Source organism: Lissotriton vulgaris, unplaced genomic scaffold (assembly GCF_964263255.1).
Source record: "Lissotriton vulgaris unplaced genomic scaffold, aLisVul1.2 SCAFFOLD_831, whole genome shotgun sequence".
NCBI lineage: Eukaryota > Metazoa > Chordata > Amphibia > Caudata > Salamandridae > Lissotriton > Lissotriton vulgaris.
This window is the reverse complement of record NW_028244772.1, coordinates 52900-124988: the sequence shown is the minus strand read 5'-3', so window position 1 is coordinate 124988 and position 72089 is coordinate 52900. Positions and strand designations below refer to the sequence as shown.

Genomic DNA, 72089 nt, shown 5'->3' with positions numbered 1-72089 from the left:
CCCGGTTAAAGTTGAACATAGCCTCAGCTCCACAAAATGGATGCTGCCACCGAGACACAAGTCTGCCCTCCTGCTGCTGGGAGTCCTTCCAGCGAGGAGAGCTTGGACAGAGGGTTTCCTGTCAGGGGCGGTGCTAGCACCATCCCAGACAGGGTTTTGTGTATCCCAGGTAGGCATGGCTTTAGAGGAAGGTGACTGCAAGTGGCACCCCGGTGCTCACTGTGCATAGGCCGGCTCAAACCAGTTCTGGGGGCACACCAGCCCCTGAGCTGGGGAGAGACCGGACAAAGGAGAGGGGTGTAACCACCCCCCTCCTGGTCCCACCCATGGGCAGGACCTAGTCGCGTACCAGCCCCTTTCTTTAGAATAAAGGTGGGAGCGGGGACCCTTCCAGATTAGATCATCTTTGAATCCTGAAACTACTTTCCACGAAAGGAACTCTCGACTTCTTCTCAAGATTTCTCCCTTGTGACTAAGGAGTAGTCACCCTGCATCAGCAGGCACCAACTAAGTACCTTGCGGTTTGCTGCACGTCCTTCCTCCGGAATCAGACCGACCAGCACGACGAGACCCAGACTCCCTGCCCTCTCTGACCTCTACCTACCTCTACAGCACAGCTGAGAACCGTGGGTGCGACGAGACCAGAGGACCCGGCGACCATCAGAACCAGCACGACACTGACCCAGCACGACCACCGAGGGACCCTCGAGTGGGTGCACTGGGGTAAGAGAAGCCCCAATCCCAAGCAGCACGAGCACCGAAGTTCAGCCCCCCAGCATCCTCCAGATCTGTGTGGGGCCCTTTTGCTTCTGCGCTGCTTGCCACGTTGTCCGGTCACTTGCCCGTTGGCTAGTGACCCTCCAGACGACGTCCTACGTTGATTTCACCGCTGGTCTAGCTCCTCTAGACTGGCCCTGGTCTCCTCTTGAAGGGGAACTTCCTCGGACCCTCCTGGTCCAATCCAGATGCCATTTTGTGTCACCACGTGGGCTTGCCTTAGCCAAGGCTTGTTGCCTCCCTCACCGGGTCCAGCATCGCCAGCAGCAGACATCCGACGTGGGACAGCTCACAGACCTCCAGCCTGGTCGACATCCTCGCCCTGGTCCGTGCAGCAGCAGAATCCAGTGTCACCTCTTCACCTGGCTGAGTGACCTCGTCCGGTGCCAACCTGGTGCCCACCTAAGCACTGGCTAGTGATTCAGAACTTGGTCCCCTCTGCTTACAGGTATCCTTCTTCACTGATCCAGTCCTTGGATCAGCCCGGAACATCTTCACTGGTCGCCTGCCAGCAACTTCCACTTCAGGCTCCTGGTCCGTCAACGAGGATTCCCGACGACACTTGAACTCTATGCAGCCGCAGCCCCTGGGCTAGGTAAACCGAGTACCATGGTGCTCCAGCGTAGATCCACTCTCTAAGTGTCTAGATCCACTTTCGTTTTTGACCTACCTAGTCGGGTTCGCCCGAGAACACTAACTTTGCATTTACTAGCATCCATAGACTTTGTCCCGCATTACGCGTGAGAGTTCCCACTCTGCACACGACGTCCCCAGGGCCCCTGCTTCTAATCTAAGGGTTCAGCAGTGTAGGCCCAGCAGTTCTAAAGCCTCTGAGAGTAGTACTTACCTGCTAGTAATTTCGCATTCCACTTATGTAGTATATGGTTTTCCGTGCCCCTCGGGCATTTGTGTAAATTGTGCGACTTTCAGTATTTCTTTAAGAGCTTTGTATTGTACTTAGCACCCTGACTCATAAAGAGTCCAGGGTTGTTGTGTTCTAAATAAATATCCTTTTATTTTCATAACAGCTTGTGTCCTTTCACTTGGTGTTCAAGGGGTATATGTGATGGTAAAACAGCTGGCTTAACACGCCCTCTAGAGTTTAGCCTTAGACTGCTCTTGTCCATGCTACTAGGATAGCTGGTCTATAAGGTTGACTTACAACCAATCATCAATAAGGGTTGTTTGGACTGATACAAAGTGCTCACTAGAATAGTGAACATTATATATCAGGCCAACTTCTCACAACAGAGCCTATGGGGAGCGGAATAATATGTGTAACCGAGCACATTGGGGCATGCACTGCGCCAAGCATCCTTGATATTATGAATACGGCCAAGATCTAATATGGCGGCGCGGGTTCTCCGCATTCGTTGGAATGAGTTATGCTTAATAGTGTCAATCTGATAGTTCATTATACAGTTAAAATCACCCATGATAACTAATTCCCCTTTCCACTGTAGTAATTCCATATTTAATTGATCGAAAATAAATGACTCCTCAGAGTTTGAACCATAAATCACACAGAGAACCAGTTTGCATTTTCCGACTAATATTTGCGCTAAAGCCCATCTGCCATTCTTATCACAAGCAGTTCTACATATCTCAATCTTAAAGCGTTTGTCTTTTAGGAAAGTGACCCCTCTTATTAAAGCATTAAAAGTGGAACAAATAATCACATCATGTAAAACCTGAGTCGGGTCGGGGACAATCGATATTTGCCCGGCGGTATTGCCTCTGTGACCCTCGAATTATTTAGTAAATGAAGAGGCAGGCGCTGGAGACTGGAAAGCAGGAAACAAGGTTTTATTCTCTCCGGAGGAGAACACAGCAAAACAGACAGCAGGTATCGTTCTGAGGTGCTCTAACTTATGTTTGAGGCCTGGCCCCTTATATACAGGGTTTGCGGTTTTTATTACAGTTTACATACTCATGACAAAGCTTTGATGTACGGAAAGACATTCCCGGAACCCCCCCCCCCTCCGGGCCCGTTCCCACACACATTTACAGTAGAGGTCCCCACCCTGGTCACAACAGGTGATGAGTATCGCGCAGCTGGATATTCCGTCAATTCATGGAATGCGGGGTTCGATCGGATCTCATGGGGTGGGGGCTTTGATCAACCCGGGGATCCTTTGATGGGGGAAGCTTTCTATTGTACGGGGAGGGGCAAGGAATAGTATCGGCAGAGCTGGGTGTCGGCCTGGGAACGAGGAAGACAAACGGGCACACGGGGAAAAAGGGGTTTGCATCAAAGGGCCGGGGATCATAAAAGGGAAGAAGGGAGGTGTTGCGCTGGGAACAGGATGAGGGCCTGAGGCAGAGCAGCGCTGAAGAGGGGTTTATGATTCAAGACAGGTGCAAGCAGGGGGGTTGATCAGCGTGCAGCATTGGTGAGGGCGAAGGGCTATGTCAGGGGCCAGCGGCATGCAAAAGGGTTTGTTCGGCTCAGGGCATCTTAAAATGGCGGGTGCGCACGACAAAAGTGTGGCATCAGGGGAAGAGGCAAGATGGCGCAGATAATGTTCACCAAACCGTACTAATTTTCCACAATCATAGCCCAATTGGCCAAGTAACTTCCTGTCTTTGTAGGCTATGTGTGTCTCAGACAAAAAAACAAAATTCGGGTCATGGAGGGCTAATTCTTCTCGGACAAGTCTTCTCTTATTTCTTCTGTTTAAACCTGCAACATTCCATGCAAGACATTTTATGCGCGCCATTTTAAAAAAAGAGATCAAATAAATCTTGTCATTCCGCAAGGCTGAAGTGTATAATAAAATGTTTTTGAAGTGAAACCATAATTTCGCTATCTGAGTTGCTTTTCCCATAGTATACTGCTCACCCCCACCAACCCCTCCCAACCCCCCCAAATCCCCAACCCCTCCCCCCTCACGGGAAGGAGCCCCCCCCCGAACACTAGCTGCCGCTAGAATGGCAGCCAACCTGTGGAGTTCTGGACTTTTTGGTTCCGTTCAGAGGTGTCAGGGTACAACACCCGAAGACCCCGGAGTTCCACCTGCCTTGGTGCACAAATGAACAGAAACACGGGCTTCTCGATGGTGGCGTCAAAGACCAAAGGTTTATTACTGCAGGGACACAGAAGTCACAGAATCTACACACGGGCAGAAACTAGGAGCCTGTTCGATTTGTACAAAGTGGGTTGCTCCTTATATACTGTTTTTTAGGCTGGGGGCGAATTCTTTACATGTAATACATTCCCAAAACCTTTGTGTCTAAAACAATAAATATTTGGCGTTACACAGGAACCGTCGATAATATCTGAGGCCAAACATTGCGAAAAGAGGGGTTCCCACCAGTTCGTCACAATTCCCTGTCAATATTGCATTCAGGACCCGGACCGCCTCATCGTAAAGTTCGTTACCTCCCCCTAATAAAGATTCAGAAAGAAAGAAACAGAGCCAGGTGTGGAAGATAGAAAAGCGGGATAAGGGATGTTTGTGGGTTGTAAATGGGCAAGGCTACCGGCTTCGGCCGCCTAATCATGATCAGGTACAATGGACACGAAGACCAGTTTGGCAGGACTGGCCTCGGGCAGAGGAGGCAGCCTTTGTCGAGTCATGCAGCTACAGCGTGATCTGGTTTAAGGTGCACGTGTCATGTAAGAGGTGAATCTCCGGCTAAGGCTACGTGTCCTTAATCAAAGTGGAGTGAATGAAGTGATCAGAGGCTATTGCATATGTGAGGGCAAGGAAACACAAAATGGCGGTCATGATCTAAGATGGATGCCATGGGTATATCAGAAATATGTCAATAGAAGGAGTGCTCTTGCTCGTAGCGTAGCGAAAACACTAGGATATACTAAATGGATCATTTGCGGTTCACTGATACCAATATCATGTATTTCCGACAAACTTGAAAACACGGGTTCAAGTCGTCACGGAACCGTCACGGAACCTCAGACCCTCCTTTTGCCCTTACATAGGCAATTACTCAGTCTATGTCAGAATCTAGTTCTATGCTCATCAGGTCAGTGACATGTTGTTGTATCATCATCCTTTCTCGTGTCTTTTCTCCAAACGCAGGTGGTTTTCTGAGACAAGTCGCAGCACAAAGACTACACAGAGCAGGACCACACTGGATAATCAGACAACATGAGAATAGGAATACTAGGATGACACCAATGACCATTAGAACCTTCCATCCCCACGCTGAGATCAGAGTCCAAAACCACTCCATGAAGGACCAGTTTCCCTTGTCTACATGTATGGAGTCTGAAATCTTGTGCAACTTAGAGATCGCTTCATAGACTGTTGGAGCATTATTAGGAATAAAGACACAGCAGCTCGATTGGATCATTCTGCATACCCCACCTCGATCTGCAAGTATAACGTCTAGAACCATACGGTTCTGCAACGTCATGAGCCTATCCGCCTGAAGCTCAGCTGTCAGATTGCTAAGGGCACCAGCAGTTTCAGTAATAGTAGATTCAACTACCCGTGTTAGCTGACGTATGTTTCTACTATTGGCCATAGGTCCCCAGAACGGAAGGAAGCCTTTGAAGAAGTCTCCGGCTTCCTGACCAGCGGTATCTTCCTTACTGAAGACACCTCTTGCTACTCTGGTTCAGTGGTAATCAGGTGAAGCAGTGTATGTCGGAGGCAATAATCGAGCAATATAACATGATCCTGAGAAGTCGGCAGGCAACCATGTATAAGCTCTATCTCGACAAATGAAGTAGGTACCCCTAGCAGTAAGAAAGGCAGGGGAAGAGTTAGCCGGAAACACATAAGTCTCTACGCACTCACTCCTCCCTAGCTGAGCTCTCGGATTTCTCCCATTACCTTGCAAACAGACCTGACCTCGGTGAGGTACGACCCAGATTGGAGTTGAGCTTTTACGCTTGCTTTCTCCTAAACTAAGGCGATACTCTGAAGTATTCCAGCTTAAATATACTCGCAATTCATCTCTAGGGTAAGATGGAGTATTATTGACGTCCTTGACCATGTCAATAATTCCTTGGACTAAAGCTTTGTTAGCAGAGTTATATTTAGTGGAACGCGGTGGACGTGGAGGATAGGTTTCAAGGGCATAAGCAAAGATGGTTTGGAAGGCCTGAAATGATCCATTATAGCTGTAAGGCAAAACCAGATAGGGAATACCTTTATCCATAGTGTGAGGTATTAAGCCACACACCCAGCAGTCTGTAGTGTTAACTACCAGTTGGTGTTGGTGCAAGAGCTGTACAAAAGTGTTGTTGATGAACTCTGAGCGTCTGGCTTGCTCATGTTCCGGAAACGAGTGAAATGAGTGTATAGAAGAAACAGTAGAAATAGCAGGATCAAGGGGAGGTACTGTAGAAACTGGCACAAAAATCAAATTTATGCTAAAGACGATTCCACCCACCAATGTTGCTAAAACAATCAAGAATGTAACGGCACATTGCATCAAGAAACATTTGCTGTGAAGAATTCTATTAAGTCTGTTTCTGCGAACGTAAATCACATTTTCTCGTTGCAGCGCAGGAAGCTCCATCTTCTACAATCCGCTCGCGACCACTGATGATGTGTACGTAGATGAAAATGCCTCTATCAGCCCTGGGAGTTCCCAGAACCAACAGAAAGATCGACCTTGTGTCAGACCCCTGCAAATTCAAACTAGGCACACAGCCACGACCCTACAGCTACCCAGACGGCAAGGCAATTTTTAAAAAAACAATAAACAATAGCAAACTTCCTGGCTGAAGGCAAAAGTTCAATATATCAAAATCACAATATGCAGTTGCCTGCTTTATTTGTCCTTTTTATGGCTTCTAAGGTTGTATTTCTTCTTTGCTGGTACTGTTTGATCGGAAAATAGTGTATCACTAGCAGCTGTTGCAGAGTTTAAGTTCGCAGATAGCAAAGTTTCTTCTGATGCTGGAGACAAATGTTCAGTGTTCAAAGGAGTCTTTTCAGGAGGAGAGTCAAGTTTCAAAGTGTCAGTAATCAAATCGGCATCGCTGAAAGGGACAAATTTCGGAGTGATTTCAGATTCGGAGGCACCAATTCCCTTCTTCACCCAGTCGTCGTAAGGCAGCGGCAAAGGAACACGCTTTACGTGAGAAGCGTGGATCCAGTGCTTGCGGCCAGCAACACGTACAGCTGTCCTCGTCGCCAGCAGGACCTGGAAGGGACCGATGTAGCGAGGCTGAAGATTCTTTGTTCTCGCAAAATTTCTGACCACCACGTGGTCGCCGGGTTTCAGCTGATGCCCTGGACTCTCCGGAGGTTTTGGCAAAGCATCGAAGACCTGTTGATGAATAAGACTCAATTTAGCAGTCAAGTCGTAAAGGTAGTCTATCAACATAGGATATTCAATGGAGCAAAACTGCTTAGGCCTCGGCACACCCCAGATATTTGCCGGGCGGCCAAACACAATCTCATATGGAGAAAGCCCTATTCTAGAATGCACTGTTGCTCTCGTTGATAACAAGGCCAAAGGAAGTGCGTCTGGCCAAGCTAAACCTGTGGATGCTTGTATTTTGGCTATCTTAAGCTTGAGAGTGCCATTGTAACCCTCGACTAAACCAGCAGACTGGGGATGGTTTGCACTATGGAATTTTTGTTTCAATCCTAGACCAGCACACACACTCTGCATAACTTTCCCTATAAATTCACTTCCGTTATCTGACCATACAATCCGTGGCATTCCGTACCTAGGGAAAAATTCCTTTAGAAGAATTTTGGCAGTAGATAGAGCAGTGTTGTCCTTTAGTGGGTATGCTTCTATCCACCTGGAAAAAGCACAAACTACCACCAGGACGTATTTTAAATTGTTGCAGCGTTCCATGTGAATGAAGTCTAACTGAATCACTTCAAAGGGGCAGGATGGAGGAGCGAAATGTCCAGCTGGAGTTGGAGTTCCCTTGCCAGGATTATGCATCAAGCACACCATACAATTTTTCACCACTCTCTCTGCACACTTACTGATTCCCTCATTTTTCCAGACCGGAGCCAACATCTTACATATCCCTTTAGAACTTATGTGCGCCACTCCATGCGCCATCGTCACTACTGCAAGCACATACGCATCAGGCAACATCCAACGCTGCTGTTCTGTCAAATCAATCCAACATCCATTCGAGTCCAACTTGCCCGTACTTTCTCTCCATACACGTTTCTCTTCCTCAGTCGCTTCTTTCTGAATCTCTTTCACACTTTCCATAGTGTCCTCACACATTCCAGACTCAGCAATCCATCTTGCAGACGTAGCAACATACATTCTACTCATCGTGTCTCTAGCTGTCTGTTTAGCAGTTTCATCAGCAAAGGCATTCCCACGACCAACATCATCCGTGATTGCTTTATGAGCACTGCACTTCACAATCGCAACTTCAGTCGGCAAGGTTAGAGATTCCAACAAGTCGTTAACTAGCTGACCATGTTGGATCTTAGTCCCATGGGACGTAATGAAACCCCTTTCTCTCCACAATCGGCCAAAACTATGGGCCACGCCAAATGCGTACTGACTATCTGTAAACACATTCACTCTCTTTCCCTTAGCTAAAACACACGCTCTCGTTAGAGCTATTAATTCTGCAGCTTGGGCAGAATTCTGACTCACTCTTGCAGTCTCCACAATCGTCTTCAAAGTCGTTACCGCGTAGGCAGCAGTCACATCACCATTCTCCAATTTAAAACATGACCCGTCCACATATAGCGTACCATCCGGGTCTGATATCGGAGTATCTTTTAAATCGATACGTCCTTTTGTCTCTTCCTCCGTTTTGAAATAGCAGTCATGTGGCTCAGAATCACTCGACTCTTGATCAGTCGGCAACAATGTTGCTGGATTCAATACATTGCATCTTTTGATCTGAATATGACTCGCTAATAATGTCAGCTCGTAACCAGATAATCTCGCACTAGTAAGGTGTTGTGTCTTCGTTCGGTTCATGAGTGTATCCACTGCATGAGGAACCATGACCACTAGCATATTATTCATCACCAAACCAGCAGATTGTCGAATGGAAGCTGCAGCTGCCGCTGTAGCCCTCAAACAACTAGGTAACGCTCTAGCTACCGGATCTAATGTTGATGAAAAATACGCACAAGGGCGTTGTTTATCACCAAATTTCTGTGTCAGAACACTCAACGCACAACCTTCTCTTTCGTGAACGTAGAGCGTGAATGGCTTGCTGTAATCAGGTGTACCCAATACAGGAGCTGAACACAATGCTTTTCGTAATTCAGTAAAACTCACTTGACATTCATCAGACCATGGCACCGGACTCGGAACATTTTTCCCAGTCAAAGCTACCAATGGTTTCGCTAAAAGAGAAAAATTTGGAATCCACTGCCTACAGTAAGAGGTAATACCTAGGAAGGCACGTACTTCTCTCTGTGTGCGTGGAACACTCATCTGCGTAATTGCTTTTATTCTTTCTGGGGTCAACTTCCTTCCCTCCTTTGATAAGAGGTGACCTAGGTAGGTTACTTCTTGGCAGCAGTATTGCATTTTGGAAGGAGACACCTTATGATTCAAATTAGACAAATGATGCAATAGGGAAATTGTAGCTGCTTTGCAAGTTTCCTTGTCATCGGCAGCCACTAAAAGATCGTCTACGTACTGTACTAGGGCAGAACCTGGAGGAAGGACAAAAGAATCTAGCTGGCTTTTTAAAGCTTGGCTATAAATTGATGGACTTTCACAATAGCCTTGTGGTGCGCGTTTAAATCTGAAACTGCGACCTCCTAAACAGAAGCCGAAAATATCTCTACTTTCTTCGGCTATCGGAATGCTGAAAAAGGCATTCTTCAAGTCGATGACTGAGAACCAAGTAGCTGTAGCAGGAATCAATGTTAACAAGGCAGTAATGTCTGGCACTACAGGAAACTGCGGAATTACAATCTTATTAACTTCTCTAAGGTCTATGACAAACCTATAAACTGGAGGTTTTGTAGGGTCGGTTCGCTTCAGAATCGGTAAGACAGGACTGTTACAGACATTTCCTCTAGTTTCTTCAACCACACCCTTCTTAATCAAGTCTTGCACAATCAATAAAAGTGCACGCTCACCTTCACTCGAGATTTTATACTGGGGAATTCTTGGAAATTTCACATTTGCTTTCAAAGTTACTACATACGGTGGAATTTCTAGGAGACCTACATCATTGGGACCAGTAGCCCAAAGAGAATCAGGGAGTGAACGTAGCTCCGGCGGGAGTGCGTCCATTGACAAGTACATCGGTGAGGTGATATTTTTACCCAACGTAAGCTGTACTCCTTCCGGAGAACAGTACAATGTCGCATATAGTCGTTTTAACAAATCTAAACCAAGCAGATTTTCATTACAACCTGTCGTCAAAATCAGTGGTGCTTTTAATTGGCACGGTCCAACAGAAATAGACAAAGGACCAGATATTGGGTTGTACACAGGGGCGCCTGAAAAACCTACGGAAACATTTGTTGAGCCAGACAAAGGTGCGCCAGGGAGTTTCGCATGAATGATAGAACTTTTCGCGGCACCAGTATCCAACAGAAACGGTTCGACTACACCTGATGTTGCTACTGCGACATAAGGCCCACTCTGATCCACTGGAACTGATACTACTCCCTCTCTCTGTCCATGGCTGTCCTAGTACCCATTTTGTTGAAAACCCTCATCTACTTCACAATAATCTTCAACAAGATATTGCTGAGATCTATTTTGCTGAACAGATTGTCCATTTCGCTGATCAAAGTGATTGGAGGGACGATCATTCGTTTGTGGAGGCATAGCACCTCGTCCACGTCCTCTAGAATTCTGCACAAAACCACCACGACCTCTCTGAGCTGCTGCTGCATTATTTTGCGCTAAGATCGGACATTCATTTTTATAGTGACCCTCTTTCTTACAGTACGCGCATTGATTCCACTGATATTGAGGCCTTGATGTACTATAATCTGTCCTTTGGTATGAGTTTTGCTGCGTATTAGTCTGATTCGTGCGAGGCGGATACGCCTGCTGCAAAAGAACTTTAGTTTTTAAATCTTTTGTTTTCTTTTCTGATTTTTCCTTTTCCTCTTTATCCCTATTTTCGTAGTACTGCGCAGTCGCAAGTATTTGCGCTGTCGTAGATACAGCCCACGCACTTTCTGAGTCTTTTAATTTATTGCATAATTCAGGTAACAAATTATGCACAAATTTATCTACAAACAGTCTTTGTCCTCCTTCTGTACTCATGTCCTGACCACTATGATCCACAAAAGTCTCTTCGAACCTCGTGAAGAAGTCCGAGACACTTTAGTCTTTCTTCTGCTTACATGCTGACAACTTGTCCCAATTAACACGCAATGCTGGCATCAGAGTCTTCATTAGATCAATTATTCTACCTGGCAGATTAGCAATTAAAGGTTCGGGTTTCGCACCACCTATTTGTTGACCATCTGCTGCAGTGATAGCTGCCCAATCACCACCTAAAGCAGCTTGATGATCCTCTCTACGAATTTTAGCCCACACTGGTTGTGGAACTACATTACCAAACAACATATCAATGTCGGCTAAGTTCATTATACAAGCCTCAACTGTCTGTGTTAATTCCTTGTAATATCCGGCTGGATTCTTACGCGGATCTGGCAAGGCCTGTTTCACTGCTAACACTTCTGCTCGCTTCCATGGAATGTGTATCCACACTCGTTGGAACTGTGCTGGAGCAGCTACAATACCAGCATTATGATCAGCTTGCACAGCTTCGCGCCAAATTGGAGGAACCTCCCTCATAGGATATTGGCGACTTGGCTTCATTTTACCTTTCTCTAAATCTCTCGGTGAACGAAGAGATGGATCATTCCTAAAACTTAAAATGAGTTCCATTGCTTCCTTTATATTTTCACCCACTATCATTCCAGCAGAAAACTCCTTTTGAACCCTAATTAAATCTTCTAAATCTGATTCGACATCGTCGTCTTCTATCTCCTCACGTAACAACGAGCACATCTCATCAAAGACGTACCGTTGCGTTGGCTCCCCCCACTGCATAAATGTGTCTAGCACATCTCTCGTACTATATCTTCTACCTTTCGAAATCCATCTGAGAGCCGTGGAGTCTAAAACTCCCCGTTCCTCAGTACTCGGAAGCTGACTCCGTCTCTGTACAGAGTCAGGAGTAGGAGTCTTAATCAAAGTTTTATATATAGGAGACAGCATATTAGTAACAGAATCAGTGATTCTTCGACGAACAGAAAGTGGAGTTAGTACACTCGCAGACATAGAGAATGCAGTGGAGGTAGGAATAGATGAGGAAGCAGTAGGAGTATCGAGGAAAATAGTTTCTGGAGCAGTAGGTACAGAGGTAGGTATAGGGGCTGGCAGTGTAGGAAGAGGAGGAGCTGTAGGAACATTCACATTCACCACGGGAAGAACAGGAACTTGATTCTGAGGGATAAGAGCAGGAGCACTAGGTTGTCCAGCAACCGGCAATTGTACATTCGGGACAGGCGGAGCCGTAGCACCTTGTGCATACGGTGGAGGTGACCGTAACAGATAAGATAGCAGAGGATCGTTTTCGGAGTCCTCCAGTATCTTAGCCATTTTCGATGGCAAGGCAGGATAGCACTTGTCAATCGCTAAGTTATGCTCTCTAATGGCTACATCTATGGCCTTCTCACACTCGTTAGCCTGCAACTGTTTAGTCGCTTGCTCTAGAGTTAACTCTTCTTGCCCTTTTTGCTCTTTCTTCAACCTTTTCATTTCTCTCTGTTTGGATTCTTTCCGCCAATAACGGAAGGAATCAAACATTGCCGGCCGGGCTTTCTTCTTAAACAATTTCGCTTCTAAGTTGTCGAGAATCTCTGGTTCAAAACTACCATGCAGTGGCCAACTAAGGACACCATCCTTCTTACAATAGCGGACCCATATCTCATTATAAGTTATAGGACCCACGCCATACTTACAATATAAATCATATAGGGGAGTCCCAATCGGAGGAACCAGACAAGAGTCCTCCAATCGTGAGTCACTGTTGCAACCGAAACAAGTCAACATTTTCCGACTTACCATTTTCAGTCCGGAACACAAAACAAACTAAACACGGAACAAATATGTGCACTAGAACCAAGAACTTAGGCCTACCAAAACGAACTGATGTATCAATACCCAAACTAAACCAAATAGATTATCGTAACTAGAACAACCAATGATAATCTGACGAAACCAAACGAAGAACCGATCAAGGATTTTTAACAATCCTCACAAAGTAACCAGCTAGCTATCACTAAATACTTAACTGAGTCACTGAAGACGTCACCAAGGAGAAACCCGTCACGTTTCGCCGTACTAAGGACTGCACCACTTCGGGTCCAAGACAGGGCGACGGTCAAGGCAACGGCCCACTGCAGCCGTCCTGAACGGGAAACCCTCGTGGAAGAGAACTTCGGGCCACTTTTGCGATATGCCGGGATCGATGAAGTGGGGCGCCTCCCTCAGGAATCTTCACACGAAGCTTCTCGAACTCTTCAGGCTTTTGGACCGGTACCGAATGACGTCGCCCCACGTTGGGCGCCAATTGGAGTTCTGGACTTTTTGGTTCCGTCCAGAGGTGTCAGGGTACAACACCCGAAGACCCCGGAGTTCCACCTGCCTTGGTGCACAAATGAACAGAAACACGGGCTTCTCGATGGTGGCGTCAAAGACCAAAGGTTTATTACTGCAGGGACACAGAAGTCACAGAATCTACACACGGGCAGAAACTAGGAGCCTGTTCGATTTGTACAAAGTGGGTTGCTCCTTATATACTGTTTTTTAGGCTGGGGGCGAATTCTTTACATGTAATACATTCCCAAAACCTTTGTGTCTAAAACAATAAATATTTGGCGTTACACAGGAACCGTCGATAATATCTGAGGCCAAACATTGCGAAAAGAGGGGTTCCCACCAGTTCGTCACAATTCCCTGTCAATATTGCATTCAGGACCCGGACCGCCTCATCGTAAAGTTCGTTACCTCCCCCTAATAAAGATTCAGAAAGAAAGAAACAGAGCCAGGTGTGGAAGATAGAAAAGCGGGATAAGGGATGTTTGTGGGTTGTAAATGGGCAAGGCTACCGGCTTCGGCCGCCTAATCATGATCAGGTACAATGGACACGAAGACCAGTTTGGCAGGACTGGCCTCGGGCAGAGGAGGCAGCCTTTGTCGAGTCATGCAGCTACAGCGTGATCTGGTTTAAGGTGCACGTGTCATGTAAGAGGTGAATCTCCGGCTAAGGCTACGTGTCCTTAATCAAAGTGGAGTGAATGAAGTGATCAGAGGCTATTGCATATGTGAGGGCAAGGAAACACAAAATGGCGGTCATGATCTAAGATGGATGCCATGGGTATATCAGAAATATGTCAATAGAAGGAGTGCTCTTGCTCATAGCGTAGCGAAAACACTAGGATATACTAAATGGATCATTTGCGGTTCACTGATACCAATATCATGTATTTCCGACAAACTTGAAAACACGGGTTCAAGTCGTCACGGAACCGTCACGGAACCTCACCTGAGGAGCAGCCAGTGGTTCCTCCCCTAGCCCCACCCGAACAAAAAGACTCTACATGTGTCTAAAAAAAAAAAGAAAACTAGTGCGTGATTCAATGATAGAGAAAAAAAAACTATTCATAAATGGATACTTGAGTCTAGAATATTATATTACGAGATCACTTATAGTTCTCTAAGTTTAGGAAAGTGACGCGAGGAAGCTCTCTGCTTCCTTTACATCTGTAAAGAAGTGAGTATGGCCATTTTTGATTATCTTGAGGCGGGCGGGCTCCTGTAGGAAAGCTTGTCCACCATGTGACTTAAACGGATCTATAAGTTTACGTAATTGCCATCTCCTGTCCATGGTAGCCTTGCTAAGGTCCAATTTGACTAAAAAAGATAAATTCCCTACTGAGACTGGTAGATTCGGTCTAGCTTTGAATGATACTGCCTGCCTTAACAGATAGTTACCAAAGTGGATAAGGAAAGGGCGAGGAAATTGGTTATCCTTGTTCCTCTGAACCAATGGTAGCCGGTGGACTCTCTGAAGTTGGGAGTCCCAATCCCAATTAACGAGATCCGTGAAGGCTTTCTGGAGTAAGTCCACCATGAATGCCCTCGGATCCTCCCCTTCAACCCCCTCTGGGATACCGAAGAGCCTTAGATTAGATCGCCGTTGGCGATTCTCCAAGTCCTCAACTTTCAATTGAAGGGCCAAAAGCTGGGATTCATGTTCGCTAACCTTAGCATCAATTCTAGCTGAGCCCTCTTCCACCTGAACCACTCGCTGTTGCAAACCCTCTATTTCCTGGACTATCCCCCCCATCTTAGATGTAATCTCGAGCATAGCACTCTGGAGTTTGATGTTATCATCTTGCAGCTGTAAGAAATGTTCTTGCGCTTCTTTCCTGTGTCCAGTCAAAGTCTGTAAGATGATGTCCAGTGGGGAGTCGTGTGATTCTATCTCTGACTCTGAGAATTCATTAAGAGTGGTTATGCACTGAGGGATTGTGGAGATAGTTGTCGGCAGAATCGTAGGTGATTTTATCCAGACAGGAGAGCTATTAGCAGTAGTCATATTAGCCATAGAGGTGCTATTAGGCAAGGTCTCAATCGTTGTAGAAGCCAGTGTGAGGTCTTTCTCTCCGGGGACCGGGTCATGGGCCCAGTCAGGTCAGTTACGCTCGTTAATCCAGTTTCTCCAACTGAGAGCAGTCTAGAAATACTTGCTGTATTAACTAAATCCTCCGGAGATAATGCAAGAAGGTCAGTACCATCAGGATCGGAAGGGCTTGTACCAGAGAGCGTGAGTGTCATATTTTTCACCAGCCCCTTAGCTTGAATCCATTTCCTAAGAGGGCTTTTCTCAGCCAGGAGGTTTTTCCTTGTGAGTGGGTTTAAACTTACTACCAAGCCCATGGTTTTCGCCTTCTTGCCCCTTATTTTAGACTTAGACTTAGCCTTGTCCCTCCTGTTCGAAAGGTATTTCGCTGTGTCTGAGGGAGAGCCGGTCATTGTTAAGTCCTCTAATTCATCATTAGATATTTCACCTTCTACTGTACCCTCCGCAATACCCTCTAAAGCTGCCAACTCCTCCATTGTGCATAGTTCCCCATTCAGAGAGTTATTTGCCTCCGCGCTAGCGGCTAGTGAATCAACGCCGGACCCCCTCTCTAAGGGGAGATCTTCCATGGAAAAGTCAACTGAGTGGGCTCCCGTAGTGTAGTGTAGTTCCTATTATCCCAATAGGCTCTGCGCATTGGAATAATACCTTCAATAGTAGACAAGAAGGGATTTAGTTTCTGGCAACCATAGAACATGACAACTTTGCTCTCCGCTAATCAAGAGTAAATCTCGAGAGTCGTGTGAACAAAAGGCAATTTATTTTACTCAGTCAGTACGTGCATTCTTAGTCTCATCAGATTGTAGAGAAATGGAAGAGACGGGCGTGTTCAATAAAAAGGTGTTATTTATTGATCAGTCTCTTTTCTCATACATGAGAAATGGATCAATATTATTGCAATACTTAAAGTTAAGTAGAGTGCATACATTAAAAGCAGAAGTATAAAATAATACTGTAAAAACATTGATATGGTTTCTGAGCCATAAGATGTTTAAAATGAATAAAATATATTACATACACATATACATTTGACTAAACGTACTCAACTGGTGTTTCTAAATACGCCTACCCCGTGTACCTGACCTAAGCCTAATACGTGGGCGGGAATAGAAAGTTACAGTTTAAGTTAAGTTTGTTTTTGCCAAGTGAATAACTAAAGAATTCTCTGTGAGGGGTTATTCAGTTCTGTACCTGGAAGTTAGGATGAATGAGGAATGGTATCTCTTTCTCTGGTCTCGATATTCCAGGCTGCCTTCGAGGGCTACCCGGAAGCGCCGGTGCTGGGTTTCTCGGCAGGAGTAAGCAGCTTCTCGTTCTCAGCGCGTCAGGAAGGCGGGGCTGCTGCCAGCGGGGTCTGCTCTGCTCTGGGCTTCGGCAAGTATGGCTGCTCCGTCTCGTCACCACGCGTGTGTTTGCATAGGGCAAGATCGGTAATATTTATACCTTTAAGGTGCCGAGATTGACGTAAGGATGGACATAGATACGTCAATAAGGATGTCATACGACTTGCTCGTTAGCACATTCTTTTGCTGAAGTTCTCTGTGAAATCAAAACAATGGCCGCACGGTTTTTCCAGGTTGTCATAGGTTTGATTTGTTATGAGAACTCCGTATGCCTTATCAGGGGCTGGAGGAATATCGCTTGTCTAATTAGATCGCAAGCGTTATGACCTAATCAGATAACACGTTCCTGTGCCGTAGTGTGACTGCGTCAGATAACGGTATCTGCATCAGGGGGGTTTTCCGCCTCATGGGCTGACTGCTAGTTAACTTGTTGGTTAGTTTAACTAGAATAGGGTCAGGAATAGGGGGATCGATTCAGAACCTATAGGAATACATCACACCCACTCCACGCTAACTATGGTCATATTTACTAATCTATGCATAGTATAACATAGTACAACTTACTATAGAGTATAGTGTATACCTTACCACCCCAAAATACATAAATGCATTTTGAAATTTTCAAATATACGGAAAAATTGCAGTCATATGTATTGTATGCACTTAAGCTGTGAATAAATGCTAAAGTAATCACGCATTTGTATACATTATTGCTATTTGGTATATGAGAAATTACACATGAAATGGCTCTTAATACAGAAAAAAAGTTCGAGACCATTCCATCACAGAATAAAATATTTATGAACATACCAGCGGGCAGCTAATGTCTATAAAGTATCTAAAAATAGAAATCTTAGTTCTCTAGGAATAGTTTCTTACTTTAAGCAGAAGATAAGTGTCCCAAAAAATTGAAAAAATAATTTGGGGCTGCTGAAAGAGTTGCTGTCCGTGAACTGGAGTGAAAATAGTTCATGTGACTTTATTTTTTTTAAGTTGAAGGCCGAATTCAGGGAACGCCGTGTGCGAGTTTGCTCAAAAGTCTCTATTTCTGCTCTGGTGAGAACATCATATCGTTTAGGCTTTCGAAAAAACTGTCAACAGTTTCCTGGGAAAGTTCCACTAACTCGGAAATAGGTGTAATCATGCATTCGTGCGCATGATTGTCTCCATTGACATTCTGATTCGCATTGCTGACAGAAGGTCGTACCTGATCGATGCTGCTTTCATCTTGAACTTCACTACCCATCAATCGTAGTGGTGAAGCTTCCACGAATGCCGTCATCAGGATTGGTAGCCTTTGAGGGCAGCACAAAGCATGAACCTTTATTGGGCTCAACAATGTTTCTGCATCCATTGGCGCATCCGATTGTAGCGTCAGACAGGTGTCTAACACGCATTCTTCTCCGCATAGCAGACACCTTAATACAGGTAAAGCGCATCTTTGCCACATTGGTCGAAATGATAGAAACCAAGTCATGTTCAGGTCTCTAAGCCGGGAGAGTCCCAGGATTTTTGATATCCGGTCCCGGTATCCAATGGCTAGGATTGTTTCTTCCCTTGTCGCAGGAGTTTTGTCTGTGACATGGGTTGCCATAACGAAAAATAAGGACTAAGAATAGGATTCCTGCAATTAGTCCCAGGATCAGGGGAAGTCCGCCAAAAATCGAATGGACGAAATCTGGAAAAATACCCAGTATGGCTTTGAATGGTGTTAATGCCATCGAAAATACTGTCTTAAATACCTTTGAGACCCCAGTGGTATCAGAAATATTTAAGATTTCATTAAGGATTTCCGCGAAATGTATGGGGGAATTAGTTGATAACAATGAATGTATCTCTGCAGTCGTCCTTGCGACTTGTAGATCATACGTTTCTTTTGATGACGTGAGCCTTGTAGGCGTCTGAAGAAGCACTGTTTTCATTCTGCTTAAAGTATCTATTCGAATAGAAGTAATTTTCAAATTGGGCCATGCCCTTGCCTCCCTGTCTGGAAAGGAGCTGGGGAACAATGAGCGTCCACAGCACTTGACCTTCGCAGTCGTAGTTACGAGATAAGGAGTCCCGGGCATAAGACTACAACATCTGCGATCTACAATTAGAATGTAACTCCCATTATAGAGTCTTTGAAAGAATGGTTCTATCTCTGTTGCAGGTGTGCCTTGCTGGTGACATGAAAAGTTGTATGAATTCCCTTCACAGGCTCTATTCAAACTAATTCCGTTACACAGAAGCGTGCCGCTTAGTGACATCGCACAATTATGGCCACTAAGAAACACTTTCTGTCCTTTATTACTGACACATGCATGTGAATAGGGCAGGTTCCATGTTGTTTTAATGTACCCATTTCCCAATTTCTCGTACATGCCAGCCTGTATATATTTTTGGCAGTATTGAAACCTGAAGGTTGAGATTGGAATATTTATGATTCCATGTATTATCCATTCACTGACAGGTCGTTCTGACATTGTCACTGGTAATCTTTCGAGTTTTTCATTGCTCAAGATTGTATAATCAGCACCCTTTTGTGCCATACTGATTTGTCTATCAATAAGGTTAAAGATTTGGAATAGTGACGTTGTGTTGATTAAACGCCAAGGCACATAGCCTGAACGCAGATTTTGTAACGTCCAGCCAAGCTGTACAATAGAACGCAATTGCGACTGACCGTGTTGTAGCAACAGTAAGTCCTGCGATAATATGTCGATTGCTGAAGACACAATGCTGTCCAAAGAAAAAATTCTGGAGGACAGAGTCATTAACCCATTGTCCACTACAGAAAGTGATTTTTCCAAATTAATACGGTCAATTTCCCGTATTCTCTCTGCTGTTTCAATTTGAGTAACCTTCCAGGCCTCATTGTATGCTGCATATACAGAGGCTGCTATGAAACGCTGTTGACGCTGTTTGCGTAGTCCCATTATGAAATCACGTAAGTCAGCACCATCAGTAAGTAAAGTTAAGTGTTGCTTAATTTCTGCCAGTGTGGAAGTTTGAAGCCATTGAAGGCACAATTTGCCCACACTGTAGGTGGTTATTATCCCTGGGTGATGTCTTTGGGGATATCTAGGGTCTGGCCTGGTCATTTTGAACCCCTGTCTTTTATTCAGGAATCTGTCTTGACAGTTATTAGTATCTGTGGGCCAGATCAACCATTGTTTCCAATCAGGATGTGTTCTGTTTTGGTTTAATATATGGTTTAAGTCTATCTCTTCATCTGTATCAGAGCTATTGCTAAACATTGTTGGCTTTGGAATAGACGGTTTATTTAGGTCTTTGATTTTGGCTAAGCCAAGACAGGTGGTTTGTTGAATAGTATCATTTAAAAATATCATTTGTTCTGGGATCATGCAGGCTCTAAATAGTGATTCTATACCCTGTACTTGCCATTCTTTTGTACCCCAAACACTTTTCAATTCAACATTTTGTCCCAATAATCAAAACCAAAAGTATTCATTTGTTCGAAGAATGAATCTGAATATATCAATTTTGTGTTGGTTATCATGGTCTTTGTCCCTGTCTTGTTTGACAATTTAAAATAAAATGTTTCAGCATTGCTTGTGTTAAAACCTGAAAAGTATGAATATTTGTCATAAACGGTTCTTGAGCTCCCTTTTGGAGGTGTAGCACAATGTTCCCATTGATTATAATTTAAAACATTTCTAGGTTGTGCAGATCTATGTAGAAAATGGTTACCATAGTGGTTATAGCAATACATACTATCATAATTTGTAGAACCCTGCAAATAATCATGTTTGGTAAATTTAGCAGACATTACTAAGTCAGACATCATATTATTAATGCTTTCAAAGTCCCAATCATCAGCAAATGAGCTCGGTTTCACAAAGTCACTCAAGGAGATCTTAATTTGGTGTGGATATTTCAGGATCTCGACCGGACCATAAATTTCATAGTCAGTGTTGTCCCATGCTACCCCACCCGGTATAGGATTGGCTGTGAAGTTGGCTGAAGAAAGTTCTCTTTTCTCGACGTGTGAAGATGTGTGTGGTTTGAGGATCAAGTTGATTTTCTGACTTGCTGTGTCCATTTTAGCATATTTTCCCTCAATGAAGCGTCCCAAAGTAAGTACCATGATGAGCCAAAGTATGAGGCTAAATGCACCAAAACCCACCCAAAATTCAATCCATGGGGAAATCAGATACGTTTCTTTCAGTTGTTTCAAAAGTTCTTTAGCTTTGTCTTTAAAGGTTTCTGATGATGGCTGTGTCTTTGATTCACTGAAGCCTTCAGAGGAATCATCGAAGTTTATGAAGTAGCCGGATGCAGTTCTGTCAATTGTTCCAATTGCTTCAGGATTTCTGTTTCTTGCATTTTCACTTGGTACTTCATTATAGATTGGTGTGTCTCTGCTAAATGTTTTTATTTGGGTTTTCAGAGGTCTAAGTTCCATTGCATTGTTGCATAGTCCTTGTTGTTCTTCTGTAGACGTTTCGAATGTGATGAGCCTCTTTCATAGGACCTCTGTACTGGTAGCAAACCTTGGTGTTCTGCTACTCATTGGGAGTCCACTTGGCCTACTGTTTGTTATCGGCCACATGATTGTGGTTTTACCAGGTCGATGGATACAACTCGGTTCTCCTTTTTACCAGCAAGTGGCGGTAGTACAACTGATCTTGTCCCGTTGACAGACAAGACAGGAACTGCTTTTCTGTAAGAAGGCCCAAATTCCTTCTTTACCGCGATCTTCTCCCTGACTAGATCCCCGACTTTTGGAATCCAGACAGGTCTTGCTGGGACAGGTGGTGGTTCTTCAGTGGTTGTTGGCTGTTGTTTCAACTTTATGTTGCTCAGGTCTTTTCTTGTTTTGTTTAAGTCCTGCAAAATAGCCAAACGGTTTTTGATATCAAAGCTTTTTTCTTTCACCACTGAAGTCTGACTGTCAAGGTCAGAGATTAACATCCTAGTTCCGAATAATAATTCGTACGGACTGAATCCCTTCAGAGAATTTCTTGGCAAGTTATTTAGACTACGTTGGACACTTATTAGATGTTTGACCCACCCAGCTCCCGAACCTAATACCTTTGCCGTTATAGATTGCTTTATGTCACGGTTTTTTCTTTCAACAATTCTGTTCCCCTCAGGGTGAAATGGACAAGAGTACCGCAAATTCACGCCCATGCCGACCATGGCCTCCTTATAAGCTCTAGAGCTAAAAGCAGGTCCGTGGTCCGAATGCAGCATGCCAATTGCGTATGTGCCGATAAAGACTCGCAAATCTTTTATAACAGTTCTGGCGTCAGCCGTTCGCTGGGGCCACATCCATATGAATCTCGTGCATGAGTCCACTGCGACCAAGATATATTTATAGTTACCATCCCTTTGTAAGGGACCGCAGTGGTCCAGATAAACACAGGCTAATGGTTTATCCGAGATTAGAAGGGGCGTCTGGGCTGGACGTCTCACCGTTGATACTTTCATTTTTTGACATATTTCACATTCTAGAACATAGTTCCTTGTTTGTCTTCTCATTTGTGGCCACCAGTATCTCTGCTTTAATAATGATACTGTAGCTGAGACGCCAGCATGTATAGAAGCAAGCCCTTCGTGTGCCGCTATTATTAGTCCTAACCTATGTTCCGTGTTTGGAATTGCCCTATCCCCCACTCCAGGGATTCGAGCAAAAGGAACATTGTTTGCATCAGTTATGTATGAGTATTTTACTGGAAAGCCTTTCGGGAGTGGTTCTATCGAATTCTTTTCTGAAGCGCTGACAGCTTGTAATATTTCGCTGTCTATTTTTGTTTTTGACCGAGTGATGGCAGCTACGGAAGCCGTTTGTACAGCTGCCTTCGCGGCCTCATCAGCCAATGAATTCCCTGCAACGTGAACGCCACCACGTTGATGACTCAGTGTATGTATCACGTGAGTCTTTGGTAGTTCTTTTTGTAATAGAACTACTTGTTCCCAGAGCATTTTATGCTTGATTGTGCCACCTTTCGCATCCTTGAAACCATTCTGAAGCCAGATCTGCAAGTATTCATTATAAGACTGAACGCAATAATACGAATCGCACACTATGAGTGTGGGGAATTCTCGATCGGTATTTTCAAGCGCCATCTTGAATGCTTGTAGTTCAGCTCGCTGAGCTGTACAATCTCCTAGAGATTGTGTTTTAGTGAGGGTTGGTTTAAATTTCCCTTCGTGCCAGCGACCTTTAACAATCGCACACGCAGCACTGTAAGCTTGTTTACCCCCTACTGCGGGTTGTGCTGATCCGTCTGTATATATTATACAGCCGTAATGTTCTAGAGGCAGAATTTCGGTCGGCGGAGGACATTCAAATTCATATTGGAGAAATTCTTGTGTTTTTAAGTTGGGATCAAATTCGTATGCCACGTCTGTTGCAGCAAGAGAGTTAGCCCATTGTATCCATCTTGGATGGAGCGCTTTAGCATTAGGAATGCTTGCTTTTGTTACAGCCTCTAAGGCTGGTATCGGTGTCATGATTATTATTCGTTTACCTTGTGCCAGGGCTCGTTCTTTTGCTATAGCTGTCTGTGTTGCAGTTAGAATTTTTTCCGTTGGGCTAAATTTCATTTCAGCCTTAGTGTACAAGTGTGATTTGAATGCAATTGGTACCTTATCTCCCTCATTAGAGGTCAGGTATGTGAATCCGCATCTTCCTGGGATGACTCGAATCACAAGATTGCGTGTGTTATCATGTGTTTCTAATTTTGTTTTAATTAGCATGTCTGTTTGTAAGGATCTCAACATTTCTGTGTGTATTTGAGTCCAATTGGATCTTTTAAAATCTGGGTTTATCAGATCATAAAGGGGTTTGACCCTTTCTGCGTAATTTGCAATGTATGTTCTTCCGAAATTTAGGAAGATTTTTTAAAGTTGAATTTGTAACCCTCTGCTGCGAACCCAAGTATTATGATGTTCACTCTCTTCAAGTGAGTATCCAAGTCATCATCTGTTAAGTATATGTCATCGACATAAGATAATGCTTCATCATCATATATTTGTAGTAATTCTGTTACTCTCGCTGAGAATACTCCCGGGCTGTTCTTGTACCCCTGGGCTAACCGACAGAATTGTTTTTGAGTGCCATTTATTGAGAATGCAGTTAAATATCTGCTCTCTGGTGCTATATTTTGACAAAAGAATCCATTAGAGATGTCTAATGTTGTTTTGTATTTTTTGCGCACTATATTATTCATTAGTGCAGCACTATGCGAGTTTTGCACTGCAAAAGTTTTGCAACATGTGTTAAGGTGTCGGTAATCCAAAACTAGACTATATGAATTGTCTGGTTTGGAGACCGGAAACAAAGGGTTGTTCATTTGTGAGGTGCAAGTTTCAATCACCCCCTGGTATTCTAGCTGATCTAGTATTTCTTTTACCTGTTTTTTAGCTTCTTGCTTAATTGGGTACTGCCTTTGTGCAGCAGGTTGTGATTTTAACTGGATTTTGTGAGGAGGTGAGTCCTCATCCCATCCTACATGATTTTTATATAAAGCAGGAGCTAGAGCTACTGCCCACTTTCTAGCAAGTGTATATTTTTTATGAATCGGGATGTGATTCGAGAAGGCAGGCATAATTATTTCTTCGCCATGAGGGCACTCCCTAACAAACTCTGGTGGCCAGTCTTTTTCAGCTAGAAGGATGTCATAGCCCTTGGAGAGATTATCCCAAAATAGTCCCCTTATTTTCCTAGTCTTATCTCCCTCTATACGTAATGTTATTTTGTATATTTTGTGAGGTTTGCTAACTCTGGTGTCCGTAGTTTACACTTGAAGATATTCATTCGTGTCCACTGTCTCTAGATGATTCATAAGGACTTTGCGAGCTATGCTCACTTCTGCTGCGCTGTCTAGCATTGTCTGAGCCCATTCCCCGTTTTTCAGTTGTGTCCTCAGTATTTTCGGCATTGTTAACTACCTTGATACTGGCTACCTTCTTTTTTGGAAATTGTAATTTCTTTTTTAGCTGAGCAGGTTCCTTGTCTTTGGACTTGGCGTGCTCTTCTCTTTGTTCTGATCGTCCTCTTCTTTCCGATTTCTGCGAGGAAGTCTGAAAAGATTGAGAGGGACGTGTATCAATGTCTTGATATCTATCAGGCTTTTTTATATTATCCCTATTTCTAAGGTTATATCTTTTCCCAGAGGGGTCACTCTGGGGTGACCTTTGTCTTTGGTTTGGAGATTTATCTCTTCGCCTTGGAGACCTTCCCCTGGACTGGAATTTCTTTTCTTTATGATTGGATTGTTTGTTTCCATCCCAGTTCTTTTTTGGTGAATTATTATTAAAAAATATTTTTTCAGGACTTTCAGTCAGTTGCGGTTTTACTGGTATTCCACCTAAACTATCTCTACCTAGTTCCTCATAGGATTTTTCTATGATTCTGGCAATTTGAGCTGGTTGGTCTGCTATATCTGTCTCTTTTAACCTCTGGCGGATCGCCAAGTTTGCTGCTTCTCCCTTTATGTTGGCTAATAATATAGCCGAGACCTGCTTGAAGTCTTTTAGTAATTTCATACCAAGAGTTAAAGCGGGTTCTGGACCGTATTCGTCTTGAATTTGTTTTAGCACATCTGGTATTACCGAAATGGATGGAACACCGTGCGTTTTTGTGTAGATAGAAGCAAAGACTGTACCCCAAGTGTCACAGTCCTCAATGTGTGGTGCGATTCCCATTGGAAGACAGATAGTCAGAATCCTGTGTTTTTCTAACACGGTGGTGTCAGGAAACACCGCCTCTATTTGGGTGATTTTTTGTGCCAACCAGAATGGTATTTGTTCCCGTTTAGCCGGTACTTTACCTAGGCAAGACTGGATGTTCTGTGGTGTAATTTTGTTTGTGTTCCCCTGGTTAGGGGTCAGCTGTGGAATTTTAATCGCTGGCTGAATTGTTGAAGTCCGCATCACATACTGTACTAATTGTCTATGTATTTTTAATAATTGTTTTAGCTGAGTTAACAGCTCTGCTGTAGACATCCCGTTGATGTCTGGATGTGGTGTGTATCCGGCTAGGACCGGCCACGTTGCTCCTGGTCTACCTAAAGGACCGAGCCTGGTGATGTGATTGTTATGTTTTAGGGCGCCATCAAATAAGAGCAAATGCTCTTGAAATTTGAGTGGTACTTCCACCTCCTCGAAAGGAGTGTACTCATTAGGAGGTTCCTCTATTTTGTAATAGTGGAAGTACTTTGTCACAGCATTTGCTGCTGGAAAATGTATCCATGAATAGTATACCTCTGTCTGCCGATATTCGTGTGCCTCAATTACGAATATGACTGTGCCACCTCTAGGTGTCAGTCCATTTTCTATAAGTTTTAGGGTTATAGATCTCCTTTTAATGACCGGGATGAGTATTATACCCTCGTCTGCTGCCTGCATGGTAGCATCAGCTGCTGCGAGTTCAGTTGCTCAATAAATAAGAGACAAGATTCGAGGTATCTTGAGTCACAGGCTTTAATCAGGCATAAAGGACTGGAACAGGACAGCCTGCATGGGAATAGGATGGCAGCTGCCGGGGGCAGGGGAATAGTGGAACAATGGAGAAAACATAACAGTGCACAACATATATATACTAAAACAATTGCATTATATTCAATACAGTAGGCGTAGCAGTGGGCGTGTCTTGTAGCAGTCGCGAAAGATAAGGTAGAAAGTGGGTGTAACAAGAGGCGTGTACATAGACATGTAGTATGAACGTCACAGAAGTGTCATGAATGGGGCGGAAACATGGAGGGGGCTACCTGAGGAGCTGGGACCTCTGACCTAGTGGTGCGCGCAAACAGGCAATGACGTATTACCAGGGAGAACTGGGGGCTATGACTTCTGCACTAGAAGAGGAGACTAAAGTCTGCGGAGTCAGAGCGACATGTACCTAACCATATCTGGTATCTGATGTTTAGAGAACATGTTGATAGAATCCAAAAGTTATCAGGGCAAAGGCTACTTGACACTAAGGCTGGTGCATACATTATTCTACATATATTGTGTGTGCGAGGAATATTCTATGAATATTAATACAGTATTTCTCTAACATGGAGACAGAGAGGCTAGACTATGACTGAAACTATTGATGCGATTCAGTAGCTTAGGAATGCAGAGAGGGAGAGCTGGACTGATAACTAGAAGCATAACATACTCTTGGCAGACTGGCAGGCAGAGCCAGGCCGAGCCGGGCACTGTGAGGCAGGAAGTAAGTGAAGGGTCAGGGATGCAGGTGGGGGCTGTATCGCTCCTCGGAGTGGGTTCAGGAGACAGGAGCTGAATCTGGTGTCCGGGCCCTTTTGAGGCCTAGAAACGGGGACTTTTACTGAATTAACGTGCACACTGTAAAACGTGGCAACATAGGTTTACATAGACCTGATATTCGTTGCTTTCACGAGACCTGGAAACTGGCATACTAGAGTTGGACACAACTATAATTGCGTCTTTAATCGATCATAGGGGGATACATATGCATATTAATCATGCACATATAACTTAGGATGTGGAACACGTAGGGACACAGAACATGGCAAAATTTACTTTTCCACATTCCCTCCTTGTCACTACGTTTCCATCAGGAAACATCAATATTCATGATACCATCTATCATTTCATATAGCATCATTTGCTCGTCTCGAATTGTCTTGGAACGGGACTTAGGACTAGGAATACAGGATGTAGCACAAATGCCGCAAATCGCAGGGCCACATTGTAAACAGAGGCAGCAACTGAATATGATCATTACTGCTATACCTAGGAATGACAATACTTTCCATCCCCAGGCAGAAATTATACTCCAGAGCCAACCGGACCATGTCCAGGTGCCTGGATTCTGGTGTAACTGATGGGCAATTTTATGAAGTCTGGTTATAGCTGAATAAACAGACGGCGCGTTATTAGGAATGAAAATGCAGCAACTAGATCCGATGACTCTACATGCTCCTCCTCTATCGGCCAGTATGACGTCAAGAACGAGACGATTTTGGAGCATGACAAAACGCATAGCAGATTGCTCTTCAGTTAAGTTACCTAGAGCAGAAGTAGTCTCATTCACTACTGCTTCAAGGGTTCTTGTTAACCTACGTATTAACTTACTATTCTGGACAGGGCCTATAAAGAAGAAGAAACCTTTATTGAAGTCTTGATATTGTTCTAGAGTAGTTTCAGTTTGATCGACAATCGGGGACTCGATCTCCCTTCTATGTCTAATGTGTACTAGATGTGTGTTTCTATGATAATCAGATGGGGCTAGAAAAACTGGTGGCAGTAGGAAGGCAATGTAACATGTTCCATCCCAATCGAGGGGCAGACGAACATATGCGGTCTGACCACAAACAAAATAAGAATGACGTGAGGCTTTGAAAATAGATTTCCCACTGTCACTATACTTGACAATAATAGTACAATCACTATGTCCTACATGTGCGGAACCATTCTTTCTGACACATAATTCGCCTTTGACTGGTAGTACTGAAATAGCAGGCAAATCTGGAGTAGTATCGGACTGAACATTCAGGACCATGAAATTCGAGGAATAATTACCTAAATTATATACTTCATTTTCTAGATCTAACCCTGTTCTATGGGAGAGACCTTGCTTGTCTGGGAAACATGTTCTATTCAGAAGGGACATATCAGTTGAGGATGACGTTAACGTGGACCATGCTCCACACGAACCATTATGTGAAAACGGATAAGGAAAGAGTGGTAGAACTCCCTTCGGTGTCTGGAAAGGGGGGAGTCGACCACACACCCAACAATTAGTGGCATTGCTGGTCTGGTGTGAATAGTGTAACATTCTGATAAAGGTATTGTTACGCATAGCAAGACGATAGGATAGCTCATGAGGAGGCAGATCACTAAATGTGTGCTCTACTGTAGTATTAGAATACTTATTTACATGAGAAATTGGAAAACATAAATGTAATGCATAACTTGTGCAGGTAACCATTAAACTCAAAAATAGCAGAAAACTTAGAACAATGATACATTTGATAGAGTTTTGACTAACTCTCTCACTATGGGGGTCTATCTCATACATGTCAGAAACCTGTCTAACCGTTTCACCCGAGAGGGACTTAGACAATTAAACTGGCTGACTTATTTTATTAGACCTGAGTTTCTTTTTATACTCCTGCTGCGGAGTTTCCTCTAACAGGGGAGGCTTGAGTTCAGAGTCAATTTTTAGGCAGTCCTTAGAAATGTTCTTGGCAAATGTTTTTTCACTCAATCCATGGAATTTCTTGATGTGGGACAGATGGACCCATCCCTTGCGGCCCTCCAACTTGGCGGCGGTCCTCGTTGTTAGTAAGACCATCCGTGGCTCCTTCCAACGGGGCTCCAGTGGACTTGAACGATCAAAATTCCGCACCAGGACGAGGTCGCCTGGAATGACCTCATGCGGTTTTACTTCAGTATTGTCTGGAAATGCGGTGGCAACCTGTGAACGACAAGAGTGTAGGGCAGACATCAAGGAAGCTAGGTAATCTGTCAGCATATTACTGGAAACATCTGTAATACTGCGGGGTCTAGGTGTACCCCACATATTTGGGGGGCAGCCGAATACGACCTCATACGGGGACAGACCTGATCTGGAATGTGCAACCATGCGCATATAAAATAGGGCAACTGGCAGAGCTACGAGCCAGTCTACACCTTTCTCTTTACAAACTTTGGCAATGCGGATTTTTAATGTCTGGTTATGTCTCTCTACGAGACCGGCTGCTTCGGGATGGCGCACACAATGGAACTTCCACTGGTACCCTAACAGAAGGGAAACATGTTTCATTAACTCGGATGAGAATGGCTGGCCGTTATCTGTATACACGACCCTAGGGAGTCCATAGCAGGGAAAGAATTCACGAACCAACTGCTTGGCAGTGGTCGCAGCTGTGTAATCTGGGACTGGATATGCCTCTGTCCATCTGGACAAAGCGCATACAACTACGAGGACATACTTGAAACCTCGACATCGCTCCATCTGAATATAATCCATCTGGAGGACTTCAAAAGGGTGGTCAGGAGGTTGGAATCCACCTTGTTCCACCGGGACACTTTTACCTGGATTGAACTGACAACATATCATACAGGTACGGACTTTCTGCTTGGCTGCAGCTCGTAAATGTTTGTTAAACCAAATGTTCTGGATACTGTCTAACATGGCTTTTTCTCCTAAATGTGCAGGACTATGTGCGGTATTAATAATGACTTGAACCATTGAGTCGGGGAGAAACCATGTGGCTTTTCCCTTCGTCAACCATCCTTGATCTGTCTGGACCCCTCCTTGTTCGGACCATTTCTTGATTTCATCGGGAGTAGCATGTGACTAGATATCTATGACATCTTGTGTAGGGTCCTTAACTGTCATACATGTTGTCTGTTCTGGAGTGTTAACTGGAATGCCTGGAGTCTGAGCTGTAAGCTTGGCTGTTCGATCGGCTAGATCGTTACCTTGAGAAATAATATCAGTGACTTTCGTATGTGCTTTGCACTTCATAATGGCGATAGCTGTCGGTAAATGTATTGCATCTAACAGAGCTTGAATGAGGAGACCATGCTGAATCTTGGTTCCATAAGAAGTCATGAAACCTCTCTCTTGCCAGAGCACTCCGAAGTCGTGTACGACTCCGAATGCATAACGTGAATCTGTATATATGTTTACTTTCAGGTTCTTGGCACGTATGCAGGCTTGGGTCAGAGCGACTAGCTCTGCTGCTTGAGCAGACAGGGTGTCAATACGATGTGTCTCTATAACTTCGGTTTCAGTAGTCACTGCATACGCGGCTACTAGTTCTCCTGTACTTGTTCTCATACATGAACCATCCACATAAAGTGTCAGGTCGGGATCAGGTAACGCAATATCTGTCAAGTCTTGTCTTGGCTTTGTCATGGTATTAACAACTTCCACACAGTCATGTGTGGCAGGATTTGAAATAACTGACGGTAACAGTGTTGCAGGATTTAAAACGTTGCAGCGTCTGATTTCTATGTGTGGCTGGAACAGTGTCAGTTCATAACCTGTTAAACGTGCAATAGTCAAGTGCTGAGTCTGGGTTCTGTTTAAAAGAACTTCCACGGAGTGTGGAACTTGTACTGTCAGGGAGTGTCCTAACACTATGGAATCACTTTGTCTGATAGCTAGAGCTGTGGCTGCAACTGACTTGAGGCACGCAGGCAGAGCCTGGGCTACTGGATCTAATGTGCTAGAAAAATAAGCACAGGGCTAGTATTGTCCTGCTTGATCTTGTGTGAGAACAGATAATGCAGTACCATCACGTTCTGTGACAAAAAGTGTAAAAGGCTTACTGTAGTTCGGTGTTGCTAGAACAGGTGCTTGGCATAAAGCTTTCTTTAATTCATTAAAAACAAGCGTATGTTCGGATGTCCAAGGGAGGACAGTCGATACGGCTGCCTCCTGTGTCGTTAACTGTATCAGTGGCTTGGCTAGAAATGCATACTGAGGAATCCATTGTCTGCAATAAGAAGTGAGGCCGATAAAAGCTCGTACCTCCTTCTGGGTCTTGGGCTGTGGAAGGCATGCTATTAACTGGATACGGTCAGGTGTCAACTGCCTACCCCTCTTGGACAGTAAGTGTCCTAAGTAGACCACTTGCTGGACACAGAATTGAAGCTTCGAAGGGGACACCTTGTGCCCCATCTCGGCTAGGAAATACAGAACTGTAAGTGACGCACGCTCGCAATCACGTTCAGAACGGGCTGTGATCAGTAGATCATCGACATACTGGAGCAGGGCAGTGTCAGTTGGCATGTGAATATTGTCTAGTTGTCTCTTGAGTGCTTGACTGTAAATGCTAGGACTTTCTGTGAAACCTTGAGGTGCTCGTGTGAATTTATAGCTCCTTCCATTTAAACAGAATCCGAAAAGGAACTGGCTGTCTGGATGAATGGGGACACTGAAAAATGCATTCTTGAGATCGATAACTGTGAAGAACGTAGCTTCAGAATCAATGGCTGTCAATAGGGAAGAAATATCTGGGACTACTGGGTACTGAGGAATGATACATTTATTAAGTTCTCGAAGGTCAATCACTAATCGATATACTGGAGGTGCATTTGGATCAGTACATTTCATGACTGGAATGATAGGAGAATTACATACATTGGAGTCAGTTTCTACGACCACTCCTTGGGCAATGAGCTCGTCAATAATTTTGGATAAGGCTGCTACAGCCTCAGGTGGCAATCTGTACTGTCTGATTCGTGGCAAAACTATACCTGGTTTCAGAGTCACACGGTGGGGTGTGACGTGCATACAACCAACATCAGTTGGACCTTGTGCTTATAGATGCTGCGGGACATTCAGTAATCTTGGATCAAAATCACGTAATACATAGTGACCTTTAAAGTCACGTAAAAACAATCGTACTCCTTCTGGGGAGCAGCAAATTACTGCACCTAATTCTTTTAATGTCTTGATGCCTAACAAATTTTCTGGACATGACTTCGTGAGTAAAAAATCAGTAGTTCGGGACAATGGACCAACTTCTAGAGTAACTGGTTTCGAAATCTCGTTAACAATTGGCTTTCCTGAAAATCCAAGGGAAACATTTCTAGAGCCTGAGAGCGGAGCCCCTGGAACCTCGTCATGACTGATTGTAGTCCTACTTGCCCCTGTATCAATCAGAAACTTTCTGTCTTTCCCTAATACTTGACTGTGTACATAGGGACCCTCTTGATCTACAGGTATCTCGATGAGAGGCAAGCCAACCTCCCTCTCTAGGCTGTTTCATGAAAGAGGCTGATATTCTGGATACTCGGACTGTGCGTACTGGTACATCTGCTGTGTAACGTGTTGTGTTGCAGCGATAGGCTGCGGTGTTGTAACTGTCTGTTGTGCATTCTGTGGTAACTGGGAAGTCTGTGAAACTTGTTCTTGTCTAGGCGGACGTGGTCTTTCTTTAGTCTTACCAGTAGCTATGTTGTGTTTCAGAACTGCACACTCATTTATAAAATGACCTGGCTGTTTACAGTAATTGCAGGTCCCTTTAACGGGAGCTGCAGGATGACTGGCTTGATTCGTACCCCTCTTCTGACTGTCTTGGGGAACAGATTGTGCAACTAATACTTTCATTTTCGTGTCTTTCATACGTCTCCTTTCGTGTTCTTGCTCTTCTCTGATTCTATTCTGGTGATACTGGAGCATCTGGAGCATCTGTGACGGAGTATTAGCTTGCCAGGTACTTTCGACTTTCAGAACTCGATTTTTAACTTGCGGGCTTGAATTCTCGACTAGTTTAGTAACAAAAAGATGAGGGTATGACTCGCTACTTGTTTTCAAACCACTGTTAATAATAAAACATTTCTCGAATCTAGAATAAAAATCACTAGTATCTTCGTCTTGTTTCTGTTTGCAGGCTGAGATAGCATCCCAGTCTTCCTTTTTCGTGGCTAGTAATCTTGGCAAAACTTGTATCAATAACTCGGGCAATTCTTTACATTTATCCCCAAGACCGGTACCGGGTACACGTGTGTTATCTTCAGCTTCTAGAGCTGTCCAATCTATCTTTTTCTCTCCCACCTCCCACTCTTTTTCTTTGAGTTTCTCATATATGCCCGCAGGCAACAGGACCTTTAACATTTTAATGATATCAGGATATGTGTATTCTCCCATACGGAGCATGTCTTTTAATTCACGGTGGAACCCTGCTGGATCTTTGTCGTGACAGGGAATTAACTTTTTCATTTCTAAGAGTTCCATCTTTGTAATGGGGGTGTAAACGAATACTCGTTCTAGATCACCACCCGTTGTCCTAACTGGGTGTACTTCTCGTAACGGATTCTGTCTGTCTATATAAAATGATTTACTTTCTGGGGGTGAGACATGAACAAAATGCGGGTTCAGGAACGTTCGATATTTGTGGCGCTGTTCTAGAATGACACTAATTAAATCGGTACCTAGACCTTTCCATCTGTACTGTAGTAACTCGTTCAGAACATCATGCAACGGACCTGGATCAGAGTGCTGTTCCTCATACAGTGTGATGAGGTGCTGGATCATATACATACCCACCAGTCGCTGCTCGGCTGGGGGCAGTTTCAGAAACGTTTGTGCCACTATTTCGTCTGGAAAAGTGGTAGAATCAGTAGTCCATCGGACTGCTGATCGGGCTAGTTCTTGTTCATGCATAGTACTAAGTTCACTATAACCTATTCGTGATTTCAGAATTTTATCGGTAATCTGGAATACTTGTTCTAGAGAACATTGTTCTGGTACTGGAGTAGGAACAGTTTTCTTGTAATCTGGACGTGAATGTCTGTCGGAAAGTCTAGTTCTACCTACATACGCTATTCTGGAGGGATTCTCGTCATCTACCTCTTCAGTAGAAGAGTCATTCTCTTTCTCGGTTGCTTGTGTTGCTTCTCGTTACTCATGTAACTTTATTATTTCTTTACAGATTTTCTTGTACATACTCTCTATACTGTTCTGTGTCTTGTGTCTTCCCTCGGCTATATGGTCACTCCACTTGGTCAGGACTTTCATTTCTTCTGGATCTTTTTCTGGATAATCTTGTTCTCTTATTAAACAATTAATTAAAAACTTTAAAAGCATAAGCTGAATCTCGACTTTTCTTTGAACCATGACGTCGCCAATACTTTCTGGATCTCTTCCTGTACGGATAAAACGATATATTCTGTCTAAATATTCCTTCATATTGGGCAGGGTGTCCAAGTACTCGGTCACCCGTCTTACACGTAATGAATACAGGACCATATCATCATCGCCTGGGACTGAATCGTAACGGCATTCGGTAAGTGCTCGCTTGATATCTGCAACTGAATGAAATTTGGGTGAACGCTGTAACGCTAGCTCATGTAGCGTCATACGTCTGTGTTGAGGCGGGGTACGAGGAGAACCTCCCCCGCGGCCCCTTGACTAGAATCGTCGGTGTGTACTGTACGGGCTGGGAGAGTGACTGATGTGGTCGGTACATGTACTGTAGGCTGGACCGGGGGTACCGTAACAGGTGCTACAACGGGTGCCCCGGTGGCTGGAGGGACAGGAATTACATTATTTACAGGAGCAGGCGGGACAGGATTTGCATATTCTGGGACTGTATCGTCCAAGTAGGACGAGAGAAAAATATCAGCTGCGGTCGGTTTATGACGTAGCTTAGTCGGAACTAGTGGTGGCGGGAAATTACTGGATGCCTCCGGGGTTGCTTTTGGCAAGCCCTCGGCAAGAAGAGGATACATACCCTTAACAAGGGCATTTCTCTGTCTGTCTGACTGTTCTGTTTTAACTCGTTCACCTATTTCGATTAATTCCCTTTCTTGGGCTTTCTCTAAGGATTCTCTACTTAATTCTATTTTTCTGAATTCTTTTTCGGTTCTTTTATGAGATTCTTTGCGCCATAACTCGATGGCATCTTTCTGGGACTGTCTGGCTTTCTTTTTCCATAATGCTTCTTCTACTCGCATGATGCACTCGGCATCCCATGTGCCTGATACAGGCCATCTATATTTCTCTTCGAGATGTCTGGTATAATCAGACCATAAATCTAGATATATTATGGCACTTAAGCCATGCTTGTGATACATAAAATGACCTGGACTGTCCCTAGGCGGGACAGGGACTGCTTCCTCGAGCAGCCCTTTTCTGGTTTTTAACTGACGTAATTTAGAGAACAGAGGCATACTTTAGGCTGGATCTGAACACAATACAATACACGATAAACACAATAATAACTTGAAAAAACAAATCATTCATACCACGACATTGAAAACACATGGAATAACATTCAAGATAACAGTTCGGACAGAATATTACCTGGAACACTGAGAACAGAACACATGAATTTCTCGAGAAACGGAACTTACTAGAGTTACTAGATGCACTGCTAAAACAGTACGAAACTTACCGGTCTCATAAAGAGACACGTCAGGACCCGCATCCACCTAGGTGGACACTTCGTGTTGGATTTGCGTACCCAAACCCACGGACCAGAGACAAATGAATTGACCCTGTCTAGATACTACCCCAGCAACGGTACTCACCGGGCAGCAAGAACGGAAGGCCTCGGACTGGACTGGACTGCTACGACGACGGACGACGAACTTCGGACTTCAGTTACAGGTGGGCCTCCGGATACCTCGGACCTTGTACTCTCGGCTTGGGCTCTGGTCGGGACTCGCCGCGTTCCTCCACCGCCTCGTCTGGATGCTGGACCGCAACCTCCGTCTCCTCCGTGGGCCTGAGGGATACTTGAAGCAGAAATATCTGCACGTGCACGGTATGGTTCCGTCACGGCTGCAGAGGATCAGGGGGCCTGCGTGGCTTCTCCGGCGCGTGGGGAAAGGGCAAGTCCCTGTTCGGGCCACATTATGTGGTAAATAAATAATTAATTACCGGATCTATTTTTGACTGGATACAATATAAACAGATACCTCGAATCTTGTCTCTTATTTATTGAGCTATCTTGAGTCACAGGCTTTAATCAGGCATAAAGGACTGGAACAGGACAGCCTGCATGGGAATAGGATGGCAGCTGCCGGGGGCAGGGGAATAGTGGAATAATGGAGAAAACATAACAGTGCACAACATATATATACTAAAACAATTGCATTATATTCAATACAGTAGGCGTAGCAGTGGGCGTGTCTTGTAGCAGTCGCGAAAGATAAGGTAGAAAGTGGGTGTAACAAGAGGCGTGTACATAGACATGTGGTATGAACGTCACAGAAGTGTCATGAATGGGGGGGAAACATGGAGGGGGCTACCTGACGAGCTGGGACCTCTGACCTAGTGGTGCGCGCAAACGGGCAATGACGTATTACCAGGGAGAACTGGGGGCTATGACTTCTGCACTAGAAGAGGAGACTAAAGTCTGCGGAATCAGAGCGACATGTACCTAACCATATCTGGTATCTGATGTTTAGAGAACATGTTGATAGAATCCAAAAGTTATCAGGGCAAAGGCTACTTGACACTAAGGCTGGTGCATACATTATTCTACATATATTGTGTGTGCGAGGAATATTCTATGAATATTAATACAGTATTTCTCTAACATGGAGACAGAGAGGCTAGACTATGACTGAAACTATTGATGCGATTCAGTAGCTTAGGAATGCAGAGAGGGAGAGCTGGACTGATAACTAGAAGCATAACATACTCTTGGCAGACTGGCAGGCAGAGCCAGGCCGAGCCGGGCACTGTGAGGCAGGAAGTAAGTGAAGGGTCAGGGATGCAGGTGGGGGCTGTATCGCTCCTCGGAGTGGGTTCAGGAGACAGGAGCTGAATCTGGTGTCCGGGCCCTTTTGAGGCCTAGAAACGGGGACTTTTACTGAATTAACGTGCACACTGTAAAACGTGGCAACATAGGTTTACATAGACCTGATATTCGTTGCTTTCACGAGACCTGGAAACTGGCATACTAGAGTTGGACACAACTATAATTGCGTCTTTAATCGATCATAGGGGGATACATATGCATATTAATCATGCACATATAACTTAGGATGTGGAACACGTAGGGACACAGAACATGGCAAAATTTACTTTTCCACACTAGGAAGAGATAGTTTGGGTGGAATACCGGTAAAACCGCAACTAATTGAAAGTCCTGAAAAGGTATTTATTAAAAATAATTTAAACACTCAAAAAAAGAGCTGGGATGGAAATAAACAATCCAATCCTAAAGAAAAAAGATTCCAATCCAGAGGAAGGTCTCCTCGGCGGAGAGAAAGATCTCCGAACCAAGGACGCAGGTCTCACAAGAGGGAGCCCTCTGGGGAAAAAATACAACCTTAGAAATAGGGATAATATAAAAAAACCTGATAGATATCAAGAAATTGATACACGTCCCTCTCATTCTTTTCAGACTTCCTCGCAGAAATCGGAAAGAAGAGGACGATCAGAACACAGGGAAGAGCACGTCAAGTCCAAAGACAAGGAGCCTGCTCATCAAAATAAAAAATTACAATTTCCAAAAAAGAAGGTAGCCAGTATTAAAGTAATCAACAATGCCGAGAATACTGAGGACACAGCTGAAAAACGGAGAATGGGCTCAGACAATGCTAGACAGCACAGCAGAAGTGAGCATAGCTCGCAAAGTCCTTATGAATCATCTGGAGACAGTGGACACGAATGAATACATTCAAGTGGAAACTGCAGATACCAGAGTTAGCAAACCCCATAAAATATATGAAATAACATTACGTATAGAGGGGGATAAGACTAGGAAAATAAGGGGTCTATTTTGGGATAATCTCTCCAAGGGCTATGACATCCTTCTAGCTGAAAAAGACTGGTCACCAGAGTTTGTCAGGGAGTGCCCTCATGGCGAAGAAATAATTATGTCTGCCTTCTCAAATCATATTCCAATACATAAAAAATATACACTTGCAAGAAAGTGGGCAGTAGCTCAAGCTCCTGCTTTATATAAAAATCATGCGGGATGGGATGAGGACTCTCCTCCTCACAAAATCCAGTTAAAATCACAACCTACTGCACAGAGGCAGTACCCAATTAAGCAAGAAGCTAAAAAACAGGTAAAAGAGATCTTAGATCAACTTGAATACCAGGGGGTGATTGAAACTTGCACCTCACAAATGAACAACCCTTTGTTTCCTGTCTCCAAACCAGACAATTCATATCGTCTAGTTTTGGACTACAGACACCTTAACTCATGTTGCAAAACATTTGCAGTACAAAACTTGCATAGTGCTGCACTAATGAATAACATAGTGCGCAAAAAGTACAAAACAACGTTAGACTTCTCTAATGGATTCTTTTGTCAGAATATAGCACCAGAGAGCAGATATTTGACCGCGTTGTCAATAAATGGCGCGCAAAAAAATTTCTGTCGTTTGCCCCAGGGGTTCAAGAACAGCCCAGGATTATTCTCAGCGAGAGTAACAGAGTTACTACAAACCTATGATGATGAGGCATTATCTTATGTCGACGACATCTATCTAACAGATGACGACTTGGATACTCACTTGAAGAGAGTGAACACCATAAACTTGGGTTCGCAGCAGAGGGTTACAAATTCAACTTTAAAAAGTCAAGAATTGCCCATCTAACAGTCCTGTTTTTAGGATATGAACTATCAAGTGAAGGCAAAAGCCTGGCTGACAATTTCCTAGAGAAATGTGCTGTAATCCAAGCGCCTAGAACACTAAAAAACCTACAATCAATTCTAGGCTTCCTGAATTTCGGAAGAACTTACATTATAAATTACGCAGAAAGGGTCAAACCCCTTTATGATCTAATAAAACCAGATTTTAAAAGAAACAATTGGACTCAAAAACACACAGAAATTTTGAGATCTTTACAAACAGACATGTTAATTAAAACAAAATTACAAACACGTGACAACACACGCAACCTTGTGATTCGAGTCATCCCAGGAAGATGCGGATTCACATACCTGACCTCTAATGAGGGAGAAAGGGTACCAATTGCATACAAATCACACTTGTACACAAAAGCTGAAATGAAATTCAGCCCAACGGAAAAAATTCTAACCGCGGTACAGACTGCTGTAGCAAAAGAAAGAGCCTTAGCACAAGGTAAATGAATAATCATCGTAACACCGATACCAGCCCTGGAGGCGGTAACGAAGGCTAGCATTCCGAATGCTAAAGCACTCCATCCAAGATGGATACAATGGGCTAATTCTCTTGCAGCAACAGACGTGGTATACGAATTTGATCCCAACCTGAAAACACAAGAATTTCTCCAATATGAATTCGAATGTCCTCTGCCAACCGAAATTTTACCTCTAGAACATTACGGCTGTATAATATATACAGACGGATCAGCACAACCCGCAGTAGGGGGTAAACAAGCTTACAGTGCTGCGTGCGCGATCGTTAAAGGTCGCTGGCACGAAGGAAAATTTAAACCACTGGTCACTAAAACGCAATCTCTAGGAGATTGCACAGCTCAAAGAGCAGAACTACGAGCATTCAAAATGGCGCTTGAAAATACCGATCGAGAATTCCCCACACTCATAGTGTGTGATTCGTATTACTGCGTCCAGTCTTATAATGAATACTTGCAGATCTGGGTTCAAAACGGCTTTAAAGATGCAAAAGGAGGCACAATCAAGCATAAAATTCTTTGGGAACAAGTAGTTCTTTTGCAAAAATAACTACAAAAGACTCACGTGATCCATACACTGAGTCATCAACGTGATGGCGTTCACGTTGCAGGGAATTAATTGGCTGATGAGGCCGCGAAGGCAGCTGTACAAACGGCTTCCGTAGCTGCCATCACCCGGTCAAAAACAAAAATAGACAGCGAAATATTACAGGCTGTCAGCGCTACAGTAAAAAAAGCGATAGAAACACTCCCGAAAGGCTTTCCAGTAAAGTACTCATACATAACTGATGCAAATAATGTTCCGTTTGCTCGAATCCCTGGAGTGGGGGATAGGGCAATTCCAAACATGGAACATAGGTTAGGACTCATCATAGCGGCACACGAAGGGCTTGCTTCTGTACATGCTGGCGTTTCAGCCACAGTATCATTATTAAAGCAGAGATACTGGTGGCCTCAAATGAGAAGACAGACAAGGAACTATGTTCTAGAATGTGAAATATGTCAAAGAATGAAGGTATCAACAGTGAGACGACCAGCGCAGACGCCCCTTCTAATCTCAGACAAACCATTAGCCTGTGTTTATCTGGACCACTGTGGTCCCTTACAAAGGGATGGTAACTATAAATATATCTTGGTCGCAGTGGATTCATGTACGAGATTCATATGGATGTGGCCCCAGCGACCGGCTGACGCCAGAACTGTTATAAAAGATTTGCGAGTCTTTATCGGCACATACGCAATTGGCATGCTACATTCTGACCAGGGTCCTGCTTTTAGCTCTCGGGCTTATAAGGAGGCCATGACCAGCATGGGCATTGCATTGCGGTACTCTTGTCCATTTCATCCTGAGGGAAACGGAATCATAGAAAGAAAAAAACGTGACATAAAGCAATCTATAACAGCAAAGGTATTAGGTTCAGGAGCTGGGTGGGTCAAACATCTAATAAGTGTCCAACGTAGTCTAAATAACCTGCCAAGAGATTCTCTGAGAGGATTCAGTCCGTACGAACTATTGTTTGGGACTAGAATGATGATCCAAGATCTTGATAGTCAGACTTCAGTGGTTAAAGACAAAAGCTTTGATATCAAAGATCGTTTGGCTATTTTGCAGGACTTAAATGAAACAAGGAAAGACCTGAGCAACATAAAGTTGAAACAACAGCCAACAACCACTGAAGAAAAACCACCTGTCCCAGCAAGGCCTGTCTGGATTCCAAAAGTCAGGGAGCTAGTCAGAGAGAAGATCGCGGTAAAGAAGGAATTTGGGCCTTCTTACAGAAAAGCAGTTCCTGTCCTGTCTGTCAACGGGACAAGATCAGTAGTACTACCGCCCCTTGCTGGTAAAAAGGAGAACAGAGTTGTATCCATCGACCTGGTAAAACCACAATCATGTGGCCGATAACAAATAGTAGGCCAAGTGGACTCCCAAGAAGTAGCAGAACACCAACGTTTGCTACAAATACAGAGGTTCAAACTGAGAGACTGATAACATTCGAAAACTCTACAGTAAATCAACAAGGACTATGCAACAAAGCAATGGAACTTAAACCTCTAAAAACCCAAATAAAAACATTTAGTCGAGACACACCAACCTACGATGAAGTAACAAATGAAACTTCTAGAACAAGAAGTAATCCAGAAGCAATTGGAACAATTGACAGAACGGCATCCGGCTACTTCATCAACTTCGATGATTTCTCTGAAGATCTGAGTGAATCTAAGAAACAGCCATCAACAAAAACTTTTAAAGATAAAACTAAGGAACTTTTTCAACAGCTGAAAGAAACCTATCTGATTTCTCCATGGATTGAATTTTGGGTGGCCTTAGGTGCATTTGTCCTCATACTTTGGTTCATCATGGTACTATGCTTGGGACATTTCATTGAGGGAAAATATGCTAAAATGGACACAGCAAGCCAGAAAATCAACTTGGTCCTTAAACCACACACATCTTCACACGTCGAGAAAAGAGAACTTTCTTCAGTCAACCTTACAGCCAACCCTATCCCCGGCGGGGTAGCATGGGACAATACTGATTATGAAATCTTAGGGTCCGGTTGAAATCCTGAAGTATCTACACCAATTTAAGATCTCATTGAGTGACTTTGTAAAACCAAGCACATTTGCTGATGATTGGGACTTTGAAAGTATTAATGATATGATGTCTGATCTTGTGATGTCTGCTAAATTTACAGAACATGATTATTTGCAGGGTTCGTCTATCTATGATGAGATGTTCTGCTACAACCACTATGGTAACCATTATCTACATAAATCTGCACAACCTAGAAATGTTTTAAATTATAACCAATGGGAACATTGTGCTACTCCTCCAAAAGGTAGCTCGAAAACATTTTATGATAAATATTCATACTTTTCAGGGTTTAACACAAGTAATGCAGAAACATTGTATTTCAAATTGTCAAATAAGACAGGTACAAAGACCATGCTTACAAACACAAAATTGATATATTCTGATTCATTTTTTGAGCAAATGAATACATTTGGTTTTGATTTTTGGAACAATATCCCAGAACAAATTATATTTTTGAATGACACTATTCAACAAACTACCTGTCTTGGCTTAGCCAAAATCAAAGATTTAAACAAACCGTCTATTCCAAAGCCAACAGTGAATAGTAATAGCTCTATAGATGTTGAGATAGACGTAAACCATATATTAAACCAAAACAGAACACATCCTGAATGGAAACAATGGTTGATCTGGCCCACAGATACAAATAACTGTCAAGACAGATTCCTGAACAAAATACAGGGGTTCACATTGACCAGGCCAGACCCTAGATATTCCCAAAGACAACATCCAGGGATAATAACCACTTACAGTGTGGGCAAGCTCTGCCTTCAATGGCTACAAACATCCACACTGGCAGAAATTAAGCAACACCTAACTTTACTTACAGAAGGTGCTGACTTGCTTGATTTCATCATGGGACCACGCAAACAGCGTCAAAAACATTTCATAGCGGCCTCTATATATGCAGCTTATAACGAAGCCTGGAAAGAAGCTCAAATTGAGACAGCAGAGAAAATACGGGAAATTGACCGTATTAATTTGGAAAAATCGCTTTCTGTTGTGGACAATGGGTTAATGACTCTGTCTTCCAGAATATATTCTTTGGACAGCATTGTGTCTTCAGCAATCGATATAATATCGCAAAACTTACTGTTGTTACAACACGGTCAGTCCCAATTGCGTTCTATTGTACAGCTTGGCTGGACGTTACAAAACCTGCGTTCAGGCTATGTGCCTTGGCGTTTAATCAACACAACGTCATTATTTAATATCTTTAACCTTACTGATAAACAAATCAGTATGGCGCAGAAGGGTGCTGATTATACAATCCTGAGCATTGAAAAACTCGAAAGATTACCATTGACAATGTCAGAACGACCTGTCATTGAATGGATAATACATGGGATAATAAATATTCCGATATCTACTTTCAGGTTTCAGTACTGCCAAAAATATATACAGGCAGGCCAGTATGAAAGGTTGGGTAAAGGGTACATTAAGTCAACATGGAACTTACCCTATACACATGCTTGTGTCAGTAATAAAGGCCAGAAAGTGTTTCTTAGTGGCAATAATTGCGCGAGGTCATTAAGCGGTACACTTCTGTGTCAGGGTATTAGTTTGCATGGAGCCTGTGAAGGGACCTCAAATAACCTTTCATGTCACCAGCTAGGCACACCTGCAACACAAATAGAACCATTTTTTAGGAGACTTTCGAACGGGAGTTACATTCTAATAGTAGATCGCAGATGTTGTAGTTTGCTGCCCGGAAAACCTTATCTCATAACTGTGACTACGAAGGTCATGTGCTGTGAACGGGTATTGTTCCCCAGCGATTCCCCAGACAGGGAGGCAAGGTTATGGCCCAACTTGAAAATTGCTTCTATTCGAATTGATACTTTAAGCAGAATGAAGACAGTGCTCCTACAGACGCCGACCAGGCTAACGTCATCAAAAGAAACGTATGATCTCCAAGTTGCAAGGACAACGGCAGAGATTCATTCATTGTTATCAACTAATTCCCCCATACATTTCGCAGAATTACTGAACGAAATCTTAAACATTTCTGATACCAGTGGTGTCTCAAGTGTATTTAAGACAGTGTTTTCGGGAGCCTTAACCCCATTCAAAGCCATCCTGGGTATTTTTCCAGACTTTGTCCATTCCATCTTTGGCGGACTTCCTCTCCTTTTGGGACTGGTGGCAGGCATCCTATTTTTGATCCTGTTATTTCGCTATGGCAAACCATGTCACAGACAAAACACCTGCGACAAGGGAAGAAACGATTCTAGCCATTGGCTACCGGGACCGCATAACTAGAGTCCTTGGACTAGCACGGCTACGGGACTTGAACATGACTTGGTTTCTTTCATTTAGACCAATGTGGCAACGTTGTGTTATGCCTGTATTAAGGTGCTTGCTATGCGGCGAAGAATGCATGTTGGACACCTGTTTGACACTACAATCGGATGTGCCATTGGACGCAGAAACCTTGTTGGGTCCGGTAACGGCTCATGCATTGTGCTGCCCCCAGCGGCTACCTATCCTGATGACGGCATTCGTGGAGACTTCACCACTACGATTGAGGGGTAGTGAAGTACAAGATGAAAGCAGCATCGATCAGGTTCGACCTTCTGTCAGCTATGCTGATCAAACCATCAATGAAGGCAATCATGCTCATGAATGCATGGTAACAACTTTTTCCGAGTTAATGGAACTTTCGCAAGAAGCAGTTGACAGTTTTTTCGAAAGTCTAAATGATATGATGTTTTCACCAGAACAGAAAGAATGACTTTGAGCAAACTAGCACACGGCGTTCCCCACACCCTGAATTTGTCCTTCAACTTTGAAAATAAAGCGATATGGAAATTTTACTCACCATTCTTTTCAGACAGCGGGAACCCTTTTCAAATCCAATAATATTTACAAATTTTTTTGGAACACTTATCTTCTGCTTAAGGTAGAACTATTCTTAGAAAACTAACTTTCTATTCTTAGGTACTCTAGAGACATTAGCTACCCTGTAGCATGTTCATAAGTATGTTATATTTTGTGATGGAATGGTCTCGAATTTTTTCTTCTGTATTAAGAGCCATTTCATGTGTAAATTTCGCATTTTTTATTCATGCTGATTTATAATATGTGTTATATGTTTAGCATTATTATACTGCTTGAGTGCATATAGTACATGTAATTGTGTTTCGTATATTTCATAATTCCAAATTTCAGAATGCATATGAATGTATTTTGGGGTGGTACGGTATACACGAACACTACTAGTTTTTTTACTATGCCTAGATTTGTAAATATGGCCATAGTCTACGTGGAGTGGGTGTGATGTATTTCTATAGGTACTGTATCGATCCCCCTACTCCTGACCCTGGTTTGGTTAATAATTAACTAGCAGCCATCCAACGGTGCAAAAACCGCTATCTGATTGAGCCACACCACAGGACAGAAGCGCGTTATATGATTAGGTCATAACGCATGCCATCTAATTAGGCAAGCACTATTCCTCCAGCCCCTGATAAGGCATACGGAGTTCTCAAAACAAATCAAACCTACCGCGACCTGGGATTTTCCCGTAGCCATTGTTTTGATTTCACCGAGAACTTCAGTAAAGAATGTGCGAACGAACCCGTTCGTATGACATCCTTATTGACGTATATATGTCCATCCTTACGTCAATCTCGGCACCTTTCAGGTATAAATATTACCGACATTGCCTTAAGCAAACACACGCGGTGGTGACGAGATTGGAGCAGCGAGACTTGCCGAGGAGCCCAGCAGAGAGCGAAGCCCACAGGCGCTGCCCCGCCTTCCTGACGCGCTGAGAGAGAGACGCTGCCTTTCTCCTGCCGAGAAATCCAGCTCCGGCGTTTCCAAGCAGCCCTCGCAGGCAGCTGGAATATCGAGACCTGGGATACGAGATACCAGCCCTCCACCATTCTAGAACTCAGGTACAGAACTGAATAACCCCTTACAGAGAATTCTTGAGTCAGTCCCTTGGCAAAACAAACTTAACTTAAACTGTTACTTATCTACTCCCGCCCACGTATTAGGCTTAGGTCAGGTACACTGGGGTAGGCGTGGTTAGAAGCACCAGTTGAGTACGATTAGCCAATGTATATATGTATGTATCTATTTTATCCATTTTAAAACATCATATGGCTTAGAAACCATATCAATGCTTTTACAGTATTACTTTATAATTCTGCTTTTACTATATGGACTTTACTTAACTCTAAGTATTACAATAGTAGCGATCCATTTCTCTTGTACGAGAAAAGAGACTGATCAATAAATACCATCTTTTATTGAACACGCCCGTCTCTTCCTTTTCTCTACAATCTGGTGAAACTAAGAATGCACGTACTGACTGAGTAACATAAGTTGTCTTTTGTTTTCACACGACTCTAGAGATACACTCTTGATTAGGGGAGAGCAAAGTTGTCATGTTCTATGGTTTTCAGAAACTAAATCCCTTCTTGTCTATCCAGGGAGGTTAAAACCCTCCTTGCCTATTCGAGAAAGTTTCTAGTGAACTCTGAGCTAGCTGGCAAACACAAAACTTTAAGTCTAATATCGTCAGTAGGAGACCTAGTTAACCTCTGCCCTAGGTCTATACTATTGAAGGTATTATTCCAATGCGCAGAGCCTATTGGGATAATAGGAACTACACTACAATCTTTCACTCCCTCCCTTCCATCCCTCCCTCCCACCAGGTCTGGAACAGAGTGTTACCTTCCCACCTATCCCTTCCGTCCCTCTATCCCTCACTCCCTCCCTTCCATCCCTCCCTCCCTCCCTTCCTTCTATCCCTCCCTCCCTCCCTTCCATCCCTCCCTCCCTCCCACCAGGTCTGGAACAGAGTGTTACCTTCCCACCTATCCCTTCCGTCCCTCTATCCCTCACTCCCTCCCTTCCATCCATCCCTCCCTCCCTACCACCAGGTCTGGAACAGAGTGTTACCTTCCCAACTATCCCTTCCGTCCCTCTATCCCTCACCATATATATATATATCAAGTGTGAGGAGGTGTCTGAGATCTTAGTGTTTTCAGGGCGATTGGGGCGCTATTTAGCTATTTAAAGCACTGCTCCTATGCTCCAAGCTATGGGTCCCCCACGTCTAATCCCAGTGCTCGGAAACTGAGGGCTGCAAGACGGGTAGCACAGGGGGGCATGGGAGTCTATTGGAGGCAGTAGCAGGTGGGGAGGTTGGTGCACCTCACCTCTCCGCAAGTATAATTAGAGAGGCCCTACAGCCCCATGTCACCTCTCCACCAGGCCCAGGGTTCTGCCATATGCCTCAGTGATCCGGAACACATCCAGGTCCCAGGCATGTAGTTTAGGTGGAGCAACTACATTTGAGGTTCATGGACTGAGAGTGTGAACGCCTGCTGGACTCTGGGGAGGGTGGGCATGTCATGAAGGCAGCCACATCCTCATATCTGGCTCCTGACATGACCAGGCCTCCCCGTACTGTGCTTGTTTCCGCTTACTGAAACGCCTTATTTTTGTAGTGCTTAACTTGAGCCGGTATCCGTCAGCACCGGCAGTTATGTCAGTCTGGCACATGGTGGTGCTCTTTGCCTAATTTAACAATGAGCACAACAACAGTAGCTTATTAATTTCATATTCATTCAAAATGACTGATGCCTGCCACACAAGCACTTCTCATAGCTTTTGGAGCCTGGAATAATCTGAATTGTCACACTTGTAGGAGTGCGATGGTTAGTAGTTGTGTTGGTACTATCATTGGCAGCGTCAATGTGTGATGCCTGCTGCAGTGACCTCCTGATGAGGGCCGAGGCACTTATTTTTTACAAATTAAACCCTGCATTTCTGCCATCTGCACTGCCCAGACATCACGTTGAGAGGTCAATGTCGAGCACAGCTGTGTACCTGTACGACACACGGCCATCGTGGCTACCGTCCTTGCCACGCTCCCTGTCCTTGCCACGCTCCCTTTCCTAGCCACGCTCCCTGGCGATGACGCTTGATTTTGTTTCTTGACCAGTGTTTCTAGGGGGAGGGTGACAAATGTGACTGTGGTTGGTTTTGTAATAATAGGTAAGGTTATACTTGCTGAGAGTTATCGTATAGGCCTGCTTATCATACTGGGGTAAAGTTCTGTAAGGCTTTAAGCTTTTGTTCATCTGAAGGTTTACACACTATTTACTAAATGGTACTTTTTACTCTTTTTATGGGTATGGATCACTTTCTCAAATTTTGGGGAGTCCAGATTATGGCAGTATATTTTGCTTCACCCTCCTGTTTGACAGCAAACGTTGAGTTGCAGCTTGATCTGTTCTCTCCAGATTTGTATACCAGGTTTGTTCCTGCCAATCTCCGCCTTTTCGAGCTGTATTTTGCTTCACATGATATCAAATGTCCATTCACTTTTTTCTTGGCCCCCGCTTGACAAATCTTCCCGAGACTTTCAGGGAATGAATTTTACATCGATGCTTATATTACCAACATGACTTATTTTTCTTCTGCTAATTGCGAAATAGGTATTTACATATATTTTCACTGTTAGTTTTTAATAGCTGATAATACGTTTAATACTGGTGACTGAATTTGATTGTAATGTTAACCTCTACTGTGATGATGCACTTATTTAGCGCTTACTATCCCTGACCAGGCGTCAAATCGCTTTTTCAGTGAGTAGCATGCTACTCCAGAACCCAGAAATGATTAGTGGTGAATTTAGTATAGTGAAATGTGAAAGTGATTTGAGTGGTGGATATGTTAGTCAGTTATTTCGATTCAGAAGGTTGGCGAAGGGACGGAAGAGGGAAAAAGGTTTACAATAATATAACACTTGTTACCCCATATGGGGTGTTGCAGTGTTCTTTTGGCGAGTAGCACGCTACTCCAGAAACTATAAAGGATTAGTGGATAATTAGTATAGTAAAATATGAAAGTAATTTAAGTGGTGGATATTAGTCAGTTATTTTGATTGAGGAGAATAGCTGAGAGATAGAAGAGGGAAAAAGGTTTGCATTTATATAGTCCTTGCAGCCCCTGATGGAGTTGTAAAGCATTTCTTTTAACAAGTATAGGTTAGAATTGTGTGGAGGGAGCCTAGAGGCATTTTAGAGTTCTTAGAGTGCTGGTAGAGTGTTGTTCTTGGGCCACCTGTGAAAGGGGATGGCGTTGTTTGGGTATCTGATGGCATATTCACAGGTAAAGACAGTCTCAAGGTAAGTCATGCACCACACTAATTAACCAGCTCATTTCTCCAACTGTCATCTACCTATAGTGGCCTAAACAGCCTTGGTGCTCTCTCTGTGTCTTTTACTCACTATTATCTTTTGCAGTTTTCCACTCTTAGTCGCTCATTAGAAATTCAGTTTTTGGCCCGACTCCTTATTATGTGTTTGTGAACCTTGGTATTTGACTCACACACACCCCTACATATACAGAAGCATATCTGGCAGTCATGCGCTCTCCTCCCTCCTAAAGCCAGGGATGAGCTCCCCCTGTGCATCAGAGTCACCACCTCCGTGCTTGAATTCCACTAGAAAGTGAAGACCTGGCTCTTGATCTAGCACCTACTCTGGCCTAAATATTTCCTGGTTCAGCTCCAGAATACCCTTCTGGGATAACATGACATGACATGGATATCTGACATCATGCACAGGCCTCTAGCTGCATGGCTTGTTTGATGAACCTCCAGCAAGCATTGGCCTCTTGGTATCATGTTGTCAGGGGGATGGTCAGATCGGTAGTTATTCTAGAAGCAGCGTCCTGTTCTGTGACTATCTTTTGATCTCAGCTTGGATAAACAATGAGCTTAGCCTTGCGTGACCTTGCGGACAGTGCAGAGTGAATGGAACTGCTATACCCTGCATAATAAATAGCAGTCTAACTTATCAGAAAAGGATACAGAGAAGCATACTGTCTTGTCTGACAAGTGTGTGGATATAAACCAGTGGAAAATCAGTCGCGTTTGATTTGGGGGTGAGCTAGGGTGACCAATGTCTTTTTGGAAGTGATTTTATTGCCCTTGGTTTAGCTCTACATGGTTTCACTAACTGTGTTCTGCATGAGAGTTTCTGATAGAATGCTCTGCCTCTGAAATTGCTACTTTCAATCCAACTCTGTATAGTAAATGGGCAAATAAATGGATGGGTGTGATTTGGGGATGTGTGACTTTTAGTACTTAATCATTAAATTATGTTTTTTCTTCACAAGGTGGAAACCGTACTCACGAGAACACTGTGATGAAGGTGAAGAAGATGAACAATCACGTCACGCTGGAAAGACTGTTGGATGTTGCCAAAGAAACATCATTCAGGTAAGTCGGTGACTAGAAGGTATACCAAATCTGTGGACCTCCCGGGAAGCATCTTGGTATGCGCTCTAGGAATCCGGATCTAGTTCTAACTCTTACAATAAGAGGAGCATAGGGTCAGGTTATAGACATTTCCTTTTTTCCTTCCTAGGTGGACCAGGAACTTCAACAATAGTCAAGTACACGTTTAGCTTAGGGACAGCTTGTAAGTTTATGGCAGCTTGCCTTGAGCTAATGCCCTCACTGAGGTGCGTTTGCTGCCAGCAGAGCCACAGCACCCCTTTGTACAGTTGGTTCAAGGTAACCTGCCTCTCGTTTTGTATCTCCTCACTTTGCCATGAATGTTTAGAACAGGCACAGGTTGTAGGCACACTCTCTCTCTTTTTCCCATTCTAGGTGGACCAGAACTTCGACAACTATCCACAACACATGTTTAGCCTAGGGACAGCTGTAGGTACATGCTTTGCCGCTTGCCTTGAGCTAATGCCCTCACTGAGGTGCGTTTGCTGCCAGCAAAGCCACAGCACCCCTTTGTACAGTTGGTTCAAGGTAACCTGCCTCTCGTTTTGTATCTCCTCACTTTGCCATGAATGTTTAGAACAGGGACAGGTTGTAGGCACACTCTCTCTCTTTTTCCCATTCTAGGTGGACCAGAACTTCGACAACTATCCACAACACATGTTTAGCCTAGGGACAGCTGTAGGTACATGCTTTGCCGCTTGCCTTGAGCTAATGCCCTCACTGAGGTGCGTTTGCTGCCAGCAAAGCCACAGCACCCCTTTGTACAGTTGGTTCAAGGTAACCTGCCTCTCGTTTTGTATCTCCTCACTTTGCCATGAATGTTTAGAACAGGGACAGGTTGTAGGCACACTCTCTCTCTTTTCCCCCTTCTAGGTGGACCAGAACTTCAACAACCATCACCTACAAGGGTTTAGCCTAGGGACAGCTTGTAGGTACATGCTTTGCCGCTTGCCTTGAGCTAATGCCCTCACTGAGGTGCGTTTGCTGCCAGCAAAGCCACAGCACCCCTTTGTACAGTTGGTTCAAGGTAACCTGCCTCTCGTTTTGTATCTCCTCACTTTGCCTTGAATGTTTAGAACAGGGACAGGTTGTAGGCACACTCTCTCTCTTTTCCCCCTTCTAGGTGGACCAGAACTTCAACAACCATCACCTACAAGGGTTTAGCCTAGGGACAGCTTGTAGGTACATGCTTTGCAGCTTGCCTTGAGCTAATGCCCTCACTGAGGTGCGTTTGCTGCCAGCAGAGCCACAGCACCCCTTTGTACAGTTGGTTCAAGGTAACCTGCCTCTCGTTTTGTATCTCCTCACTTTGCCATGAATGTTTAGAACAGGGACAGGTTGTAGGCACACTCTCTCTCTTTTTCCCCTTCTAGGTGGACCAGAACTTCAACAACCATCACCTACAAGGGTTTAGCCTAGGGACAGCTTGTAGGTACATGCTTTGCAGCTTTCCTTGAGCTAATGCCCGCACTGAGGTGCGTTTACTGCCAGCAAAGCCACAGCACTGCTTTTGACAGTTGGTTCAAGGTAACCTCGCTCTTGTTTTGTCTCCCCTGGCTCTGCCAAGAATGTTATTTTTTAACATATCTTTATTGCCATTTTACAATATACATTGCAATCATATATTCAAAGCACTTTACAAGGATTTAATTAATCACCTTACAGTTATCCCCAGTATGAGATATGACCACACATGCAACCCCGGCTGGTGATACCATAGGGTTTCCACATGTGTCCATGGGATACTATTTCTGCCTGTCTGACGTATTCATCCAGATGTTAGTCATTTATTCTCCCTGTGCGTAAAATACCTCTAAGGGAGTTTCCAGGATACCAGGAAACTGTATAATATGTTTTGCCATTTTGCAGTGCTCCACATGTGTCTAAGATAGGAACTATTGCAGTGGCCATTCAACAAAACAAAGGGTAAACTTATAACAACAAACAATCCTAACAGTGTTAATTCTGGGCCGTATAGTGCGTTCTCAGCTTTTTGTCGTAGAAATCGCTCACAACACTCCAGGACCACAGACAACAGAATCTCCTGCCATAGGAGGTCAGCCTTTCAAGCCAGAAGCTTCTCTAGTAATGCTTCTTTAGGAGTAAATCTACCCGCCAGGCAAGTTTCCTCCCAGAAGGAACCAGCTGTCCACTGTGCTACCCACTGTAGATTGTCGGACAAATAATATCATTCGAAGTCAGGGGCTCCCAAGCCTCCATCAATGGGAGAGCATCGAAGAGTCTCCATTGGCAACCTGTGTTGACCACCGTCCCACACCGGCTCTCAAGAAATGCTGCCAGGCCATGCTGGTCTAGCAAGTCTGGTCTTTCCAATGGAGACTGGGAATGCCTAGAGCCACACTGCTTGCAGATAAGGAGATTGGTTGCAGGTCCCAAGTTTTGGGGGTTAGCACAAGCACAGGGGGGGGGAGCTTCAAACAGAACTAAACATACACCACTAGGGGCACAGGGGTGGCCATGTGCAGGGTGCCAATTAAGTGCCAGGCGCCCAATGCTTCTCAATGGAGTTTCTTCTTTTGATAAAAAGTCTGCAGGCGTGGCACCGGAGGATGCCGTCAAGAGACCAATGATAGCAGACGTAAGTAGAGGTGTAAGGGGTCATAGGGGCAGGAAGAATCCAGCCGTAATGCATTAATGACATTGAAAGACTTAGAAAAGTGTTATTAGAGGTCAAAGGTCAAGAGACATGATCCCCAACACCAATTAAAATAATGAAAATGAAAGTATTTAATGAAAGACAATTACAATAATGCAACACTAGTAACAAATGATCCAAGGGTTGTGCAATAACAACCTTGATGCACCTAAACATGTATAATTAGAGGTCAAAGGTCAAAAAGCATAACCTCCTCCAACACAGTAACTAAGGAGGATGTAGGTACTCATCTTAACAATTCCAATAATGCCTCAATTGTAACAAATGATCTAACAGTAATGGATTAATGACTATGAAACACTTGGATCAGTGGAAATAGAGGTCAAAGGTCAAACTACATGACCCCCTCCCACCAATTTAATGAAAAAAAATGTAAGTACTTATCATTACAAATCAAACACTGCAACACTTGTAAACACTGGTCTCACCATAATGGAATAAACACCTATAAACACCAACACCAACAAAAAGGGAAAATAGAGGTCTCGTGGCTATGTGCAGATGACTGGCGGTCTCGTGGCTATGTGCGGAGGACTGGCGGTCTCATGCACGGAGGACTGGCGGTCTCGGGGCTATGTGCGGAGGACTGGTGGTCTCGGGGCTATGTGCGGAGGATTGGCGGTTTCGGGGCTATGTGCTGAGGACTGGCGGTCTTGGGGCTATGTGCGGAGGACTGGCGGTCTCATGCGCGGAGGACTGGCGGTCTCGGGGCTATGTGCAGAGGACTGGCGGTCTCGGGGCTATGTGCGGAGGACTGGTGGTCTCGGGGCTATGTGCGGAGGACTGGCGGTCTCGGGGCTATGTGCGGAGGACTGGCGGTGTCCTGCACGGAGGACTGGCGGTGTCATGCACGGAGGCCTGGCGGTGTCATGCACGGAGGCCTGGTGGTGTAATGCACGGAGGCCTGGCGGTGTAATGCACGGAGGCCTGGCGGTGTCATGCACGGAGGCCTGGCGATGTCATGCACAGAGGACTGGCGGTGTCATGCACGGAGGACTGGCGGTGTCATGCACGGAGGACTGGCGGTGTCATGCACAGAGGACTGGCGGTGTCATGCACGGAGGCCTGGCGGTGTCATGCAGCATGGAGACCTGGCGGTGTCATGCAGCACGGAGGCCTGGCGGTGTCATGCAGCACGGAGGCCTGGCGGTGTCATGCAGCACGGAGGCCTGGCGGTGTCATGCAGCACGGAGGCCTGGCGGTGTCATGCAGCACGGAGGCCTGGCGGTGTCATGCACGGAGGCCTGGCGGTGTCATGCAGCACGGTGGCCTGGCGGTGTCATGCACGGAGGCCTGGCGGTGTCATGCACGGAGGCCTGGCGGTGTCATGCACGGAGGCCTGGCGGTGTCATGCAGCACGGAGGCCTGGCGGTGTCATGCAGCACGGAGGCCTGGCGGTGTCATGCATGGAGGCCTGGCGGTGTCATGCAGCACGGAGGCCTGGCGGTGTCATGCAGCATGGAGGCCTGGCGGTGTCATGCAGCACGGAGGCCTGGCGGTGTCATGCACGGAGGCCTGGCAGTGTCATGCACGGAGGCCTGGCGGTGTCATACAGCACGGAGGCCTGGCGGTGTCATGCAGCACGGAGGCCTGGCGGTGTCATGCAGCATGGAGGCCTGGCGGTGTCATGCACGGAGGCCAGGCGGTGTCATGCAGCACGGAGGCCTGGCGGTGTCATGCAGCACGGAGGCCTGGCGGTGTCATGCAGCACGGAGGCCTGGCGGTGTCATGCAGCACGGAGGCCTGGCGGTGTCATGCAGCACAGAGGCCTGGCGGTGTCATGCACAGAGGCCTGGCGGTGTCATGCAGCATGGAGGCCTGGCGGTGTCATGCAGCACGGAGGCCTGGCGGTGTCATGCAGCACGGAGGCCTGGCGGTGTCATGCACGGAGGCCTGGCGGTGTCATGCAGCACGGAGGCCTGGCGGTGTCATGCATGGAGGCCTGGCGGTGTCATGCAGCACGGAGGCCTGGCGGTGTCATGCAGCATGGAGGCCTGGCGGTGTCATGCAGCACGGAGGCCTGGCGGTGTCATGCAGCACGGAGGCCTGGCGGTGTCATGCAGCACGGAGGCCTGGCGGTGTCATGCAGCACGGAGGCCTGGTGGTGTCATGCACGGAGGCCTGGCAGTGTCATGCAGCACGGAGGCCTGGCGGTGTTATGCACTAAGGCCTGGCGGTGTCATGCAGCACGGAGGCCTGGCGGTGTCATGCAGCACGGAGGCCTGGCGGTGTCATGCAGCATGGAGGCCTGGCGGTGTCATGCAGCATGGAGGCCTGGCGGTGTCATGCAGCACGGAGGCCTGGCGGTGTCATGCACGGAGGCCTGGCGGTGTCATGCACAGAGGCCTGGCGGTGTCATGCACGGAGGCCTGGCGGTGTCATGCAGCACGGAGGCCTGGCGGTGTCATGCAGCACGGAGGCCTGGCGGTGTCATGCAGCACGGAGGCCTGGCGGTGTCATGCAGCACGGAGGCCTGGCGGTGTCATGCAGCACGGAGGCCTGGCGGTGTCATGCAGCACGGAGGCCTGGCGGTGTCATGCAGCAACGAGGCCTGGCGGTGTCATGCAGCACGGAGGCCTAGTGGTGTCATGCACGGAGGCCTGGCGGTGTCATGCAGCACGGAGGCCTGGCGGTGTCATGCAGCACGGAGGCCTGGCGGTGTCATGCAGCACGGAGGCCTGGCGGTGTCATGCAGCACGGAGGCCTGGCGGTGTCATGCAGCACGGAGGCCTGGCGGTGTCATGCAGCACGGAGGCCTGGCGGTGTCATGCACGGAGGCCTGGCTGCGTCATGCAGCACGGAGGCCTGGCGGTGTCATGCAGCACGGAGGCCTGGCGGTGTCATGCACGGAGGCCTGGCGGTGTCATGCAGCATGGAGGCCTGGCGGTGTCATGCAGCACGGAGGCCTGGCGGTGTCATGCAGCACGGAGGCCTGGCGGTGTCATGCAGCACGGAGGCCTGGCGGTGTCATGCAGCACGGAGGCCTGGCGGTGTCATGCAGCATGGAGGCCTGGCGGTGTCATGCAGCACGGAGGCCTGGCGGTGTCATGCAGCACGGAGGCCTGGCGGTGTCATGCAGCACAGAGGCCTGGCGGTGTCATGCACGGAGGCCTGGCTGTGTCATGCACGGAGGCCTGGTGGTGTCATGCAGCACGGAGGCCTGGCGGTGTCATACACGGAGGCCTGGCGGTGTCATGCACGGAGGCCTGGCGGTGTCATGCAGCACGGAGGCCTGGCGGTGTCATGCAGCACGGAGGCCTGGCGGTGTAATGCAGCACGGAGGCCTGGCGGTGTCATGCACGGAGGCCTGGCGGTGTCATGCACGGAGGCCTGGCGGTGTCATGCAGCACGGAGGCTGGCGGTGTCATGCAGCACGGAGGCCTGGCGGTGTCATGCACGGAGGCCTGGCGGTGTCATGCACGGAGGCCTGGCGGTGTCATGCAGCACGGAGGCCTGGCTGTGTCATGCAGCACGGAGGCCTGGCGGTGTCATGCAGCACGGAGGCCTGGCGGTGTCATGCAGCACGGAGGCCTGGCGGTGTCATGCAGCACGGAGGCCTGGCGGTGTCATGCAGCACGGAGGCCTGGCGGTGTCATGCAGCACGGAGGCCTGGCGGTGTCATGCAGCACGGAGACCTGGCGGTGTCATGCACAGAGGCCTGGCGGTGTCATGCAGCACGGAGGCCTGGCGGTGTCCTGCAGCACGGAAGCCTGGCGGTGTCATGCAGCACAGAGGCCTGGCGGTGTCATGCAGCACGGAGGCCTGGCGGTGTCATGCAGCACGGAGGCCTGGCGGTGTCATGCACGGAGGCCTGGCGGTGTCATGCACGGAGGCCTGGCGGTGTCATGCACGGAGGCCTGGCGGTGTCATGCAGCACGGAGGCCTGGCGGTGTCATGCAGCACGGAGGCCTGGCGGTGTCATGCAGCACGGAGGCCTGGCGGTGTCATGCAGCACGGAGGCCTGGCGGTGTCATGCAGCACGGAGGCCTGGCGGTGTCATGCAGCACGGAGGCCTGGCGGTGTCATGCAGCACGGAGGCCTGGCGGTGTCATGCAGCACGGAGGCCTGGCGGTGTCATGCAGCACCGAGGCCTGGCGGTGTCATGCAGCACGGAGGCCTGGCGGTGTCATGCAGCACGGAGGCCTGGCGGTGTCATGCAGCACGGAGGCCTGGCGGTGTCATGCAGCACGGAGGCCTGGCGGTGTCATGCAGCACGGAGGCCTGGCGGTGTCATGCACGGAGGCCTGGCGGTGTCATGCAGCACGGAGGCCTGGCGGTGTCATGCAGCACAGGGGCCTGGCGGTGTCATGCACGGAGGCCTGGCGGTGTCATGCACGGAGGCCTGGCGGTGTCATGCAGCACGGAGGCCTGGCGGTGTCAGCACCGGCAGTTATGTCAGTCTGGCACATGGTGGTGCTCTTTGCCTAATTTAACAATGAGCACAACAACAGTAGCTTATTAATTTCATATTCATTCAAAATGACTGATGCCTGCCACACAAGCACTTCTCATAGCTTTTGGAGCCTGGAAAATCTGAATTGTCACACTTGTAGGAGTGCGATGGTTAGTAGTTGTGTTGGTACTATCATTGGCAGCGTCAATGTGTGATGCCTGCTGCAGTGACCTCCTGATGAGGGCCGAGGCACTTATTTTTTACAAATTAAACCCTGCATTTCTGCCATCTGCACTGCCCAGACATCACGTTGAGAGGTCAATGTCGAGCACAGCTGTGTACCTGTACGACACACGGCCATCGTGGCTACCGTCCTTGCCACGCTCCCTGTCCTTGCCACGCTCCCTTTCCTAGCCACGCTCCCTGGCGATGACGCTTGATTTTGTTTCTTGACCAGTGTTTCTAGGGGGAGGGTGACAAATGTGACTGTGGTTGGTTTTGTAATAATAGGTAAGGTTATACTTGCTGAGAGTTATCGTATAGGCCTGCTTATCATACTGGGGTAAAGTTCTGTAAGGCTTTAAGCTTTTGTTCATCTGAAGGTTTACACACTATTTACAAAATGGTACTTTTTACTCTTTTTATGGGTATGGATCACTTTCTCAAATATTGGGGAGTCCAGATTATGGCAGTATATTTTGCTTCACCCTCCTGTTTGACAGCAAACGTTGAGTTGCAGCTTGATCTGTTCTCTCCAGATTTGTATACCAGGTTTGTTCCTGCCAATCTCCGCCTTTTCGAGCTGTATTTTGCTTCACATGATATCAAATGTCCATTCACTTTTTTCTTGGCCCCCGCTTGACAAATCTTCCCGAGACTTTCAGGGAATGAATTTTACATCGATGCTTATATTACCAACATGACTTATTTTTCTTCTGCTAATTGCGAAATAGGTATTTACATATATTTTCACTGTTAGTTTTTAATAGCTGATAATACGTTTAATACTGGTGACTGAATTTGATTGTAATGTTAACCTCTACTGTGATGATGCACTTATTTAGCGCTTACTATCCCTGACCAGGCGTCAAATCGCTTTTTCAGTGAGTAGCATGCTACTCCAGAACCCAAAAATGATTAGTGGTGAATTAGTATAGTGAAATGTGAAAGTGATTTGAGTGGTGGACATGTTAGTCAGTTATTTTGATTCAGAAGGTTGGCGAAGGGACAGAAGAGGGAAAAAGGTTTACAATAATATAACACTTGTTACCCCATATGGGGTGTTGCAGTGCTCTTTTGGCGAGTAGCACGCTACTCCAGAAACTATAAAGGATTAGTGGATAATTAGTATAGTAAAATATGAAAGTAATTTAAGTGGTGGATATTAGTCAGTTATTTTGATTGAGGAGAATAGCTGAGAGATAGAAGAGGGAAAAAGGTTTGCATTTATATAGTCCTTGCAGCCCCTGATGGAGTTGTAAAGCATTTCTTTTAACAAGTATAGGTTAGAATTGTGTGGAGGGAGCCTAGAGGCATTTTAGAGTTCTTAGAGTGCTGGTAGAGTGTTGTTCTTGGGCCACCTGTGAAAGGGGATGGCGTTGTTTGGGTATCTGATGGCATATTCACAGGTAAAGACAGTCTCAAGGTAAGTCATGCACCACACTAATTAACCAGCTCATTTCTCCGACTGTCATCTACCTATAGTGGCCTAAACAGCCTTGGTGCTCTCTCTGTGTCTTTTACTCACTATTATCTTTTGCAGTTTTCTCCTCTTAGTCGCTCATTAGAAATTCAGTTTTTGGCCCGACTCCTTATTATCTGTTTGTGAACCTTGGTATTTGACTCACACACACCCCTGCATATACAGAAGCATATCTGGCAGTCATGCGCTCTCCTCCCTCCTAAAGCCAGGGATGAGCTCCCCCTGTGCATCAGAGTCACCACCTCCGTGCTTGAATTCCACTAGAAAGTGAAGACCTGGCTCTTGATCTAGCACCTACTCTGGCCTAAATATTTCCTGGTTCAGCTCCAGAATACCCTTCTGGGATAACATGACATGACATGGATATCTGACATCATGCACAGGCCTCTAGCTGCATGGCTTGTTTGATGAACCTCCAGCAAGCATTGGCCTCTTGGTATCATGTTGTCAGGGGGATGGTCAGATCGGTAGTTATTCTAGAAGCAGCGTCCTGTTCTGTGACTATCTTTTGATCTCAGCTTGGATAAACAATGAGCTTAGCCTTGCGTGACCTTGCGGACAGTGCAGAGTGAATGGAACTGCTATACCCTGCATAATAAATAGCAGTCTAACTTATCAGAAAAGGATACAGAGAAGCATACTGTCTTGTCTGACAAGTGTGTGGATATAAACCAGTGGAAAATCAGTCGCGTTTGATTTGGGGGTGAGCTAGGGTGACCAATGTCTTTTTGGAAGTGATTTTATTGCCCTTGGTTTAGCTCTACATGGTTTCACTAACTGTGTTCTGCATGAGAGTTTCTGATAGAATGCTCTGCCTCTGAAATTGCTACTTTCAATCCAACTCTGTATAGTAAATGGGCAAATAAATGGATGGGTGTGATTTGGGGATGTGTGACTTTTAGTACTTAATCATTAAATTATGTTTTTTCTTCACAAGGTGGAAACCGTACTCACGAGAACACTGTGATGAAGGTGAAGAAGATGAACAATCACGTCACGCTGGAAAGACTGTTGGATGTTGCCAAAGAAACATCATTCAGGTAAGTCGGTGACTAGAAGGTATACCAAATCTGTGGACCTCCCGGGAAGCATCTTGGTATACGCTCTAGGAATCCGGATCTAGTTCTAACTCTTACAATAAGAGGAGCATAGGGTCAGGTTATAGACATTTCCTTTTTTCCTTCCTAGGTGGACCAGGAACTTCAACAATAGTCAACTACACGTTTAGCTTAGGGACAGCTTGTAAGTTTATGGCAGCTTGCCTTGAGCTAATGACCTCACTGAGGTGTGTTTACTGCCAGCAAAGCCACAGCACCCCTTTGTACAGTTGTTTCAAGGTAACCTGCCTCTCGTTTTGTATCTCCTCACTTTGCCATGAATGTTTAGAACAGGGACAGGTTGTAGGCACACTCTCTCTCTTTTTCCCATTCTAGGTGGACCAGAACTTCAACAACCATCACCTACAAGGGTTTAGCCTAGGGACAGCTTGTAGGTACATGCTTTGCAGCTTTCCTTGAGCTAATGGCCTCACTGAGGTGCGTTTGCTGCCAGCAGAGCCACAGCACCCCTTTGTACAGTTGGTTCAAGGTAACCTGCCTCTCGTTTTGTATCTCCTCACTTTGCCATGAATGTTTAGAACAGGGACAGGTTGTAGGCACACTCTCTCTCTTTTCCCCCTTCTAGGTGGACCAGAACTTCAACAACCATCACCTACAAGGGTTTAGCCTAGGGACAGCTTGTAGGTACATGCTTTGCAGCTTTCCTTGAGCTAATGGCCTCACTGAGGTGCGTTTACTGCCAGCAGAGCCACAGCACCCCTTTGTACAGTTGGTTCAAGGTAACCTGCCTCTCGTTTTGTATCTCCTCACTTTGCCATGAATGTTTAGAACAGGGACAGGTTGTAGGCACACTCTCTCTCTTTTCCCCCTTCTAGGTGGACCAGAACTTCAACAACCATCACCTACAAGGGTTTAGCCTAGGGACAGCTGTAGGTACATGCTTTGCCGCTTGCCTTGAGCTAATGCCCTCACTGAGGTGCGTTTGCTGCCAGCAAAGCCACAGCACCCCTTTGTACAGTTGGTTCAAGGTAACCTGCCTCTCGTTTTGTATCTCCTCACTTTGCCATGAATGTTTAGAACAGGGATAGGTTGTAGGCACACTCTCTCTCTTTTCCCCCTTCTAGGTGGACCAGAACTTCAACAACCATCACCTACAAGGGTTTAGCCTAGGGACAGCTTGTAGGTACATGCTTTGCAGCTTGCCATGAGCTAATGCCCGCACTGAGGTGCGTTTACTGCCAGCAAAGCCACAGCCCTGCTTTTGACAGTTGGTTCAAGGTAACCTCGCTCTTGTTTTGTCTCCCCTGGCTCTGCCAAGAATGTTATTTTTTTAACATATCTTTATTGCCATTTTACAATATACATTGCAATCATATATTCAAAGCACTTTACAAGGATTTAATTAATCACCTTACAGTTATGCAGCACGGAGGCCTGGCGGTTTCATGCATGGAGGCCTGGTGGTGTCATGCAGCACGGAGGCCTGGCGGTATCACGCAGCACGGAGGCCTGGCGGTGTCATGCAGCACGGAGGCCTGGCGGTGTCATGCAGCACGGAGGCCTGGCGGTGTCATGCAGCACGGAGGCCTGGCGGTGTCATGCAGCACGGAGGCCTGGCGGTGTCATGCAGCACGGAAGCCTGGCGGTGTCATGCAGCACAGAGGTCTGGCGGTGTCATGCAGCATGGAGGCCTGGCGGTGTCATGCAGCACGGAGGCCTGGCGGTGTCATGCAGCACGTAGGCCTGGCGGTGTCATGCACGGAGGCCTGGCGGTGTCATGCACGGAGTCCTGGCGGTGTCATGCAGCACGGAGGCCTGGCGGTGTCATGCAGCACGGAGGCCTGGCGGTGTCATGCAGCACGGAGGCCTGGCGGTGTCATGCAGCACGGAGGCCTGGCGGTGTCATGCAAGGAGGCCTGGCGGTGTCATGCAGCACGGAGGCCTGGCGGTGTCATGCAGCATGGAGGCCTGGCGGTGTCATGCACGGAGGCCTGGCGGTGTCATGCACGGAGGCCTGGCGGTGTTATGCAGCACGGAGGCCTGGCGGTGTTATGCACGGAGGCCTGGCGGTGTCATGCAGCACAGAGGCCTGGCGGTGTCATGCAGCACGGAGGCCTGGCGGTGTCATGCACGGAGGCCTGGCGGTGTCATGCAGCACGGAGGCCTGGCGGTGTCATGCAGCACAGAGGCCTGGCGGTGTCATGCGGCACGGAGGCCTGGCGGTGTCATGCAGCACGGAGGCCTGGCAGTGTCATGCACGGAGGCCTGGCGGTGTCATGCAGCACGGAGGCCTGGCGGTGTCATGCAGCACGGAGGCCTGGCGGTGTCATGCAGCATGGAGGCCTGGCGGTGTCATGCAGCACAGAGGCCTGGCGGTGTCATGCAGCACGGACGCCTGGCGGTGTCATGCAGCACGGACGCCTGGTGGTGTCATGCAGCACGGAGGCCTGGCGGTGTCATGCAGCACGGAGGCCTGGCGGTGTCATGCACGGAGGCCTGGCGGTGTCATGCAGCACGGAGGCCTGGCGGTGTCATGCAGCACAGAGGCCTGGCGGTGTCATGCAGCAATGAGGCCTGGCGGTGTCATGCATGGAGGCCTGGCGGTGTCATGCAGCACGGAGGCCTGGCGGTGTCATGCAGCACGGAGGCCTGGCGGTGTCATGCACGGAGGCCTGGCGGTGTCATGCACGGAGGCCTGGCGGTGTCATGCATGGAGGCCTGGCGGTGTCATGCACGGAGGCCTGGCGGTGTCATGCACGGAGGCCTGGCGGTGTCATGCACGGAGGCCTGGCGGTGTCATGCAGCACGGAGGCCTGGCGGTGTCATGCAGCACGGAGGCCTGGCGGTGTCATGCAGCACGGAGGCCTGGCGGTGTCATACACGGAGGCCTGGCGGTGTCATGCAGCACGGAGGCCTGACTGTGTCATGCACGGAGGCCTGGCGGTGTCATGCAGCACGGAGGCCTGGCGGTGTCATGCAGCACGGAGGCCTGGCGGTGTCATGCACGGAGGCCTGGCGGTGTCATGCAGCACGGAGGCCTGGCGGTGTCATGCAGCACGGAGGCCTGGCGGTGTCATGCAGCACGGAGGCCTGGCGGTGTCATGCAGCACGGAGGCCTGGCGGTGTCATGCAGCACGGAGGCCTGGCGGTGTCATGCAGCACGGAGGCCTGGCGGTGTCAAGCACGGAGGCCTGGCGGTGTCATGCACGGAGGCCTGGCGGTGTCATGCAGCACAGAGGCCTGGCGGTGTCATGCAGCACGGAGGCCTGGCGGTGTCATGCACGGAGGCCTGGCGGTGTCATGCAGCACGGAGGCCTGGCGGTGTCATGCAGCATGGAGGCCTGGGTGTCATGCAGCACGGAGGCCTGGCGGTGTCATACATGGAGGCTCGGTGGTGTCATGCAGCACGGAGGCCTGGCGGTGTCATGCGCGGAGGCCTGACGGTGTCATGCAGCACAGAGGCCTGGCGGTGTCATGCACGGAGGCCTGGCGGTGTCATGCAGCACGGAGGCCTGGCGGTGTCATGCAGCACGGAGGCCTGGCGGTGTCATGCAGCACGGAGGCCTGGCGGTGTCATGCAGCACGGAGGCCTGGCGGTGTCATGCAGCACGGAGGCCTGGCGGTGTCATGCAGCACGGAGGCCTGGCGGTGTCATGCAGCACGGAGGCCTGGCGGTGTCATGCACGGAGGCCTGGCGGTGTCATGCAGCACGGAGGCCTGGCGGTGTCATGCAGCATGGAGGCCTGGCGGTGTCATGCACGGAGGCCTGGCAGTGTCATGCAGCACGGAGGCCTGGCGGTGTCATGCAGCACGGAGGCCTGGCGGTGTCATGCAGCACGGAGGCCTGGCGGTGTCATGCAGCACGGAGGCCTGGCGGTGTCATGCAGCACGGATGCCTGGCGGTGTCATGCAGCACGGAGGCCTGGCGGTGTCATGCATGGAGGCCTGGCGGTGTCATGCAGCACGGATGCCTGGCGGTGTCATGCAGCACGGAGGCCTGGCGGTGTCATGCACGGAGGCCTGGCGGTGTCATGCACGGAGGCCTGGCGGTGTCATGCAGGGAGGCCTGGTGGTGTCATGCACGGAGGCCTGGCGGTGTCATGCACGGAGGCCTGGCGGTGTCATGTAGCACGGAGGCCTGGCGGTGTCATGCAGCACGGAGGCCTGGCGGTGTCATGCAGCACAGAGGCCTGGCGGTGTCATACACGGAGGCCTGGCGGTGTCATACACGGAGGCCTGGCGGTGTCATGCAGCACGGAGGCCTGACGGTGTCATGCACGGAGGCCTGGCGGTGTCATGCAGCACGGAGGCCTGGCGGTGTCATGCAGCACGGAGGCCTGGCGGTGTCATGCAGCACGGAGGCCTGGCGGTGTCATGCAGCACGGAGGCCTGGCGGTGTCATGCACGGAGGCATGGCGGTGTCATGCAGCAATGAGGCCTGGCGGTGTCATGCAGCACGGAGGCCTGCCGGTGTCATGCAACACGGAGGCCTGGCGGTGTCATGCAACACGGAGGCCTGGCGGTGTCATGCAGCACGGAGGCCTGGCGGTGTCATGCACGGAGGCCTGGCGGTGTCATGCAGCATGGAGGCCTGGCGGTGTCATGCAGCACGGAGGACTGGCGGTGTCATGCAGCACGGAGGACTGGCGGTGTCATGCACGGAGGCCTGGTGGTGTCATGCAGCACGGAGGCCTTGCGGTGTCATGCAGCACGGAGGCCTTGCGGTGTCATGCAGCACGGAGGCCTGGCGGTGTCATGCACGGAGGCCTGGCGGTGTCATGCAGCATGGAGGCCTGGCGGTGTCATGCACGGAGGCCTGGCGGTGTCATGCAGCACGGAGGCCTGGCGGTGTCATGCAGCACAGAGGCCTGGCGATGTCATGCTGGAGGCCTGGCGGTGTCATGCAGCACGGAGGCCTGGCGGTGTCAAGCAGCACGGAGGCCTGGCGGTGTCATGCAGCATGGAGGCCTGGCGGTGTCATGCAGCACGGAGGCCTGGCGGTGTCATGCAGCACGGAGGCCTGGCAGTGTCATGCAGCACGGAGGCCTGGCAGTGTCATGCACGGAGGCCTGGCGGTGTCATGCAGCACGGAGGCCTGGCGGTGTCATGCAGCACGGAGGCCTGGCGGTGTCATGCAGCACGGAGGCCTGGCGGTGTCATGCACGGAGGCCTGGCGGTGTCATGCAGCACGGAGGCCTGGCGGTGTCATGCAGCACGGAGGCCTGGCGGTGTCATGCAGCACAGAGGCCTGGCGGTGTCATGCAGCACGGAGGCCTGGCGGTGTCATGCAGCACGGAGGCCTGGCGGTGTCATGCAGCACGGAGGCCTGGCGGTGTCATGCAGCACGGAGGCCTGGCGGTGTCATGCAGCACGGCGGCCTGGCGGTGTGCTGCAGCACGGAGGCCTGGCGGTGTCATGCAGCACGGAGGCCTGGCGGTGTCATGCAGCACGGAGGCCTGGCGGTGTCATGCAGCACGGAGGCCTGGCGGTGTCATGCACGGAGGCCTGGCGGTGTCATGCAGCACGGAGGCCTGGCGGTGTCATGCAGCACGGAGGCCTGGCGGTGTCATGCAGCACGGAGGCCTGGCGGTGTCATGCAGCACGGAGGCCTGGCGGTGTCATGTAGCACGGAGGCCTGGCGGTGTCATGCAGCACGGAGGCCTGGCGGTGTCATGCAGCACGGAGGCCTGGCGGTGTCATGCAGCACGGAGGCCTGGCGGTGTCATGCAGCACGGAGGCCTGGCGGTGTCATGCACGGAGGCCTGGCGGTGTCATGCAGCACGGAGGCCTGGCGGTGTCATGCAGCACGGAGGCCTGGCAGTGTCATGCAGCACGGAGGCCTGGCGGTGTCATGCACGGAGGCCTGGCGGTGTCATGCAGCACGGAGGCCTGGCAGTGTCATGCAGCACGGAGGCCTGGTGGTGTGTTCTGCTCCACTTTTCCGGCCCTCTTTTGAGGGAAGGGGATTGGAGGTGACTTCAGTCTACTATCATTCCAGTGTGAGGGTTGGAACCGTGAATAGTGCCTATTTACAAGGCATTTTGACATAATTCTGTATTCCTCTCCTTAGATTAGGGCTTATAAACTTATGCTAGGGGATAGATTCATTAGTACTAGGGAAAATCTGTCCTTTTGTAAGGGTATTAGTATACTTTCTATTGAATTATGCTTAGTTCTGGTCTGGTAGGCCTCAAACGGGAGAGACTCCATCTTTCTTTCTGCTCCGGCAGCTTGAGACGCTTCTAGGTCAAATGTAATGTTTTAGTTATGAGGTGTTGTTCGCCTGGAGAGAACCGGGTCAGGCTGGCCCTTGTCGAAGGATTGTATTTTTCTTCATGCCGAAGACACAACATCAGGCCGGCCGGCTGGGAACGTGTCCTTGGTACGGGGAGGTACAAGAATTTGGTGGGCGGCAGGCTACTGGCCGTATTTTTCCATGAAGGAACAAGCTTCTATATTAGTGAAAGCACAAAGCAGTTGTGGAGTCAGTCCGTAGGCAGCATCCAGCCGTCAGCAGCGAAGCTAATAATTATTTCAGGGAAGATAGTCGCCATTCCAAAGACTGAGAAGAATTAAGAAACTGATACTCTCTTAGAAAGATTGAAATTATTTTAGTGGAGACGGCTGGAGAGCTTTGACATTAAGAGCACGGAGGCCTGGCGGTGTCATGCAGCACGGAGGCCTGGCGGTGTCATGCAGCACGGAGGCCTGGCGGTGTCATGCACGGAGGCCTGGGGGTGTCATGCAGCACGGAGGCCTGGCGGTGTCATGCAGCACGGAGGCCTGGCGGTGTCATGCAGCACGGAGGCCTGGCGGTGTCATGCAGCACGGAGGCCTGGCGGTGTCATGCACGGAGGCCTGGCGGTGTCATGCAGCACGGAGGCCTGGCGGTATCATGCAGCACAGAGGCCTGGCGGTGTCATGCAGCACAGAGGCCTGGCGGTGTCATGCAGCATGGAGGCCTGGCGGTGTCATGCACGGAGGCCTGGCAGTGTCATGCACGGAGGCCTGGCAGTGTCATGCACGGAGGCCTGGCGGTGTCATGCAGCACGGAGGCCTGGCGGTGTCATGCAGCACGGAGGCCTGGCGGTGTCATGCACGGAGGCCTGGCGGTGTCATGCAGCATGGAGGCCTGGCGGTGTCATGCACGGAGGCCTGGCGGTGTCATGCAGCACGGAGGCCTGGCGGTGTCATGCAGCATGGAGGCCTGGCGGTGTCATGCAGCACGGAGGCCTGGCGGTGTCATGCAGCACGGAGGCCTGGCGGTGTCATGCAGCATGGAGGCCTGGCGGTGTCATGCAGCACAGAGGCCTGGCGGTGTCATGCAGCACGGAGGCCTGGCGGTGTCATGCAGCACGGAGGCCTGGCGGTGTCATGCACGGAGGCCTGGCAGTGTCATGCACGGAGGCCTGGCGGTGTTATGCACGGAGGCCTGGCGGTGTCATGCAGCACGGAGGCCTGGCGGTGTCATGCAGCACGGAGGCCTGGCGGTGTCATGCACGGAGGCCTGGCGGTGTCATGCAGCATGGAGGCCTGGCGGTGTCATGCACGGAGGCCTGGCGGTGTCATGCAGCACGGAGGCCTGGCGGTGTCATGCAGCACGGAGGCCTGGCGGTGTCATGCAGCACGGAGGCCTGGCGGTGTCATGCAGCACGGAGGCCTGGCGGTGTCATGCAGCACGGAGGCCTGGCGGTGTCATGCACGGAGGCCTGGCGGTGTCATTCAGCACGGAGGCCTGGCTGTGTCATGCAGCACGGAGGCCTGGTGGTGTCATGCACGGAGGCCTGGCGGTGTCATGCAGCACGGAGGCCTGGCGGTGTCATGCAGCACGGAGGCCTGGCGGTGTCATGCAGCACGGAGGCCTGGCGGTGTCATGCAGCACAGGGCCTGGCGGTGTCATGCACGGAGGCCTGGCGGTGTCATGCAACACTGAGGCCTGGCGGTGTCATGCAGCACGGAGGCTTGGCGGTGTCATGCACGGAGGCCTGGCGGTGTTATGCAGCACGGAGGCCTGGCGGTGTCATGCACGGAGGCCTGGCGGTGTCATGCAGCACGGAGGCCTGGCGGTGTCATGCAGCACGGAGGCCTGGCGGTGTCATGCAGCACGGAGGCCTGGCGTTGTCATGCAGCTTGGAGGCCTGGCGGTGTCATGCAGCACGGAGGCCTGGCGGTGTCATGCAGCACGGAGGCCTGGCGGTGTCATGCAGCATGGAGGCCTGGCGGTGTCATGCATGGAGGCCTGGCGGTGTCATGCACGGAGGCCTGGCGGTGTCATGCAGCACGGAGGCCTGGCGGTGTCATGCAGAACGGAGGCCTGGCGGTGTCATGCAGCACGGAGGCCTGGCGGTGTCATGCACGGAGGCCTGGCGGTGTCATGCAGCACGGAGGCCTGGCGGTGTCATGCAGCACGGAGGCCTGGCGGTGTCATGCAGCACGGAGGCCTGGCGGTGTCATGCATGGAGGCCTGGCGGTGTCATGCAGCACGGAGGCCTGGCGGTGTCATGCACGGAGGCCTGGCAGTGTCATGCAGCACGGAGGCCTGGCGGTCTCATGCAGCACGGAGGCCTGGCGGTGTCATGCAGCATGGAGGCCTGGCGGTGTCATGCAGCACGGAGGCCTGGCGGTGTCATGCAGCACGGAGGCCTGGCGGTGTCATGCAGCACGGAGGCCTGGCGGTGTCATGCAGCACTTAGGCCTGGCGGTGTCATGCACGGAGGCCTGGCAGTGTAATGCAGCATGGAGGCCTGGCGGTGTCATGCAGCACGGAGGCCTGGCGGTGTCATGCAGCACGGAGGCCTGGCGGTGTCATGCACGGAGGCCTGGCGGTGTCATGCACGGAGGCCTGGCGGTGTCATGCAGCACAGAGGCCTGGCGGTGTCATAAAGCACGGTGGCCTGGCAGTGTCATGCAGCATGGAGGCCTGGCGGTGTCATGCAGCACGGAGGCCTGGCGGTGTCATGCAGCACTTAGGCCTGGCGGTGTCATGCACGGAGGCCTGGCAGTGTAATGCAGCATGGAGGCCTGGCGGTGTCATGCAGCACGGAGGCCTGGCGGTGTCATGCAGCACAGAGGCCTGGCGGTGTCATGCAGCATGGAGGCCTGGCGGTGTCATGCAGCACGGAGGCCTGGCGGTGTCATGCAGCACGGAGGCCTGACGGTGTCAAGCACGGAGGCCTGGCGGTGTCATGCACGGAGGCCTGGCGGTGTCATGCAGCACAGAGGCCTGGCGGTGTCATGCAGCACAGAGGCCTGGCGGTGTCATGCAGCACGGAGGCCTGGCGGTGTCATACATGGAGGCTCGGTGGTGTCATGCAGCATGGAGGCCTGGCGGTGTCATGCGCGGAGGCCTGACGGTGTCATGCAGCACAGATGCCTGGCGGTGTCATGCAGCACGGAGGCCTGGCGGTGTCATGCAGCATGGAGGCCTGGCGGTGTCATGCAGCACGGAGGCCTGGCGGTGTCATGCAGCACGGAGGCCTGGCGGTGTCATGCAGCACGGAGGCCTGGCGGTGTCATGCAGCACGGAGGCCTGGCGGTGTCATGCAGCACGGAGGCCTGGCGGTGTCATGCAGCACAGAGGCCTGGCGGTGTCATGCACGGAGGCCTGGCGGTGTCATGCAACACTGAGGCCTGGCGGTGTCATGCAGCACGGAGGCTTGGCGGTGTCATGCACGGAGGCCTGGCGGTGTTATGCAGCATGGAGGCCTGGCGGTGTCATGCACGGAGGCCTGGCGGTGTCATGCAGCACGGAGGCCTGGCGGTGTCATGCAGCACGGAGGCCTGGCGGTGTCATGCAGCACGGAGGCCTGGCGGTGTCATGCAGCATGGAGGCCTGGCGGTGTCATGCAGCACGGAGGCCTGGCGGTGTCATGCAGCACGGAGGCCTGGCGGTGTCATGCAGCATGGAGGCCTGGCGGTGTCATGCAGCATGGAGGCCTGGCGGTGTCATGCATGGAGGCCTGGCGGTGTCATGCACGGAGGCCTGGCGGTGTCATGCAGCACGGAGGCCTGGCGGTGTCATGCAGAACGGAGGCCTGGCGGTGTCATGCAGCACGGAGGCCTGGCGGTGTCATGCACGGAGGCCTGGCGGTGTCATGCAGCACGGAGGCCTGGCGGTGTCATGCAGCACGGAGGCCTGGCGGTGTCATGCAGCACGGAGGCCTGGCGGTGTCATGCATGGAGGCCTGGCGGTGTCATGCAGCACGGAGGCCTGGCGGTGTCATGCACGGAGGCCTGGTGGTGTCATGCAGCACGGAGGCCTGGCGGTGTCATGCAGCACGGAGGCCTGGCGGTGTCATGCACGGAGGCCTGGCGGTGTCATGCAGCACGGAGGCCTGGCGGTGTCATGCAGCACGGAGGCCTGGCGGTGTCATGCAGCACGGAGGCCTGGCGGTGTCATGCAGCACGGAGGCCTGGCGGTGTCAAGCACGGAGGCCTGGCGGTGTCATGAACGGAGGCCTGGCGGTGTCATGCAGCACAGAGGCCTGGCGGTGTCATGCAGCACAGAGGCCTGGCGGTGTCATGCAGCACAGAGGCCTGGCGGTGTCATACATGGAGGCTCGGTGGTGTCATGCAGCACGGAGGCCTGGCGGTGTCATGCAGCACGGAGGTCTGGCGGTGTCATGCAGCACGGATGCCTGGCGGTGTCATGCAGCATGGAGGCCTGGCGGTGTCATGCAGCACGGAGGACTGGCGGTGTCATGCACGGAGGCCTGGTGGTGTCATGCAGCACGGAGGCCTGGCGGTGTCATGCAGCACGGAGGCCTGGCGGTGTCATGCACGGAGGCCTGGCGGTGTCATGCAGCACGGAGGCCTGGCGGTGTCATGCAGCACGGAGGCCTGGCGGTGTCATGCAGCACGGAGGCCTGGCGGTGTCATGCAGCACGGAGGCCTGGCGGTGTCATGCAGCACGGAGGCCTGGCGGTGTCAAGCACGGAGGCCTGGCGGTGTCATGAACGGAGGCCTGGCGGTGTCATGCAGCACAGAGGCCTGGCGGTGTCATGCAGCACAGAGGCCTGGCGGTGTCATGCAGCACAGAGGCCTGGCGGTGTCATACATGGAGGCTCGGTGGTGTCATGCAGCACGGAGGCCTGGCGGTGTCATGCGCGGAGGCCTGACGGTGTCATGCAGCACAGAGGCCTGGCGGTGTCATGCACGGAGGCCTGGCGGTGTCATGCAGCATGGAGGCCTGGCGGTGTCATGCAGCACGGAGGCCTGGCGGTGTCATGCAGCACGGCGGCCTGGCGGTGTGCTGCAGCACGGAGGCCTGGCGGTGTCATGCAGCACGGAGGCCTGGCGGTGTCATGCAGCACGGAGGCCTGGCGGTGTCATGCACGGAGGCCTGGCGGTGTCATGCAGCACGGAGGCCTGGCGGTGTCATGCAGCACGGAGGCCTGGCGGTGTCATGCAGCACGGAGGCCTGGCGGTGTCATGCAGCACGGAGGCCTGGCGGTGTCAAGCACGGAGGCCTGGCGGTGTCATGAACGGAGGCCTGGCGGTGTCATGCAGCACAGAGGCCTGGCGGTGTCATGCAGCACAGAGGCCTGGCGGTGTCATGCAGCACAGAGGCCTGGCGGTGTCATACATGGAGGCTCGGTGGTGTCATGCAGCACGGAGGCCTGGCGGTGTCATGCGCGGAGGCCTGACGGTGTCATGCAGCACAGAGGCCTGGCGGTGTCATGCACGGAGGCCTGGCGGTGTCATGCAGCACGGAGGCCTGGCGGTGTCATGCAGCACGGAGGCCTGGCGGTGTCATGCAGCACGGAGGTCTGGCGGTGTCATGCAGCACGGATGCCTGGCGGTGTCATGCAGCATGGAGGCCTGGCGGTGTCATGCAGCACGGAGGACTGGCGGTGTCATGCACGGAGGCCTGGTGGTGTCATGCAGCACGGAGGCCTGGCGGTGTCATGCAGCACGGAGGCCTGGCGGTGTCATGCACGGAGGCCTGGCGGTGTCATGCAGCACGGAGGCCTGGCGGTGTCATGCAGCACGGAGGCCTGGCGGTGTCATGCAGCACGGAGGCCTGGCGGTGTCATGCAGCACGGAGGCCTGGCGGTGTCATGCAGCACGGAGGCCTGGCGGTGTCAAGCACGGAGGCCTGGCGGTGTCATGAACGGAGGCCTGGCGGTGTCATGCAGCACAGAGGCCTGGCGGTGTCATGCAGCACAGAGGCCTGGCGGTGTCATG

General features: G+C 48.5%; 3 protein-coding genes and 1 pseudogene across 3 annotated transcripts; 2 read left to right on the top strand and 2 right to left on the bottom strand.

Moving 5' to 3' along the window:
• Positions 1-24444: 24444 nt before the first annotated feature.
• On the bottom strand, positions 24445-30139 carry LOC147666749 (uncharacterized). The gene is made up of 3 exons (XM_086948906.1): positions 30094-30139; positions 24991-26069; positions 24445-24927 (listed from the first exon to the last, which is right to left on the bottom strand). The coding sequence occupies exons 1-3, from the start codon at positions 30137-30139 to the stop codon at positions 24445-24447; spliced, it is 1608 nt and encodes a 535-aa protein (XP_086805032.1).
• A 2250-nt stretch (positions 30140-32389) lies between these two features.
• Positions 32390-33661, bottom strand: LOC147666748 (uncharacterized). Its single transcript, XM_086948904.1, has one exon. The coding sequence runs from the start codon at positions 33659-33661 to the stop codon at positions 32390-32392; it is 1272 nt and encodes a 423-aa protein (XP_086805030.1).
• A 5440-nt stretch (positions 33662-39101) lies between these two features.
• Positions 39102-40780, top strand: LOC147666747 (uncharacterized; annotated as a pseudogene).
• Positions 40781-41101: 321 nt separating this feature from the next.
• Positions 41102-44069, top strand: LOC147666746 (uncharacterized). Its single transcript, XM_086948905.1, is given in 2 exon segments — positions 41102-41761; positions 41763-44069. Coding segments are annotated over 2 exon segments (2967 nt in total).
• The last annotated feature ends 28020 nt before the right edge of the window (positions 44070-72089 follow it).

What these genes read in the sequence shown, in the direction of transcription:
- LOC147666749 (XM_086948906.1), bottom strand. Translation starts at nt 30,139, where the DNA reads ATGAAGTGCAAAGCACATACGAAAGTCACTGATATTATTTCTCAAG. An exon ending in CACTGATATTATTTCTCAAG is followed by an intron (nt 26,070 to 30,093) that starts GTAACGATCTAG and finishes TTATTTATTGAG; the next exon opens with CAACTGAACTCGCAGCAGCT. An exon ending in ATAGTTTAGGTGGAATACCA is followed by an intron (nt 24,928 to 24,990) that starts GTAAAACCGCAA and finishes TCACCAAAAAAG; the next exon opens with AACTGGGATGGAAACAAACA.
- LOC147666748 (XM_086948904.1), bottom strand. Translation starts at nt 33,661, where the DNA reads ATGATCCAGCACCTCATCACACTGTATGAGGAACAGCACTCTGATCCA.